Genomic DNA, 60,948 nt, shown 5'->3' on the forward strand with positions numbered 1-60,948 from the left:
GGAGTGGATTTTTTGAGGACCTCATTTTAGCAACTCCATTGTAGCTGATTCACTAGAGAGCCGTCTAGATCGGAGTGGGTATTTTGAGGATCTCCCTGTAGCTTCCAAACTGTACAGTTTGGTGCTGAGGTGACTGGAATTGAGTCTTTCGAGAGTGGGCGGAGCCTCGTGGGGATAAACGTAACAGCGCAGCGACAGAGTCCTCATAATTACCAGTAATGGATTGGAGTGGATTTTTTGAGGACCTCATTTTAGCAACTCTATTCTAGCTGATTCTTCATTGAGCCGTCTGGATCGGAGCGGATTTTTTTTGTGGACCTCCCTGTAGCCTCCAAACTGTACAGTTTGGTGCTGAGGTGACTGAAATCAATTTTTTTTTAAAGAGAGCGGAACCTCGCGGGGAAAAGCGTAACACAGCGCAGCAACAGAGTCCTCATAATTTACAACATTGTATTGGAGTGGATTTTTTGAGGACCTCATTTTAGCAACTCCATTCTAGCTGATTCACTAGTGAGCTGTCTAGATCGGAGTGGATTTTTAGAGGATCTCTCTGCAGCCTCCATTCTGTACAGTTTGGTGCTGAGGTGACTGGAATTCAGCTTTTCAAAAAGTGGCGGAGCCTCGCAGGGATAAACGTAACAGAGCGCAGCCGAGAGAGTCCTCATAATTTACCACATTAGATTGGAGTGGATTTTTTGAGGACCTCAAGCAGCCTCTGTGGCCAAATGTTTGAGACCTCCACTCGAGTCTATAAAGCTACAGCTGACAATCAAAATACAGGGTGCCATGATATACTGAGGGGCTGCCATTGGTTTGATTAGTATTTCTGTGATGACAGAGTCTCTTTACCCCCTGAGTGATTTCAGACCAATCACCTATTCTGTGGAGAAGTGATAAAGATTTACAAGACAGTGACTTGAAGGGTCAACTTGATATTTGAATTTTTTTCTCAAAACTTTATTTCAGTTATATTTTCAAGCAGATCAGGGGATGTTCATATCCTGAGACCACCATAAGATGCCCCAAAAAAACTCACTGTGTTCACCGAGGGGTGCGCAGTTCAGGCATAAGAAAAGTATACACAGTCCATAATATGGATATCCATGGAAAACAGAGGGCTTGTAGTGATCGATGGGTTATTGCATTGTAGGGTGTCTAGGTTCTGCTTAAAAGTATAAGGACATTCACAAATGAAAAAGATATCATACAAGGTTTACTTAAATCTCACAAATGAGAAAACAGGTGTACTGGTGTGATAATTCTAATAATACAGGTGCATCTCACTAAATTAGAATATCATCAAAAAGTTAATTTATTTCAGTTCTTCAATACAAAAAGTGAAACTCATATATTATATAGAGTCATTACAGACAGAGGGATCTATTTCAAGTGTTTATTTCTGTTAATGTTGATGATTATGGCTTATAGCCGATGAAAACACAAAAGTCATTATCTCAGTAAATTAGAATAATTAACAAAATACACCTGCAAAGGCTTCCTAAGCATTTAACAAGGTCCCTTAGTCTGTTTCAGTAGGCTCCACAATCATGGGGAAGACTTCTGACTTGACAGATGTCCAGAAGGCAGTCACTGACACACTCCACAAGGTCCCAGAGTCTGGAGGAAGAGTGGAGAGGCCACAATCCAAGCTGCTGGAGGTCTAGGGTGAAGTTTCCACAATCAGTGATGGTTTGGGGAGCCATGTCATCTGCTGGTGTAGGGCCACTGTGTTTTATCAAGACCAAAGTCAGCGCAGCCGTCTACCAGGACATTTTACAGCACTTCATGCTTCCCTCTGCCGACAAGCTTTTTGGAGATGGAAATGTCATTCTCCAGCAGGACTTGGCCCCTGTCCACACGGCCAAAAGTACCAGTACCTGGTTTACACACAACAGTATCACTGTGCTTGGTTGGCAGCAAACTCGCCTGACCTTAACCCCATAGAGAATCTATTATAGAGAATCTATGGGGTATTGTCAAGAGGAAGATGAGGGACACCAGACCCAACAATGCAGACGAGCTGAAGGCGGCTATCAAAGCCACCTGGGCTTCCATAACACCTCAGCAGTGCCACAGGCTGATCGCCTCTATGCCACATTGCCGCAATGATGCAGTAATTGATGCACAAGGAGCCCGACCAAGTACTGAGGGCATTTACTGAACAGTCATTTCAGTAGGACATTTCGGATTTTAAAATAATTTTTCAAGCTGTTATAAAAGTATTCTAATTTACTGAGATAATGACTGTTGTGTTTTCATTGGCTGTAAACCATAATCAACATTAACAAAAATAAACACTTGAAATAGATCCCTCTGTGTGTAATGACTCTATAGAATAGATCCCTCTGTGTGTAATGACTCTATAGAATAGATCCCTCTGTGTGTAATGACTCTATAGAATAGATCCCTCTGTGTGTAATGACTCTATAGAATAGATCCCTCTGCGTGTAATGACTCTATAGAATAGATCCCTCTGCGTGTAATGACTCTATAGAATAGATCCCTCTGCGTGTAATGACTCTATAGAATAGATCCCTCTGCGTGTAATGACTCTATAGAATAGATCCCTCTGCGTGTAATGACTCTATAGAATAGATCCCTCTGCGTGTAATGACTCAATATAATAGATCCCTCTGCGTGTAATGACTCAATATAATAGATCCCTCTGCATGTAATGACTCTATATAATAGATCCCTCTGTGTGTAATGACTCTATATAATAGATCCCTCTGCGTGTAATGACTCTATATAATAGATCCCTCTGCGTGTAATGACTCTATATAATAGATCCCTCTGCGTGTAATGACTCTATATAATAGATCACTCTGTGTGTAATGTCTCTATATAATAGATCCCTGTGTGTAATGACTATATAATAGATCCCTCTGTGTGTAATGACTCTATATAATAGATCACTCTGTGTGTAATGACTCTATATAATAGATCCCTCTGTGTGTAATGTCTCTATATAATAGATCCCTCTGCGTGTAATGACTCTATATAATAGATCACTCTGTTTGTAATGACTCTATATATGAGTTTCACTTTTTGTATTGAAGAACTGACAAAGTAACTTTTTGATGATATTCTAATTTAGTGAGATGCATCTGTAGATAAAAGGGTTTCTTAACTTCAATTGATGTCATAGCACAGACCTGCATCAACTCCGCTTAAACGGAACAAACCCCTAGGACCCTATTCATCATAGTGTTTACTCCAGATTTCTGTTATAAAATGCTCAATCGTATAATTTGGATGCAACTGATGACTATGTAAAAACGTTGCACCTTTTTGCTTTCTAATGCCATTTTTATGGGTAAGTGGGCCGGGTCGTGATGACTGCTGTTTGGCAACTTCATCATGAGCAGCGGTGGTCGCTACAAATCCTACTCCAGTCAGTGGCATAGCATGGAGGCGCTGTCCAGCCATCAGACGCTTCTGATCAATATGTCTCTTAATGAATCAGGAGCTGCGTCCTTCACCCCCGCCCTCTCATCAAGACCTTAATCAGGTGCAGAGTTCTTTTAAGGTGACAATGCAGCAATTTAGCTCGAGGAGTTAATATTTTCTATGCATTTATGTACATAAGTGACAGCCGAGTGCTGTGATGGCCTATTTTTATTAGTCCCATACAGAATCCATGAATGGACGGACAGACCTGTGCTAAGCATAAGTGAATTTTTTTTTATTAAATATGGACATAGTCTTTCCTAAGTAACATTGGGGTCCCTGGTGGTCCTAACCTCAGCAACTTGTTTTATCCAATATGACTAACAGTGCGTTCTTCACTTGCATTTCCGCATGCGGGTTGACAAGCGCTTTCCAAGAGATTTTAGCATCACTTGGAAAGTGCTTGACAACTTGGTCACACTATATAAATCCATGCAACCGGCATATATAGTGTGACCATAAAAGAATGGTAAAAAATAAATCTATACTTACCCTCTGATGGCCCCCGGTGTCTTGCTTTGCTCCGTTCTGGCTGCCGGCAGATCGCGGTACACTGAAGGACCTGCCGACGTCAGCGTCGCGTGACCCGTCACATGACTATGAAGTCAGCGCAGGTCCTTCAGTCCATCGCGTTCTGCCGGCATGGGAGGACGAGTGCAGCGCGGGCCGCCAGAAGGTAAATAACATTTATTTTTTATTTTCTTTTTTTCACAGTGTCTATGGTACGCAGGTCCGGAGGAGAGTCTTCTCTCCTCTAGACCTGCGTACCATCCGCACATTGAACGCTTGTATTCCGCATGTACTTATCTAGTGAAGCGGAATGCATGCCTTCTAATGCAAGTCACTGGCGGCAAAAACGCAGCACTGCCGCAAAATAGTTGGTAGTGCTGCGTTTTTTTCCCCAGCTTGCGGTACACTGAAGGACCTGCCGTCACATGACTAAATGACGTCAGCGCAGGTCCTTCAGTCCACAGCACGCTGCCGGCAAGTGAAGACTAGGAGAGCGGGGGCCATCAGAAGGTAAGTATAATATTTATTTTTTATTTATTCTTTTTTTCACAGGTTCTATGGTACACAGGTCCGGAGGAGAGTCTCCTGTCCTCCACACCCGGGTACCATCCGCACATAGAAACGCATATTATCCATGTGTGCAAATGTGCTGACACGGATAATATGCGTTTCAATGCAAGTCAATTACAGTAATTACGCTGCATGTCCGCAAAATTAATTGACATGCTGCGTATTTTTCCGCAATGATAATGCGCAGCGGAAATTTCCGCAGCATGTGCACAGCACAGATTATCATTGGGGAACATGGCAGACCTTCTACCAAGCGTTTAAGCATTTCTGCAGAGTTTTTGCTGGTGCTTAAACGCATCGTGGCACACAGCCTAACAGCGTGTCCATCCCCCGGCCTGTGTTCATGGACTGTAATGTAATCAGGCCTAGGTCAACATCTCTTGTTGCATCTAGAGGGTGTGAACCCTTCCCCCATCCAGGGGCTGATCCCAGTAGACAGAACAATAGACTCATGTTTGGCCCAGTCAGTTGCGTGGTGCCTCCCGACGCTGGAGGGTCTCAGGCTGCGGCCAGACCCTCGTGGCGTGTGTGGATTGATAGAAGTTACCACGTGGGACTGTGTTGTGTCCTTCATCTGCTGGATCCATTGAACTCATCCAAGGACTATTTCTATATTTTCTCTGGCGGGAGGCGCCCCCGGACTTGTTTCTGCCGTTATATAGAAAAAACGAACCAAATACGGAGAATATGGCAAAGAATCAAAAAACTTTATTGTAAACAATATACAGAAAAGACAAACATGATTAAAAAGGACGACACACAGACAACCAAACTGGGTGACACATATACAACATAATAATAGATGTTACATATCTATTAGGACAAAGTGCAAGAAGTGCTCGAATTCAAGGCATTTATGCACTGGTACAAAATTATGGTATATTTCATCACTATGGATATGTACCACGTGCCATATGGCCTATAGTGCCCTATTAAGAAATGCTAGAGAATTATATTGCACTCTTACCCATATTAGATCAGCACTCAGAATAAACAAGGACCCCAATGCGTGTTTCGCGTGGTATATCCTATGGCTTCCTCGGGGGGATTGTTTAATAGGACCTTCCATGTCTGTTTAAATATACTTTAGGGCCTGCGGTTACGTGACCACAACGGACCAATCATCTCCTGGACCATCAGCGCATGCGCGCTGAACCGCCCGAGCCAGATGCGTCACGCACGGCCATCAAGGTGAACCACGCATGACAGGGAACCAGGACACGTTGCCAAGGACGCCCAACATGCGCAGACACCATGCAGATGCCGTGCATGACGCAGAGGCAAGAGGAGGCACAGCACCCACGCGCTCGCCAAAGAGAACACAGCAACGCATTTAGACAAGTATAGTAACGCAACTACTTAATAATGCAAAAATGTGTTAGAGTAAGAAGTATCATCTTCCTATAATTGCAACACGATTCTGTCAGTACAAAAATCTATTTTCTTGGTCCAATTTAATTGTTGCTCGTAGTATCCTCATATTGATTAACCATATGTAGGTGATCCATATAGATGGTGCATATAGACTATGGAGCGGGAAAGCTACAAATGACAAAGAAAACTAATTAAAATCAACACATACAATTGTATAAAAATACCACAAAGAATATATCTATTAAAGAAATGGGTGAAGCTCAGGGCCTCATTAAGGCCATTTGGCGTCATTGTTCCCAGTTCCACTATCCATTTGGTTTCCCCTTGAGCCAGAACTTTTTTACATTTCCACCCCTAATGCCACTATGGATGACATCAATACCACGTACCATAAATGTTTCAGGATTTCTCCCATGACAGATTTTAAAATGGCGTGCTATCGTCTTTAAGGAGGTTGTGTCGGCCACCGTCCTCGTACCCCATGTCACCTCACACCAGCCCCCTGGATGCCCCTCTACATACCCCATGCCCCTCACACCAGCCACACAGCCCCCTGGATGCCGCTCTACATACCCCATGCCTCCTCACACCACCCACACAGCCCCCTGGATGTCCCTCTACATACCCCATGCCTCCTCACACCACCCACGCAGCCCCTTGGATATCCCTCTACATACCCCATGCCTCCTCACACCACCCACGCAGCCCCCTGGATGTCCCTCTACATACCCCATGCCTCCTCACACCACCCACGCAGCCCCCTGGATGTCCCTCTACATATCCCATGCCTCCTCACACCACCCACACAGCCCCCTGGATGACCCTCTACATATCCCATGCCTCCTCACCACCCACACAGCCCCCTGGATGTCCCTCTACATACCCCATGCCTCCTCACACCACCCACACAGCCCCCTGGATGTCCCTCTACATACCCCATGCCTCCTCACACCACCCACACAGCCCCCTGGATGTCCCTCTACATACCCCATGCCTCCTCACACCACCCACGCAGCCCCTTGGATATCCCTCTACATACCCCATGCCTCCTCACACCACCCACGCAGCCCCCTGGATGTCCCTCTACATACCCCATGCCTCCTCACACCACCCACGCAGCCCCCTGGATGTCCCTCTACATATCCCATGCCTCCTCACACCACCCACACAGCCCCCTGGATGACCCTCTACATATCCCATGCCTCCTCACACAACCCACACAGCCCCCTGGATGTCCCTCTACATATCCCATGCCTCCTCACACCACCCACACAGCCCCCTGGATGTCCCTCTACATACCCCATGCCTCCTCACACCAGCCACACAGCCCCCTGGATGTCCCTCTACACACCCCATGCCTACTCACACTACCCACACAGCCCCCTGGATGTCCCTCTACACACCCCATGCCCCTCACACCAGCCACACAGTCCCCTGGATGTCCCTCTACATATCCCATGCCTACTCACACAAACCACACAGCTCCCTGGATGTCCCTCTACATATCCCATGCCTCCTCACACCAGCCCCCTGGATGCCCCTCTACATACCCCATGCCTCCTCACACCAGCCACGCAGCTCCCTAGATGCCCCTCTACATATCACATGCCCCCTCACACCACCCACACAGACCCCTGGATGCCCCTGTATATATCCCATGCCTCCTCACACCAGCCACACAGCCCCCTGGATGTCCCTCTACATACCCCATGCCTCCTCACATAAGCCACACAGCCCCCTGGATGTCCCTCTACATACCCCATGCCCCCTCACACCAGCCACACGGCCCCCTGGATGTCTCTCTACATACCCCATGACTCCTCACACCAGCCACACAGCCCCCTGGATGTCCCTCTACATACCCCATGCCTCCTCAAACCAGCCACACAGCCCCCTGGATGTCCCTCTACATACCCCATGCCTCCTCACACCAGCCACACAGCCCCCTGGATGCCCCTCTACATACCCTATGCCTCCTCACACCAGCCACACAGCCCCCTGGATGTCCCTCTACATACCCCATGCCTCCTCACACCAGCCACACAGCCCCCTGGATGTCCCTCTACATACCCCATGCCTCCTCACACCAGCCACACAGCCCCCTGGATGTCCCTCTACATACCCCATGCCCCCTCACACCAGCCACACAGCCCCCTGGATGTCCCTCTACATACCCCATGCCCCTCACACCAGCCACACAGCCCCTTGGATGTCCCTCTACATACCCCATGCCTCCTCACACCAGCCACACAGCCCCCTGGATGTCCCTCTACATACCCCATGCCTCCTCACACCAGCCACACAGCCCCCTGGATGTCCCTCTACATACCCCATGCCTCCTCACACCAGCCACACAGCCCCCTGGATGCCCCTCTACATACCCCATGCCTCCTCACACCAGCCACACAGCCCCCTGGATGCCCCTCTACATACTCCATGCCTCCTCACACCAGCCACGCAGCCCCCTGGATGTCCCTCTACATACCTCATGCCTCCTCACACCCACACAGCCCCCTGGATGTCCCTCTACACACCCCATGCCCCTCACACCAGCCAGGCAGCCCCCTGGATGTCCCTCTACATACCTCATGCCTCCTCACACCAGCCACACAGCCTCCTGAATGCCCCTCTACATACCCCATGCCTCCTCACACCAGCCAGACAGCCCCCTGGATGTCCCTCTACATACCCCATGCCCCTCACACCAGCCACACAGCCCCCTGGATGTCCCTCTACATACCCCATGCCCCTCACACCAGCCACACAGCCCCCTGGATGCCCCTCTACATACCCCATGCCCCCTCACACCAGCCAGACAGCCCCCTGGATGTCCCTCTACATACCCCATGCCCCTCACACCAGCCACACAGCCCCCTGGATGTCCCTCTACATACCCCATGCCCCCTCACACCAGCCAGACAGCCCCCTGGATGTCCCTCTACATACCCCATGCCCCTCACACCAGCCACACAGCCCCCTGGATGTCCCTCTACATACCCCATGCCTCCTCACACCAACCACACAGCCCCCTGGATACCCCTCTACATACCCCATGCCTCCTCACACCACCCACACAGCCCCCTTTATGCCTCCACAGCATTTATCCACATGGTCAGTTCCCCCCACCTTAGTCCTCACAGCACAACGCTGAACACGAGCTCCTCATCACCATCCTCCTGTCCCGGAGGACACAGCTGCAGCTGCAGGTGGAAGAGTATCCACTGGACTGAGAAGCCCCGCCCCTTCCGGTGACGTCATGATAGAATGAAATCACTCCTCCCCCTCAAGAGATCAACTCCAAACTAGACGCTACCTGACAACCAGCACAGCAGAGTCCTTCATCCACTGAGGCCCCTGATCATGTGACCCCTGACTCCTCCCCTCCTGTGACCTCATCACAGCTCCTGTGCGCACAGAGCAGCCATATATGTGGTGGCGGCTCTGCAGGTGGAGGTATGTGGAGACCCCATTACTGGGCGCAGGGGGCATTAACCCCTTCAGCACGGAGACTCTTTGGGGGTCTTGTGTTGTCCCTTTATAAGAATCATAAGGTTTCTGTTCTGTTTCCTGTAATAGATACATACGACCCAACTATGGAGACAGGAAGGGAGGAAACGTATTGTTCTCAGAGTACAGGACCCCCACAGTGTAATGCCCCCATTATGCCCCTTATGCAGGATGTATGATGTCCCCACACAGTGTAATGCCCCCATTATGCCCCTTATGCAGGATGTATGATGCCCCCACACAGTGTAATGCCCCCATTATACCCCTTATGCAGGATGTATGATGCCCCCACACAGTGTAATGCCCCCATTATGTCCCTTATGCAGAATGTATGATGCCCCCACAGTGTAATGCCCCCATTATGCCCCTTATGCAGGATGTATGATGCCCCCACACAGTGTAATGCCCCCATTATGCCCCTTATGCAGGATGTATGATGCCCCCCCACACAGTGTAATGCCCCCATTATGCCCCTTATGTAGTATGTATGATGCCCACACACAGTGTAATGCCCCCATTATACCCCTTATGCAGGATGTATGATGCCCCCACAGTGTAATGCCCCCATTATGCCCCTTATGCAGTATGTATGATGCCCACCACAGTGTAATGCCCCCATTATGCCCCTTATGCAGGATGTATGATGCCCTACACAGTGTAATGCCCCCATTATGCCCCTTATGCAGGATGTATGATGCCCCCATTATTCCCCTTATGCAGGATGTATGATGCCTCCCCACAGTGTAATGCCCCCATTATGCCCCTTATACAGGATGTATGATGCCCTCACACAGTGTAATGCCCCCATTATGCCCCTTATGTAGTATGTATGATGCCCTCACACAGTGTAATGCCCCCATTATGCCCCTTATGCAGGATGTATGATGCCTCCCACAGTGTAATGCCCCCATTATGCCCCTTATGCAGGATGTATGATGCCCCCACACAGTGTAATGCCCCCATTATGCCCCTTATGCAGTATGTATGATGCCCCCACACAGTGTAATGCCCCCATTATACCCCTTATGCAGTATGTATGATGCCCCTACACAGTGTAATGCCCCCATTATTCCCCTTATGCAGGATGTATGATGCCCCCCCACAGTGTAATGCCCCCATTATGCCCCTTATGCAGGATGTATGATCCCCCCCCACAGTGTAATGCCCCCATTATGTCCCTTATGCAGGATGTATGGTGCCCCACACAGTGTAATGCCCCCATTATGCCCCTTATGCAGGATGTATGATGCCCCCCCACAGTGTAATGCCCCCATTATGCCCCTTATGCAGGATGTATGATGCCCCCACACAGTGTAATGCCCCCATTATGCCCTTTATGCAGTATGTTTGATGCCCCCACAGTACCGCCTGAGGTCCTGCAGTTGGAATAATCCCTCTGGAGTTGGTTTTCCCTTTGCCTGCTCCCCTCCATGTAGACCCTCGAGCATGTATACATGCATGTAGGGGAGCAGCCGGCCTTACTAGATATCGAGGCTTTGTACAGTAATATACGGCCTGAGGATGGTATCAGAGGGGTAAGACGTTTCTTTTAATCGAGATCAGTACAGTGTAGCAGACATAATGACTTCATGGAGGATCTTCTAAAATTCACTCTTACTCATAACTTCTTTCTTTTTGACAGGCAGTACTTCCTCCAGCTCAGGGGTACTGCGATGGGGAACCCCTGTGCCCCCTCATGTGCTAACTTATCCCTGGACTGATGGGAGGAAAACATAATATTCTTTGATGATTATAAGTGGTGGCATCCATATACTGGGGTATGGTACAAATATATTGACTACATTTTTATCATCTGGTCGGGGACGAGTGAACAATCTTTTTAATTTGTCGGGGAACTCAACATCAATAGAGTGGGCCTTAGATTTACATCTGAATTTAATTCTAATCATAATTTTTATTTTTATAGCACCAACATATTCCACAGCACTTTACAATTTTAGGGGGGATTTATACAGACAATACAGACTTTACAGAATAAGCATAACTCAGATGTTAAACGGAGTGAGGGTCGCAAGCTTACAGTCTGTAAGGAAATAGGGGAGACATAAAGGTAAAATGTAGATATATTCTATAATACAGCCTTAATATAGTAAATAGGGTAAGTACGTAACACTACATGAACTGGTTGCCAGCCAGTATGTGTACAGTACAGACAGAGGCTAATCAGTGCATGAATGGTATGAGCATGATTTTGAAGAAAATTTTAATATGGGCCAAACTGGGACAGTTAGATAAGTGTGTTGAGGTGATAGGCCAGTCTAAAGAAATGGGTTTTTATGGCTCGCTTAAAACTGTGAGTATTAGGAATTAATTGAATTGTCCTGGGTAGTGCATTCCAAAGAATTGGTGCAGCACGCGAGAAATCTTGGAGGCGGGAGTGGGAGACTCGGATTATGAAAGATTTTAGATTTAAGTCATTGGCAGAATGGAGGGTACGGGAAGGGTGGTAGACTGAGACGAGGGAGGAGATGAAGAGTGGTGCTGAATCGTGGAGCGCTTTGTGGGTGAGAGTGATAAGTTTATATTGAACTCTGTATTGGATGGGCAAGCAGTGCAATGACTGGCACAGGGAAGAGGCATTGGTGTAGCGGTTGGAGAAGAATATGATCCTGGCTGTTGCGATCAGGATGGATTGGAGAGGGGAGAGTTTAGAAAGAGGGAGACCGATTAGTAAAGAGTTGCAATAGTCTAGACAAGAATGAATAAGAGCTACAGTAAGAATTTTTGCCGAGTCAAAGGTAAGAAAATATCTGATTCTAGAGATGTTTTTGAGGTGTAGATGACACGAGCGAGTGATTTGATCTGAGGAGTGAAGGAAAGATCTGAATCGAGTATGAACCCAAGACCAACAAGTGGGCTTGTTGCTGGTTGCTGGGAAGTAATGGTGGAGCCACAAACTGAAGTGGCAATATTGGGCGCAAGTAGGATAGTGGAGGGAGGAAATACGAGTAGTTCAGTTTTTGACAGATTCAGTTTTAGATAGAGGGAGGACATAGTGTTAGAGATGGCGGAAAGACAATCACTGGTATTTTGTAATAATGCAGGGGTGAAGTCCGGAGAAGAGGTGTATAATTGGGTGTCATCAGCATAGAGATGGTACTGAAAACTGAATCTGCTGATTGTTTGTCCAATAGAAGCGGTATATAAGGTGAAAAGAAGGGGGCCTAGGACTGATCCTTGAGGAACTCCGACAATAAGGAACCCCGACAATAAGGGGAAGGTGAGAGGAAGAGGAGCCAGCAAACGACACAGTGAAGGAGCGGTCAGAGAGGTAGATCCACAGTGTCTAATGCTGCAGAGTGATCCAGTAGAATCAGCAGGGAGTATTGACCATTAGATTTGGCTGTTAGGAGATCATTAGAGACTTTAGTGAGTGCAGTTTCAGTAGAATGTAAAGGGTCAAGAAGGGAGTTATCTGAGAGATGGCGTATTAGACAGGAGTGGACCAGGCGTTCCAGGAGTTTAGAGATAAAAGGAAGATTGGAAACAGATCTGTAGTTGGCCGTGCAGTTCTGGTCGAGGGATGGTTTTTTAAGTAATGGATGTATGCTGGCGTGTTTAAAAAAGGAGGGAAAAATACCAGATAAGAGGTAGAGGTTGAATATTTTAGTTAGGTGAGTGGTGACAGCTGGAGAAAGGGACTGAAGGAGATGTGAGGGAATAGGGTCACTGGTGCAGGTGGTAGAGCGAGAGGAAGCAAGGAGCCTTGTCACTTCTTCCATGACTGGTTCGAAGTCAGAAAATGAGCAAGATGCAGTGTGGGAGGGGGGGAGCATGCATAACATTTTGGGATTGGGAGAAAATTTCCTGTCTGATATGATCAAATTTTTCTTTGAAATAATTGGCCAGATCGTCAGCGCAGAGGTCGGTGGTCGGGCCTTGTGCTGTTTGATTAAGGAGAGAGTAAGTGTCAAACAGGTGTTTTGGCTTATTGGGCCTTGAGATGATGAGGTTGTTAAAGTAGGATTGTTTGGAGAGGTGAAGGGCGGAGTTATAGGTTTTAAGCATAAATTTATAATGGATCAAACCTTCGGCCAGATTAGATTTTCTCCACAGCCGTTCGGCACCAGGAGCACCGCTGGAGAAAACGTGTTTGTAGTGTGTGCCAGGGTTATTGCCATCTGTGCCGAGTTGTTCTTTGTGTAGGAGGTGCGGCTTCATCGAGGGCGCATAGCTTTATTTCTTTATAATGCTTTAGTGCAGAGTCGGGACATGAGAGGGAGGAGATTGGGACCAATGATGTTTGCAATGTTTTCATAAATTTCTGGGTGTTAATGGCGCGTATATTTCTATAGGTGTGGAAAGTGGGGGTGTCTTGAGCAGGGTGACAGTTCTTCACAGAGAATGAAAGAAGGTTGTGATCAGAGAGCGGAAGAGGAGCGTTAGAAAAGTCATGTATTAAACAGAGCCGGGCGAAGATAAGGTCAAGAGTATTTCCATCATGTGTAGGAGAATTAGTAAGCTGTGAAAGACCGAAGGAGGAAGTTAGCGATAAAAGATGAGCTGCAGATGGGGAGAATGGATCGCCAATTGGGATGTTAAAGTCTCCTATGATGAGGGTGGGGATGTCATAGGATAGAAAGTTTGGAAGCCAAGTGGCAAAATGATCCACAAACTGACAGGAGGGGCCCGGAGGGCGATAGACAACCAGCACTTGCAGGGAGAAGGGCCGGGAGAGTCTGACTCTGTGGCCCTCAAAAGAAGGGAAGATAAGTGAGGGTACTGAGGATATAACCTGAAAAGTACATTTTGTTTAAAGGACCAGACCAACACCAATTATTACCAGTTGCTGTTCCTGTATGTACTGATCAAGAAAGATTGAAATGGGACCCTAGGGACACTCCTCTACCATAAACCTTCAAGCACTAATAAACTATTGAAGTGTGATAACCACCACCCCCATCTCCATACAAAGAGGAAAACCCAAGGGCCAATTTTTCTGGTTGAGAAAGTACTGCTCGAATGTCACAGATTTTAATATACAGGCAATAGACCTGAACACCAGATTAAGGGATAAAGGGTACTCATGGTACATTTTCGATTCCGCATCATCGTTTGCAGAAAAATGGTAGAGACAGACACTCCACCATACCAATCCAAGAGACCAAGAAGAAGATTGGACTACACGAGTAAGAAAAACTTATGACAATCAGAGTGACTGTATCTTTCATATCCTCAGAAAACACTGGGATATACTTGTGGTCGACCCGGACCTGAGGGTGCTGTGGAATCTACTCCCACAATAACTTTCAGAAAGTTTAGTGCATAGTTTCTTTAAAAACTGCACCCAAGGGGACTTGGCTAGATAGAAGAATCTGTGGTTTCTTTTGTTCTGGAGAATGTTGTACATGTAATTGGATGAGACCATGTAAATCTTTCTCAAGTTCCTCCATGGTTAAAATCTTTTTCCAGTGGGATTATTCCAGCTGTAAAACCTCAGGACTAGTATATATGGCCACATGCACCTGCCCCTAGAATATGTAGACAAGATCAAGAGGGAGTCTAGGAGGAGAGGAGGGGAGCATTTGGGCGATATACGCCATGGTCGGGAGATCCCATTAGTGAGACACATGAACAGTGCACATCGAGGTGAACCCGGAGACCTCTCCTTTTGTATCATTGTGGTGGTTAAACCCAATGTGAGAGGAGGTGATCACAATAGATGTATCCTCTGAAAGGAAAGTGAGTGGATTGTTAGACTGGATTCACCAGCCCCTAAGGAACTCAATGAGCAAATTTCCTATGCCTGTTTTGTGTGACTACAGCCCCATTCTGGATTATATTTTTGGATTTTATGCTCTACCCATTGCTAGTCAGTTCCCTGTGAATGGGGTTCACATATTGTTGTACTTCACCGAGATATCTGAGCTTCTATATCAGAATTATTACTTATCAATTATATTCCACTTATACTATTTCGTCATTAACAAGTGTGGTGATCCTTGTGTATCTCTAATTGTGCAATAGAGGTCAAGTTTGACCATTTAGGAATATACTGTGGGCCACCATCCCATATTTTTTGTAGTGATAAAGTAGATCTACATGCCTATTGCATGATGGGAGGATGTGCAGTACTTGTTTTTAGTCTCCCATGATGCTGATCTCAGAGATAGGATTTTTCTATGTTGGTGGTATGCAATCCAATACCATATGCGATCCGGAGTTGTACGCATGCTTCCGGACATGCACATGCGCAGATAGGAGACCGTGATGCACTCCGGCATGGAACGCACATGTCCGGGAACGTTTGAGCTTTCTGTCCGCCCGTTGTTTTGTGCTGGATTGTGGGGCGTTCTTGAGAATTTATTTTTGTTCCATCTTTCTTTAGTTGATCCCACTGATGGATCAGATAAGTCCTCAGAGAATTATAATTAGAGGAACCCATGGACACATTAGGATTTGTGAAGCTGACCTCCGCTCTCCTCTATTTCCTTTGAATTTATTGTGTGACCTGTATTTCAGAACAGTAGCTCCTGGTTTGTTTCATTTCCATGTGTAAATTGAATTTGACTCGTAGTCTTTGATATCTCTCTCAAACGTAGTTTTTTTGATGTGTGAGATGGCATCCTCCAGACTTTGTAAATTCTTTTGCATATTTTGTTTGTGTTTTGGATCCAAAAAGGCTTCTACACCAGGCGGAATAAGCAAGAAACAAATATCAAACGCAATGTAACTTGGTTATCCTATAAGGGTTTTTTTAAATGTGGCCATACACCCTGTAAAGCATGCAACTATGTTAATAAAACCAACACATTTGAAGAAAACCTAACGGTACAGCAATTTTCAATACACAATTTCATCAATTGTAACACTATAGGGGGTCATTTATTTAATAGAGTGTATAGAGAGTTAACTGCAATACGTGGGATGCACGTCAGGTCCGCTAAAAAATGTATTAGAAGACATTAATCTATTAAGATATTTGGCAGTCGGCACCACACAATCTAAATCACTGAAATATGATACGGGGGCCAATGGTAACTGTGCAACAAAGCACATAAAGAAGTAGGTAGAGAAAAGCTTGCACAGTGAGATAATGCATATCCAAAAATAATAAGAAATACAATAGCAACTTTATTTCATGTAGGGACACACAAGTGGTTAAAAAACATACAACCCATGACGAAGCTACTGTAGTAGCGATACACGTAGGGCATAGATACCTACGGAGGGAGTCCACTGTAGAGAGGTAAGCCCTACGCGTATCGCTACTACAGTAGCTTCGTCAGGGGCTGTATTTCTCTTGCTGATCAAAAAGGTCATAGCATTTGTATAACCCTGAATGCTGAATTCTATTCGTTTGGAAGCAATCATGCTTACTGTGCTAATGACAAATTGTACTAAGTCAGCTGAAAGTTTATTTACAACAGCCCCTGTGATACCAACTATGTAAATAGATTAGCTCAAACAATGATAGGTGATCCCTGCACCCTTACCTCTTTTACCTGGGCTTTATGACCTCACACAGATGTAAATATAAACAGGGGTGTCTGTAGTGCTGTAGACATAATGAAATTTGGGACAGAGAATCACGGAACATCAGAAGGACTTTGGAAGGAGAATGGGAGACATCCTTCAGGAAAGTAGATGGATTGCATGGCATCTAAAGAGACACAGATTTGTATTCTACATGATTCTAGTCTAAGGGTATCAGATCTGCTCCATTAACCATCAGAGAGACAATGGATACTTTTGGGAAGTCCAGGAGAGGACGAAAAAGTCACATGGCCCCATGGATATGCTGTTTTGGTGTTGCTAGGAGGGACCCACTGGTCACCTAGAACCCATGGAGACATTTGGAGTTGTCAGGAGGGACCCACTGGTCGTCTGGTCCCATGGAAACTCTCGGAGAGGCCAGGATGGGACCATCGGGTCTCCTGGTCTTGTACCTCGATGGACTGTTGACTTCCTTAGCTTGCCGCTACCTTCTCTCTGTGGGGGCCCGGGTAGTCGGCCCTGGAAGTCTCCAAAGTCGCAGCTGTTCTATCCCAGAAAGGCAGAGATGGAAGGATGAGACTGTCTAATGTACCATCTTGGGTATTTTCTGGGACTGTTCTGTATGTTTAATGTCCGCTTTATGGTTTCTATAAAGTATTGCCACGCTGTTTTACCCTCACCCTGTGTTGTTTGAGTAGCATTACGCCCACAGAAGACCCCGGGTCTCCACAGTCCCTGACCAGGGTGACTCCATGCGGTGTTCTTCAGACAAGGTGCATTAAATAAACAGTGAGCTGACCTCCCTCTCCATTTTCTCATTATATGCATGTTTTCCTTATAGTGACAAATATTTATTTTTGCTAAAACTGTGATATTTTCACTTTACAACTTTTTTTAAACCTTTTTTATAAACTTTTTAAAATAACTCTCATTAGTGCGATCATACAACACAGAAGCCTTTGATTGCTCAGGTGATGCACTGTACTACTGTAGTGCCGTGTATTATCACTGCCTGTCAGTGTAATACTAACTGCCCCATACACATGAGATAAGTGTTGGCTGAAGGATCATTTGGCACACGGCTATCTCTCCAGACTCCCCCATACACAAATATTCCAGCTTTCCTGTGGTTTGTATGACTGACTGCATCTGTAGGGAGGTCCCCAAATACATTATATAGTCAACCAAAATCAGTGCTTCCATGTAACTTTAGTCTAATGTTTATGGAGGCGTTAAAAAGTAAGTTATGGAACTCTGCCTCTGGCCCGGCCTAATAGACTTTTGTACATTACAGGCCCAGTACTTGGGGGAGGAGGGCATTCAGCCGAACTCTGTCACACTTTATTAGATGCCATGTTTGCTTTTTGCAGGCGCAAGTGGTTAAACTGCCAGGGATTTTATTGCAGCCGCACCTGTGCCATCCCTGAGGTGTACATCTATGTTCTGGTGCCCAAAAGAGTTCATAACATGTTAAAAAATTACACAATGTGTCTTCTGCTTTTTGCATGTTTTTTCTTTTCACAAGAATTGTTGGTGTAAATTTTCTTTTGAAACCTTTTAATATCTGCTTTTTTTCTGGGTTTTTTCTTGTAATATAGGAAAGCCTAAGGCTAGAAATAAAACCCATAATACACTCTACATGTAGACTTTAGTATCAAATAATTTCTCTCCGCAGCATTTGTGCAAGCAAAACAGCTTTTATAAAAGCCTCAAACTTCTGTGTGTGAATCAGACATGAGATCTAACTTGATAGATTACAGCTCGGGGAAGACGGGAAACATTCATACAGACGGCCAGTGGTGATGTAGTCAGTGACGGACTGTCTCCAAATATGGTTTTAGATCCGTAGTAGTAGATGTTTCCTCATCATGAAGTAGTTATTTCTCATGTCACGTGAAATAAATATCTCCTGCATTATTGCTAATGCCAATTCCAGTGATGGAAAATGAGACGAGAATTGGCGTTATGGAAGGTGAGTCTATGAGTAACGTATTCTGCTGCAGACTTCGAGGACGGAATTGCTTGTTGCTATGACCTAAAATATGTAGGTTTTATTACTAGATGTAAAGAAAAAACTAAATAAAAAATAATAAATCTCCTCATATGTTTCCCCTTATTATCTCCAGTAATTGTATTATTGCACAGGATTTTTATGATGTTACATCGGCTCATCTTCTTCTCGTTCAGGTCTTTACAACACCGGATCCACTCAGTGAAGATCGTCTATATAAGAAAATTTTCCTGATTTACCTTTCAAAGATGGATATGGACAGGGACAAGATGGTGGAGAGGATATTACACCTCACCCTAGAGATCCTCTTCCGGCTTACTGGAGAGGTGAGAGGTTCTGATGACGTCACATTACATCATTCTTATCTATGGGAATAACAGATGGACAGAACTGGAGAGGTGAGGACTCTGGAAATGTATGTAGTGAGATTTATTAATGTGTCTCTCCATAACCAGAGGTTAATCATGGAGCCTCCACCTCACCCCCTGATACATGAGGACATCAATGACCAGATCCTAGAACTCGCCTACAAGATGATTGAGCTGCTAACTGGAGAGGTGACACTGTTGGGAATGCTGGGACATTATACAGTAACGCTATGAAGGGTTCGAGGGGATGACGGTATCATTGTATGTGTCAGGTTCCTATAAGGTGTCAGGATGTCGCTGTCTATTTCTCCATGGAGGAGTGGGAGTATTTAGAAGGACACAAAGATCTGTACAAGATTATGATGGAGGTTCCCCAGCCCCTCACATCACCAGGTAATAGACAGGACTAAATACACAAGGCCTATAATTATCTGTATGTAAAGAATGAATTCAGTCCCTGTATGTGTTTCCTCCAGATCTATCCAGTAAGAGGACAACACCAGAGAGATGTCCCCTTCCTCTTCTTCCACAGGACTGTAAACAAGAAGATCCCAATGTTCCTCAGGATCATCAGGTAGATGGAGAGAAGGTGTCATGAGATCTCCCCTATGATGTGTAGACGGCTGTAAAAGTCATGTCTTCAGTCTTGTTTTATCCACCATTATTATGTTTTATACTTGTGTAATGAGAATGGTGGAGATGGCAGGATTAGAGCCGATCATACATGTGACTTTTCCAACTGTCTTTGACTTTTATAATATTTGTTTCAGGGTGAAGATCTGACCCATATTAATACTACAGAGACATATGTGAGGGGTGATGAGTGGTGTAAAGAGGAGATTCCTACATATGACTACCCAGGTGAGTAGTGACCACTAAATGCAGAGAAGTCACAGATTCTTCTCAGTCACCGGCTTTGGCTGCTTTATCGGTGGTGTAGTCCGGCCGTATCACAATCGTGTGATCACCATTTTGCCGCTAGACCACAACATTCTCCTCCGTCCGAAAATATTCAATTTACTTTGTGTAATTGTGAAAGCCCTTTTCTATAGAACTTACAACCTGGAGGATACACCTACCCCCTGGGATTAGTAGACGCTGACCGTTACCTGCCCAGGTCTGTACACTACAAAGCCAAATGACAGCGTACGTAGAAAGTGCTGACAAGTGAGAAAATCACTTGAAGAAAAATATTCTGATGAGCCTGTAAGAGAAAGCGGAGGGTAATGATGCTGTTGGCTTCCTAGATCCCTGATATCTTATTGGATGAATCTACCTTCTCTCCCTTCTGTGCTGCTGAATGTGCTCATATGGTCCCTACAAGACCAGGTCCAGTCTTTCTGGCCAAAGTTTGCTTTTTTGATCGATAACATTAAATGTGCAGTGAGGACCAAGTGTGAATTTCTGTACAATAACAATAGTTTCCCTTTATACTTTTCAATTTCTTTTTAAACCAACTAACTTCAAACAGGATCTTGATAAACTACATAAAAAACATTACACCTGTGCCATGATATGTCTCTAAGCTGTGCGTGGCTGATGGCTGTAATATACTTCTATTCACGCCTGCAGGAGATGTGGTGGCATGGCTCGAGCCCTGGTTTCATGGATTCACTCCATGTCATAAATTCCATTATGTTTTCAATCCTAAAGAATTCAGATTCCTGCACAATCTCTCCTGAAATGGGGGCACTAATACTTTCTCTACTCTTCTGGTCAGGACTCATCATACCTCCAATGGTCCACCATAAATGAGTGCAACTCCGGTTTAGTGTTGGATTTCTTCCTTCATACATATTTTGTTGTTGGGGATGTTACATATATTCTTTCTTTTTTTTACAAGTTCATTCTGTATGATAGTCTGATTGTGGTGGGATCGGCCGGCCTCACTTATGTGTCTCTGTAACTCCCTGGTAGTCTTTCAAAAAGTTCTCCATTGCCTCTTCCAAATGCCAGAGATCTAAATTTAAGACCCCTCAGCTCTGCAGTATTGTAAAAAACTTCACTTTAAATGTCTAATATTTCTTCTTGACACTCATGTGACAGAAAATATTGTCCCTTACGATAGTTTAGATGATGAAGAGCCCCCGAGCCCCAGACTCTAATTACCCCAGAGAGGTTTCTCCACTAGTTACTCATTTTTCTCTGATGAAGACTGTTGAGTTTGATCATTTCAGTAGATGTTTTATTGTCTATGCTCAGTTTTTGACTTCAGTAATCCTCTGATTTAACCCCTTCCCGCAGACAGTTTTATGTTCCTAATCGGCCCCATTTTTCAAATTTGACGTGTGTCACTTTATGTAGTGATAATTTTGGAATTCTTCACAAAGGATAATAGGAAACAAATGGACCTTACAAATTATTTTCCAACTTCTCTTGAATCTGACAATCCCCTATATACGGTTGTACACTACTGTCTGGGCACATGGCAGGGTAAGAAGGGAAGGAGCGACATTTAGCTATTAGGAATGCAGATTTTCCTGGAGTAGTTCGCAGACACAATGTATTGGGGGCGCTGTTCATGGTCTACTGGCAGCTCAAAAGATGGCCACCACAAACAGGCTTGTCACTATCTACCCTGTTTACAGATTTCACAAATTACTTTGCTGATCACCCTTTAACCCCTCTACATGGATCTGGCCTTACACAGATACTCCTAGGCTTGGGCCACGGTGTTACCTGCTGTTCTGTGGAGTGAGATGGGAAGCAGAATAGTCAGGTAGCCGGGTCAGAACCAGGAGGGCAGAGAAAGTACAAAATCAGAAGACACAAGAGTAGTCAGTAAACGGGCCGAGGTCACACCAGGAACCAAATACACAAGCCGGGAGCTGATCACAGAGGACTGAACCAGAGGAGAACAAGGCTGGATCTGGCAGCTTCCGGCAATATGCTTCCAGCTTTAGTAGGGTGCGGTGCTTTCCATATGGCTGAAGCAGGGAGCAGATTACTCCAGCTGGACAGCACACACACCCATACTGCCAGACTGGATGGTACTACTGGTCCCAGGCTACCTAATCTTAGTGGCTGGACAGAGCCTGTGCCTTTTACTCCATATTTGGGAGGCAGAATGAACAAACAGTTGAACACCACGCTCCACTGGTTCATCCTATGAGGTTTTCTATTAGATGGTCATTGTCCTGGTGAATAAGTGAATTTTTTTTTATATAACTTGCCTTTATTTACGGACAGTTTAAGTAGAAATGTTCAGAAATATAAAATTCAAGGATTTTTTATTAAAAAATAATAATTGGTTTTATTCTTGGCAGATAACTGTACCCGGAGATCAGAGGGACAGCTGACATCTTCAATTTTCAAATCAGATAATTTTCAGATCCCACAGAATACAATTGAAGTGACTGACGTTTCTCCAGATTTACCATCATCCCTTCCCAGCAAAGATCTGTCATCTGATCCTATGAAACACGTCCTGTCTTCTGATTCATTACCGACTACTAATGAAAATCAAAGTCACAAAATAAGCATTAAAAAACAAACTGCTCCTAATGCAAAGAAGCCATTTTCACATTCAGAATATAGAAATAGTTTTCCTCTCAAAAAGTCTTTTCTTAAACATCAAAAAATTCACACAGTGAAGAATAGATTTTCTTGCTCCAAGTGTGGGAGATGTTTTAATCGGAAATCAAATCTTGTTAGGCATGAGATAACTCACACAGGAGAGAAGTCATTTTCCTGTTCAGAATGTGGGAAATGTTTTGTACAGAAATCAAACCTTATCGCACATCAGAGAACCCACACAGTGGAGAAGCCATTTTCCTGTTCAGAATGTGGGAAATGTTTTGTACAGAAATCAAATCTTATCAAACATCAGAGAACTCACACAGGAGAGAAACCATTTTCCTGTTCAGAATGTGGGAAATGTTTTGTACAGAAATCAAATCTTATCAAACATCAGAGAACTCACACAGGGGAGAAGCCTTTTTCATGTTTAGATTGTGGGAAATGTTTTGTACAGAAATCCTATCTTATAAGCCATCAGAGAACTCACACAGGGGACAAGCCTTTTCCATGTTCAGAATGTGGGAAATGTTTTACAGAGAAATCAACTCTTATCAAACATCACAAAACTCACACAGGGGAGAAGCCATTTTCATGTTCAGAATGTTGGAAATGTTTTACAGACAAATCAACTCTTATCACACATCAGAGAACTCACACAGGGGAGAAGCCTTTTCCATGTTCAGAATGTGGGAAAAGTTTTACAGACAAATCAACTCTTATCAAACATCAGAGAACTCACACAGGGGAGAAGCCTTTTCCATGTTCAGAATGTGGGAAATGTTTTACAGACAAATCAACTCTTATCACACATCAGAGAACTCACACAGGGGAGAAGCCTTTTCCATGTTCAGAATGTGGGAAATGTTTTAACCAGAAATCTAGTTTTCTTAAGCACCAGAGAACCCACACAGGGGAGAAGCCATTTTCATGTTCAGAATGTGGGAAATGTTTTACAGACAAATCAACGCTTATCAAACATCAGAGAACTCACACAGGGGAGAAGCCTTTTCCATGTTCAGAATATGGAAAATGTTTTAACCAGAAAGCACATCTTGATAACCACCGGAGAACCCACACAGGGGAGAATGCTGCAACTACACACAACTAGTCTCTGTACAGACAAGAAAGGCCCTAGCTGCACAACTAAAAACACCACCACAGACCTAACTCCCTAATAAGCCGTTGAGGAGTTTCTCATACCTCCTGAGGAACCAGAGGGGAGGCTGCAACACACTGTCAACAAGGGGAAAGTAAAGTATGAAGACCCATGACCTAGGACGCAAACCCAGCTTTCTGACACTAGGCACTAAATTGTGACCCAAAATCCTTTGCTAATCTTCAGATTTCATGATGTCTTGCACACAGTCAAGGCACCTAGTGCCAGAGGCAGCAAAACAACCCCAAAACACCTTTGAACCTCCACCATATTTGACTGTATGGGTTGTAAATTTATTGATTATGCTGCGCACCTTGGACAAAGGAACATGCGGATCCCTAAAGATGGACTTATAACCTTGAAATTGTTGATATTTTTCAACAATTTTGGTTCTCAAGTCCTCAGACAGTTCTCGTCTCCTTTTTCTGTTTTCTCCATGCTTAGTGTGGCACACATATGCACACAATGCAAAGATTGAATCAACTTCTCCCTTTTTTATCTAGTTTTAGTTGTGATTTTCATATTGCCAACACCTGTTACTTGCCACAATTGCGTTTGAACAAGCTTCACATGCTTGAAACAAAGTTGTTTACCCTCAATTTTGGCTAGGTGGCAACAATTTTTTCTGGCCTATTTTGTGTGAGATTATGTTTAATTTGCCTTTTTTTCTCTGTTTTCTTGTGTTGTTCCAATACTCGCAAAGGAAGTAAACGTGTATAACAAAACATGTAATTGCAATAATTTTCTGGGAGAATTACTTCATTTTCTGAAACAATTTCAAGGGATCCAACACTTTTCACCTTTACTTGTTTTTGTTGCCTTTTTAATTTGTTGCAGCATTTCATCCTCTACGTGTTCAGCTATATTAGGAGGCTTGTAGCAAACTCCAGTTAGCAGCTTTCCATTATTGCCATGTCCATGTACATTTACCCAGACTGATTCTACATCAGGAATGTAAAACTCAAAACATGAAAACTTTGACAAAGTCGTGGGCCAACCAGTATACAGTATAATGGGCCCCACATGCTCCTCCATACATAAGAAACGAGGAAAAAACTTCAAGTCAGAGTCCCATATAATAGTGAAAAAATTACAAAATGTTATTAATTATAATTTATACAGGAAAAAAATCTGAATCACAGAAACAGAGACAGTTAGTAGTAAAACAATGGAGGAGCACTAATGAGGAGCATGAGACAAATTAACATGATTCTTTTCTGATGTAAATACATAATTGGGCTGCCAAAAAATAAGAATATATTGTTAAAATGCAGTGAAGCATTCAATAAAAGTGCAGGTGCTTGTGAGGTAGGTCAGAAGTAGTTGCTATATAAGAGGTTAGTCACACCGCTGTCTATATATAGGGACTAATATAGATAGCTCATACCGGGGACAGCAGATCTTTGTAAGTGGTATCTTAGGCTACAGGGTAAAAGTATATCCTAATACATATTAATGCCTAGAAAATGCACCTAAGTAGGAAAAAAGATGAAAGAACGGCAGCAAAAAGAGTGTAGCATGAACCCTATAGAATACTTACAGCCAGTGGATGTGAATACGCCCCTCAATTGCGCTCACCGTGATGCGCGTTTTGGCACGGCTGCCTTCGTCAGGAGGTGGCATCAATGAAGGTGGGTAGGGTTTAAAAAGGGCCCTTGAGCCAATAGAAAAGGGGGTGTGTAGTCTCGGCCAATGGGTGTGGGGAGGGCGTGGCATGACACATGGCAATCACTGCTACACCGCCGCATCCAAGGCAAACGCATCATATGATCCGTCACGCCACAAGCACGTGGGGAACCACGTGATCACGCGTCATGGAGCATAAATTGATACGGCCAACGAGGACACCACAGAGAACAGTGAAGCATGAAGTATAACACGATTATATGAGATCATAGTATAAATGCATAATAAGATATAAGAAAATATCTCTCAAAATATCGATCTATAAATGCAAAATATATACAATAATAACTGGACAAAAAATGCGCACACAGAAAAAAAGTTACAGATCTTGAGAGACAATACAGTGCCAGCAATTATGTCCAAATTATCCAATAGCAGAATGGAAGTCCTCAACGTCATTGACAGAAATTATTAACTACTACCCAACCATACTACACTGCTCAAAAAAATAAAGGGAACACTTAACAGAATATACAGTATCTCCAAGTAAATCAAACTTCTGTGAAATCAAACTGTCCACGTAGGAAGCAACACTGATTGATAATCAATTTCACATGCTGTTGTGCAAATGGAACAAACAACTTGTAGAAATGATCGGCAATTAGCAAGACACCCTCAATAAAGGAGTGGTTCTGCAGGTGGGGACCACAGACCACATCTCAGTACCAATGCTTTCTGGCTGATGTTTTGGTCACTTTTGAATGTTGGTTGTGCTTTCACACTCGTGGTAGCATGAGACGGACTCTACAACCCACAGAAGTTGCTCAGGTAGTGCAGCTTATCCAGGGTGGCACATCAATGCGAGCTGTGGCAAGAAGGTTTGCTGTGTCTGTCAGCATAGTGTCCAGAGGCTGGAGGCGCTACCAGGAGACAGGCCAGTACACCAGGAGACGTGGAGGGGGCCGTAGGAGGGCAACAACCCAGCAGCAGGACCGCTACCTCCGCCTTTGTGCAAGGAGGAACAGGAGGAGCACTGCCAGAGCCCTGCAAAATGACCTCCAGCATGCCACAAATGTGCATGTGTCTGCACAAACGGTTAGAAACCGACTCCATGAGGGTGGTATGAGGGCCCGACGTCCACAGATGGGGGTTGTGCTCACAGCCCAAGACCGTACAGGACACTGGCGCCCTGTGCTCTTCACAGATGAAAGCAGGTTCTCACTGAGCACATGTGACAGACATGACAGAGTCTGGAGACGCAGTGGAGAGCGATCTGCTGCCTGCAACATCCTTCAGCATGACCGGCTTGGCAGTGGGTCAGTAATGGTGTGGAGGGCCGCACAGCCCTCCGTGTGCTCGCCAGAGGTAGCCTGACTGCCATTAGGTACTGAGATGAGATCCTCAGACCCCTTGTGAGACCATATGCTGCTGCGGTTGTCTCTGGGTTCCCCCTAATGCAGGACAATGCCAGACCTCATGTGGCTGGAGTGTGACAGCAGTTCCTGCAAGATGAAGGCATTGAAGCTATGGACTGGCCTCCCGTTCCCCAGACCTGAATCTGATTGAGCACATCTGGGACATCATGTCTCGCTCCATCCAGCAATGTCACGTTGCACCACAGACTGTCCAGGAGTTGGCGGATGCTTTAGTTCAGGTCTGGGAGGAGATCCCACAGGAGACCATCCGCAACCTCATCAGGAGCATGCCCAGGCGTTGTAGGGAGGTCATACAGGCACGTGGAGGCCACACACAATACTGAGCCTCATTGTGACTTGTTTTAAGGACATTACATCAAAGTTGGATCAGCCTGTAGTGTGTTTTTCCACTTTACTTTTGGGGGTGACTCCAAATCCAGGCCTCCATTGGTTAATAAATTTGATTTCCATTGATGATTTTTGTGTGATTTTGTTGTCAGCACATTCAACTTTATACAGAACAAAGTATTCAATGAGAATATTTCATTCATTCAGATCTAGGATGTGTTATTTCAGTGTTCCCTTTATTTTTCTGAGCAGTGTGTGTGTGTATATCTATATACAGTGAAGGAAATAAGTATTTGATCCCTTGCTGTTTTTGTAACTTTGCCCACTGACAAAGACATGAACAGTCTATAATTTTAAGGGTTGATTAATTTTAACATTGAGAGATAGAATATCCAAAGAAAACCACAGTGCCCCTGATGAAGCATCAGCAATACGGCGTTGGGGTGGTGTGAGGGGGCCGGGGTATGTTCTGAATACGTTTTCTCTTTTGATCCCGCTGGTTGTAGCCATTATGGGAAGGTGTCGCAGCTTTTATTTGAGTTTTATCTCTTTATATATGAAATTAATATTTGTTATCATTTAATACATGCATATTTATATATATTTAAAAAAATTCTTTCCAAATCAGACAATGTGATTTTCAGGATTTGTTTTCTCATTTTGTCTCTGATAGTTGAGGTCGACCTATGATGTCAATATACATATAATATAATATATATACATATATTATCCCACATGAATATTGCTCCACTCATGTGTGTGTGTGTGAGCATATATTATTTTATTATATATATATATATATATATATATATATATATATAGTGTGTATATAAGACAGTGTGCTTTGCTGGAGGGGGAAGGACTTTTCTCTGAACAGAAGCTCAGTCTGGGCAAATCAGAAGCAGATTTGTGTAAAGGTAGTGTATACAACTCGTAACACCAGTTCCCTTCTGTCCTATCAGCTGAGGTTACCAGGGTTCATCATAGCTCTTAAGGCCCCGTCACACATAACGAGATCGCTAGCGAGATCGCTAATGAGTCACGGTTTTTGTGACGCAACAGCGATCTCGCTAGCGATCTCGTTATGTCTGACAGGTAGCAACGATCAGGCCCCTGCTGTGAGATCGCTGATCGTTACAAAGCTTCCTGGACCATTCCTGGGTCGTTGCGCTCCCGCTGGGCAGTGTGCATCGCTGTATTTGACACCTTATCAACGACCTCGTTAGCGATTCAGAACTGAGACATGTAGGCGTGCATAAATTGGACTTTTCTGCGCTCCTCGTCCCCGATTGGTGGTCACTACTGCGTCCTTGTTTTTTTCAGATCCCACCAGCGTTCCCCGGCTGTGACTCCACTTTGAAGAAATCAGGCATCTTTAGCGAGGTAGGTATTGCTTGGGGTCTCAAATGAGTTTCCATTTTAAATGGAGACGCAGTAGAGATCTCATCTGACCGGAGACAGTGTTAAACCAAGGCCACCCAATCAGAACGCAGTAGCGTCCACCAGCTGGACATGAGGGGGGCGCGGAAAAGCAATTTTATGCACGCCTTTGTGACACAGTACAGCCCTTATCAAGGTGTGGATCGTTGAAATAGTTGCTGTGTGAAAGTGTCCCAACGACCACCGAGATCGTTGGTTAGATCGCTGGGGCGGCCAAGATCGTTGGAAAGTTCTGCATGTTTGACATCTCCCCAGCGATCCCAAAACCGTGACGCAATAACGATCTCGCTAGCGATCTCGTTATGTGTGACAGGGCCTTTAGTCAGTGATGGGGGAAAATGGAGAATACAATAGGCTGGTGATATCAGTCCCCCACATCGGGGGCTGGAGATACCCCTCTCGGACTGGATGTAAAATCACAAGACATGTGACTTCTCTCTCTTACTCCATGGACACAATGACGACCATATCTGGTTGATACATTACAGACCAAAAGTTTGGACACACCTCATTTAAAGATTTTTCTGTATTTTCATGACTATGAAAATTGTACATTCACACTGAAGACATCAAAACTATGAATTAACACATGTGGAATTATATACTTAACAAAAAAGTGTGAAACAACTGAAATTATGTATTATATATTAGGTTCTTCAAAGTAGAAGGGAAGGACCAAATGTATGACGATGGGAAAATGGGGGAAACCCAACAACTAGGGAAAATGAGAGAGGAGACCCCCTAGGCACATCTTACAATACCCTGACTCCCCTATCGTCCCTAATCACCAAGAAACTCCAAGAAGAAACTAGCCGACAGCTAGAACTCCAGGCCTGAACAGAGGAAAATAGTTCACCGGTGACTCTCTGGAGACACTGTGGGTTTTTAAATATCAAGCAAGGGTGTGTCAATTAGCAGCAGAAAGAGATCACTGCTGGGTCCTAGTGAGAGGATAGCACTACACTACAGGGATGAAAGAATCAAAAAGGTGTCTGCAAAGGCAAGCACAGCAACCTTCTACAGCTGGATCCAGAACGACTGTCTGTCAAACCTGATACACCCATGACACCCTCCCAGAATGTTAGACATAATTATTCCAGCAGCCTTTACGCCCATCGTGGGGGCGGAATAATAACAAATGTGGGATTAGAGGCTTAGAATACATAGGGGCGTGATGAATTCTAAGTCTTTGTATGAAATAGAATAAAAATGATAACAAAGATGGACGGGCACATTGGGAGATGAGAGGAAATAGGATGGGGTTTATTGATAATTACTATTTCACCCTTATTACTACTAACACTGAATGACTGTGGAGGTTGGCACCCTAAGAAGTCCATAGTCTAAAGAAAAGACTTAGAATTCATCATGTCCCTTTGTATTTTTAACCTCTAATACCAGAGGAATATCGTTTCCTAAGTGGGGTCACTATAGTGGGAGAGGGGGTCTGCTGTTTTGGCAGCGGCACAATATTCCAGACACAGCAGCAATCCAGAAACCATATACAGTGGATACGGAAAGTATTCAGACTCCTTTAAATTTTTCACTCTTTGCTTCATTGCAGCCATTTGGTAAATTCTAAAAAGTTCATTTTTTTTCTCATTAAAGTGCACTCTGCAGCCCATCTTCACTGAAAAAAACAGAAATGTAGACATTTTTGCAAATTTATTAAAAAAGAAAAACTGAAATATCACATGGTCATAAGTATTCAGACCCTTTGCTCAGGCACTCATATTTAAGTCACATTCTGTCCATTTCCTTGTGATCCTCATTGAGATGGTTCTACTCCTTCATTGGAGTCCAGCTGTGTTTAATTAAACTGATAGGACTTGATTTGGAAAGGCACACACCTGTCTATATAAGACCTCACAGCTCACAGTGCATGTCAGACCAAATGAGAATCATGAGCACAAAGGAACTACCCAAGGAGCTCAAAGACAGAATTGTGGCAAGGCACAGATCTGGCCAAGGTTACAAAAGAATGTCGGCATTACTTAAGGTTCCTAAGAGCACAGTGGCCTCCATAATCCTTAAATGGAAGAAGTTTGGGACCACCAGAAGTCTTCCTAGACCTGGTCGTCCAGCCAAACTGAGCAATCATGGGAGAAGAGCCTTGATGAGAGAGGTAAAGAAGAACCCCAATATCACTGTGGCTGAGCTCCAGAGATGCAGTAGGGAGATGAGAGAAAGTTCCACAAAGTCAACTATCACTGCAGCACTCCACCAGTCGGGCCTTTATGGCAGAGTGGCCCGACGGAAGACTCTCCTCAGTGCAAGACATATGAAAGCCTGCATAGAGTTTGCTCAAAAACACATGAAGGACTCCCAGACCATGAGAAATAAGATTCTCTGGTCTGATGAGACGAAGATAGAACGTTTATGGTGATAATTCTAAGTGGTATGTGTGGAGAAAACCAGGCACTGCTCATCACCTGCCCAATACAATCCCAACAGTGAAACATGGTGGTGGCAGCATCATGCTATGGGGGTGTTTTTCAGCTGCAGGGACAGGACGACTAGTTGCAATTGAAGGAAACATGAACAAGTACAGAGATATCCTGGATGAAAACCTCTTACTGAGTGCTCTGGACCTCAGACTTGGCCCGAAGATTCACCTTCCTACAAGACAATGACCCTAAGCACACAGCTAAAATAACAAAGGAGTGGCTTCAGAACAACGCTGTGACCATTCTTGACTGGCCCAGCCAGAGCCCTCACTTAAACCCAATTGAGCATCTCTGGAGAGACCTGAGAACGACTGTCCACCAACGTTCACCATTCAACCTGACGGAACTGGAGAGGATCTGCAAGGAAGAATGGCAGAAGATCCCCAAATCCAGGTGTGAAATACATTCCCAAGAAGACTCATGGCTGTACTAGCTCAAAAGGGGTCTTCTACTCAATACTGAGCAAAGGGTCTGAATACTTATGACCATGTGATATTTCAGTTTTTCTTTTCTAATAAATTTGCAAAAATTTCTACATTTCTGTTTTTTTTTCAGTCAAGATGGGGTGCAGAGTGTACTTTAATGGGAAAAATGAACTTTTTAGAATTTACCAAATGGCTGCAATGAAACAAAGAATGAAAAATGTAAAGGGGTCTGAATACTTTCCGTACCCACTGTAGTGATTCTTCCCTTCCGAGCCGTGGAAGCGAGATCTTCTGCCACATTCTGGTGTTGCCTCATTGTTGAGAAACTGCTTTAAAAATTGTGCAGCCTCCTATAAGCTATTCCTGCCCACAGTGCCCCCATCCAGCGAGTGTTTGAGAAAGGTTATTACACTGAAACGTCCCGATATTCACAACCAAGGATCACAATCTCATTTATCATTGCTGCGCGCTGTTTACTGCATCAATGGAGGGAACAGCTGAGATTCTCCAGACTCCACTCGCTCCTCACACTCAGCAAATGTCTGCACTGCAGACTATATACCCGAAGCATCGCACACACGGCATCGTACACTAACTACTTCTGTTACATACGTTCTGCTCCGTACACACACGGCTCCGCTCCGTATGCCTCGTACACACGGCTCCGCTCCGTACACCTCATACACACACGGCTCCACTCTGTACACCTTGTACACACACGGCTCCGCTCCGTATGTTTCGTACACACGGCTCCGCTCCGTACACCTCGTACACGCACGGCTCCGCTCCGTACAACTCGTACACGCGCAGCTCCTCTCCATACACCTCATACACGGCTCTGCTCCGTACACCTCGTACACGCGCGGCTCCGCTCCGTACACCTCGTACACACGGCTCTGCTCCGTACACCTTGTACACACGCGGTTCCGCTCCGTACACCTCGTACACGCGCGGCTCCGCTCCGTACAACTCGTACACGCGCAGCTCCTCTCCATACACCTCATACACGGCTCCGCTCCGTACACCTCGTAAACGCGCGGCTCCGCTCCGTACACCTCGTACACACGGCTCTGCTCCGTACACCTCGTACACACGGCTCCGCTCCGTACACCTCGTACACACGGCTCTGCTCCGTACACCTTGTACACACGCGGCTCTGCTCCGTACACCTCGTACACACGGCTCTGCTCCGTACACCTCATACACGCGCGGCTCTGCTCCGTACACCTCGTACATGCGCGGCTCTGCTCCGTACACCTCATACACGCGCGGCTCTGCTCCGTACACCTCGTACATGCGCGGCTCTGCTCCGTACACCTCGTACACACACGGCTCTGCTCCGTACACCTCGTACACACGCGGCTCCGCTCCGTACACCTCGTATACACGCGGCTCTGCTACATCCACACTGTAAACCCCTCCTGACCCCACACATAAACTTCAGCTCATCCAGCACCATGACAACCAGCACAGCAGAGTCCTGCATCCACTGAGGCCCCTGATCATGTGACCCCTGACTCCTCCCCTCCTGTGACCTCATCACAGCTCCTGTGCGCACACAACAGCCATATATGTGGTGGCGGCTCTGCAGGTGGAGGTATGTGGAGACCCCATTACTGGGCGCAGGGGGCATTAACCCCTTCAGCACGGAGACTCTTTGGGGGTCTTGTGTTGTCCCTTTATAAGAATCATAAGGTTTCTGTTCTGTTTCCTGTAATAGATACATACGACCCAACTATGGAGACAGGAAGGGAGGAAACGTATTGTTCTCAGAGTACAGGACCCCCACAGTGTAATGCCCCCATTATGCCCCTTATGCCCCTTATGCAGGATGTATGATGTCCCCACACAGTGTAATGCCCCTATTATGCCCCTTATGCAGGATGTATGATGTCCCCACACAGTGTAATGCCCCTATTATGCCCCTTATGCAGTATGTATGATGCCCCCCACACAGTGTAATGCCCCCATTATGCCCGTTATGCAGGATGTATGATGCCCCCACACAGTGTAATGCCCCCATTATGCCCCATATGCAGTATGTATGATGTCCCCACACAGTGTAATGCCCCCATTATGCCCCATATGCAGTATGTATGATGCCCCCACACAGTGTAATGCCCCCATTATGCCCTTATGCAGGATGTATGATGCCCCCACAGTGTAATGCCCCCATTATGCCCCTTATGCAGGATGTATGATGCCCCCACACAGTGTAATGTCCCCATTATGCCCCTTATGCAGGATGTATGATGCCCCCACACAGTGTAATGACCCCATTATGCCCCTTATGCAGGATGTATGATGCCCCCCACACAGTGTAATGCCTTCATTATACCCCTTATGCAGGATGTATGATGCCCCCACACAGACATTTCTTTATATCGAGATCAATACAGTGTAGCAGACATAATGACTTCATGGAGGATCTTCTAAAATTCCCTCTTTCTCATAACTTCTTTCTTATTGACAGGCAGTACTTCCTCCAGCTCAGGGGTACTGCGATGGGGAGCCCCTGTGCCCTCTCATATCCTAACTTATCCCTGGACTGGTGGGAGGAATCCACAATATTCAGAGATGATTATAAGTGGTGGCATCCATATACTGGGGTATGGTACAAATATATTGACTACATTTTTATCATCTTGTCGGGGACGAGTGAACAATCTTTTTCATTTGTCGGGGAACTCAACTTCAATAGAGTGGGCTTTAGATTTACATCTGAATTTAATTATAATAATAATAATATTTTTGATTTTTAGAGCACCAACATATTCCACAGCACTTTAGAATTTTAGGGGGCACTTATACAGACAATACAGACTTTATAGAATAAACATAACTCAGATGTTAAAAGGAGTGAGGGTCGCAAGCTTGCAGTCTATAAGGAAATAGAGGAGACACAAAGGTAAAATGTACATATATTCTATAATACAGCTATAATATAGTAAATAGGGTAAGTACATAACACTACATGAACTGGTCGCTAGCCAGTATGTGTACAGGACAGACAGAGGCTAATCACTGCATGGATTGTATGAGCATGATTTTGAAGAAAATTTTAATATGGGCCAAACTGGGACAGTTAGATAAGTGTGTTGAGGTGATGGGCCGGTCTAAAGAAATGGGTTTTTATGGCACGCTTAAAACTCTCCGTATTGGGAATTAATTGAATTATCCTGGGTAGTGCATTCCAAAGAATTGGTGCAGCACGCGAGAAATCTTGGAGACGGGAGTGGGAGGTTCGGATTACAGAGGAGTTTAGTTTAAAGTTATTAGCAGAACGGAGGGGACGGGAAGGGTGGTAGACTGAGACGAGGGAGGAGATGTAGGGGGGTACTGAACATGGAGCGCTTTGTGGGTGAGAGTGATACGTTTATATTGAACTCTGTATTGGATGGGCAACCAGTGCAATGACTGGCACAGGGAAGAGGCATCGATGTAGCGGTTGGCGAGGAATATGATCCTGGCTGCTGCATTCAGGACGGATTGGAGAGGGGAGAGTTTAGAAAGAGGGAGACTGATTAGTAGAGAGTTGCAATAGTCTAAACGAAAATGAATAAGAGCTACAGTAAGAGTTTTTGCAGAGTCAAAAGTAAGAAAATTTCTGAATCTAGACATGTTTTTGAGGTGTAGATGACACGAGTGAGTGAGTGATTTGATATGAGGAGTGAAGGAAAGATCTGAATCAAGTATGACCCCAAGACAGTGGGCATGTTGCTAGTAGCTGGGGAGTAATGGTGGAGCCACAAATGGAAATGGTAATATCAGCACAGGTAGGTTAGTGGAGGGAGGAAATACGAGTAGTTCAGTTTTTGACAGATTCAATTTTAGATAGAGGGAGGACATAATGTTAGAGACGGCGGAAAGACAATCACTGGTGTTTTGTAATAATTCCGGGGTGATGTTTGGAGAAGAGGTGTATGATTGGGTCATCAGCATAGAGATGGTACTGAAAACCGAATCTTCTGATTGTCCAATAGGAGCGATGTATAAGGAGAAAAGAAGGCCGCCTAGGACTGATCCTTGAGGAACCCTGACAATAAGGGGAAGGGGAGAAGAAGAGGAGCCAACAAAAGATACAGTGAAGGAGCGGTCAGAGAGGTAGGAGGAGAACCAGGAGAGGACAGTGTCCTTGAGGCCGATAGAGCGGAGCGTAGTGAGGAGGAGCTGGTGATCCACAGTGTCGAATGATTCAGAGAGATCCAGAGAATCAGCAGAGAGTAGTGACCATTAGATTTAGCTGTTAGTAGATCATTAGGGACTTTAGTGAGGGCAGTTTCAGTAGAATGTAAAGAGCGGAAACTAGATTGTAAAGGGTCAAGAAGAGAGTTATCTGAGGGATAGCGGATCAAACGGGAATGGATGAGGCGTTCCAGGAGTTTAGAGATAAAGGGAAGATTGGAGACAGGTCTGTAGTTAGCAGCACTGTTCTGGTCCAGGGATGGTTTTTTTCTTCTTCTTCCGTGACTGGTTCGAAGTCAGAAAATGAGCAAGATGCAGTGTGGGAGGGAGGAGCATGCATTACATTTGAGAATTGAGAGAAACGTTTCTGTCGGATATGGTTAATTTTCTCTTTGAAATAATTGACCAGATCGTCAGCGCTGAGGTCGGTGGTCGGGGCCTGTGCTGTTTGATTGAGGAGAGAGTGAAAAGTGTCAAACAGGCGTTTAGGATTATTGGACCGTGAGATTATGAGGTTGTTAAAGTAGGTTTGTTTGGAGAGGTGAAGGGCAGAGTTATAGGTTTTAAGCATAAATTTATAATGGAGGAAATCTTCGGCGAGATTAGATTTTCTCCACAGCCTTTCAGCGCACCTGGAGCACCGCTGGAGAAGACGTGTTTGCGGCGTGTTCCAGGGTTGTCGCCGTCTGTGCCGAGTTGTTCTCTATGTAGGAGGTGCAGCTTCATCCAGGGAGCATTGCAATGTTTCTTTATAATGCTTCAGTGCAGAGTCAGATCATGAGAGGGAGGAGATTGGGGCCAATGATGTTTGCAACGTTTTGATAAATTTCTGGGTGTTAATGGATTGTATATTTCTGTAAGTGTGGAAAGTGGGTGTGTCCTGAGCAGGGGGACAGTCCTTGACAGAGAATGAATGAAGGTTGTGATCAGAGAGTGCAAGAGGAGCGTTAGTAAAGTCATGTATTGAACAGAGCCGGGCGAAGATCAAGTCAAGAGTATTTCCATCATGTGTAGGAGAATTAGCAAGCTGTGAAAGGCTGAAGGAGGAAGTTAGAGATAAAAGATGAGCTGCAGATGGGGAGATGGAATCGCCAATTGGGATGTTAAAGTCTCCCATGATGAGAGTGGGGATGTCATAGGATAGAAAATTTGGAAGTCAAGTGGCAAAATGATCCACAAACTGACGGGAGGGAACTGGAGGGGCCCGGAGGGTGATCCACAACCGCCACTCACAGGGAGAAGGGCCGGTAGAGTCTGTCTCTGTGGGCCTCAAAAGAAGGGAAGATAAGTGAGGGTGCTGGGGGAATAACCTGAAAAGTACATTTTATTTAAAGGGGCAGACCAACACTAATTATTACCTGTTGACGTTCCTGTATGTACTGATCAAGTTAGATTGGAATGGGACCCTAGGGTCACTCATCTACCATAAACCTTCAAGCACTAATAAACTATTGAAGTGGGATAACCAACACCCCCATCCCCATATAAAGAGGAAAACCCAAGGGCCAATTTTTACGTTTGAGAAGGTACTGCTCGAATGTCACAGAATCTAATATACAGGCAATAGACCTGAACACCAGATTAAGGGATAATGGGTACTTGTGGTACATTTTGGATTCCGCTTCATCATTTGCAGAAAAATGGGAGAGAGAGACACTCCTCCATACCAATCCAAGAGACCAAGAAGAAGATTGGACTACACGAGTAAGAAAAACTTATGACAATCAGAGTGACTGTATCTTTCATATCCTCAGAAAACACTGGGATATACTTGTGGTCGACCCGGACCTGAGGGTGCTGTGGAATCTACTCCCACAATAACTTTCAGAAAGGGTTGGTCTTGCACCCAAGGGGACTTGGCTAGATAGAAGAATCTGTGGTTTCTTTAGCTCTGGAGAATGTTGTACATGTAATTGGATGAGACCATGTAAATCTTTCTCAAGTTCCTCCATGGTTAAAATCTTTTTCCAGTGGGATTATTCCAGCTGTAAAACCTCAGGACTAGTATATATGGCCACATGCACCTGCCCCCTAGAGTATGTAGACTAGATCAACAGGGAGTCTAGGAGGAGAGGAGGGGAGCATTTGGGCGATATACGCCATGGTCGGGAGATCCCATTAGTGAGACACATGAACAGTGCACATCGAGGTGAAACCAGAGACCTCTCCTTTTGTATCATTGTGGTGGTTAAACCCAATGTGAGAGGAGGTGATCACAATAGATGTATCCTCTGAAAGGAAAGTGAGTGGATTGTTAGACTGGATTCTCGAGCCCCTAAGGGACTCAATGAGCAAATTTCCTATGCCTGTTTTGTGTGACTACAGCCCCATTCTGGATTATATTTTTGGGTTTTATGCTCTACCCATTGCTAGTCAGTTCCCTGTGAATGGGGTTCACATATTGTTGTACTTCACCGAGATATCTGAGCTTCTATATCAGAATTATTACTTATCAATTATATTCCACTTATACTATTTCGTCATTAACAAGTGTGGTGATCCTTGTGTATCTCTAATTGTGCAATAGAGGTCAAGTTTGACCATTTAGGAATATACTGTGGGCCACCATCCCATATTTTTTGTAGTGATAAAGTAGATCTACATGCCTATTGCATGATGGGAGGATGTGCAGTACTTGTTTTTAGTCTCCCATGATGCTGATCTCAGAGATAGGATTTTTCTATGTTGGTGGTATGCAATCCAATACCATATGCGATCCGGAGTTGTACGCATGCTTCCGGACATGCACATGCGCAGATAGGAGACCGTGATGCACTCCGGCATGGAACGCACATGTCCGGGAACGTTTGAGCTTTCTGTCCGCCCGTTGTTTTGTGCTGGATTGTGGGGCGTTCTTGAGAATTTATTTTTGTTCCATCTTTCTTTAGTTGATCCCACTGATGCATCAGATAAGTCCTCAGAGAATTATAATTAGAGGAACCCATGGACACATTAGGATTTGTGAAGCTGACCTCCGCTCTCCTCTATTTCCTTTGAATTTATTGTGTGACCTGTATTTCAGAACAGTAGCTCCTGGTTTGTTTCATTTCCATGTGTAAATTGAATTTGACTCATAGTCTTTGATATCTCTCTCAAACTTCGTTTTTTTGATGTCTGAGATAGCATCCTCCAGACTTTGTAAATTCTTTTGCATATTTTGTTTGTGTTTTGGATCCAAAAAGGCTTCTACACTAGGCGGAATAAGCAAGAAACTAATATCAAACGCAATGTAACTTGGTTATCCTATAAGGGGTTTTTTAAATGTGGCCATACACCCTGTAAAGCATGCAACTATGTTATTAAAACCGACACATTTGAAGAAAACCTAACGGTACAGCAATTTTCAATACACAATTTCATCAATTGTAACACTATAGGGGGTCATTTATTTAATAGAGTGTATAGAGAGTTAACTACAATACGTGGGATGCACGTCAGGTCCGCTAAAAAATGTATTAGAAGACATTAATCTATTAAGATATTTGGCAGTCGGCACCACACAATCTAAATCACTGAAATATGATACGGGATGCAGTGGTAACTGTGCAACAAAGCACAAAAAGAAGTAGGTAGAGAAAAGCTTGCACAGTGAGATAATGCACATCCAAAAATAATAAGAATTACTTAAATAATAAATACAATAGCAACTTTATTTCATGTAGGGACACACAAGTGGTTAAAAAACATACGACCCCTGACGAAGCTACTGTAGTAGCGATACACGTAGGGCATAGATACCTACGGAGGGAGTCCACTGTAGAGAGGTAAGCCCTACGCGTATCGCTACTACAGTAGCTTTGTCAGGGGCTGTATTTCTCTTGCTGATCAAAAAGGTCATAGTATTTGTATAACCCTGAATGCTGAATTCTATTCGTTTGGAAGCAATCATGCTTACTGTGCTAATGACAAATTGTACTAAGTCAGCTGAAAGTTTATTTACAACAGCCCCTGTGATACCAACTATGTAAATAGATTAGCTCAAACAATGATAGGTGATCCCTGCACCCTTACCTCTTTTACCTGGGCTTTATGACCTCACACAGATGTAAATATAAACAGGGGTGTCTGTAGTGCTGTAGACAGAATGAAATTTGGGACAGAGAATCATGGAACATCAGAAGGACTTTGGAAGGAGAATGGGAGAGATCCTTCAGGAAAGTAGATGGATTGCATGGCATCTAAAGAGACACAGATTTGTATTCTACATGATTCTAGTCTAAGGGTATCAGATCTGCTCCATTAACCATCAGAGAGACAATGGATACTTTTGGGAAGTCCAGGAGAGGACGAAAAAGTCACTTGGCCCCATGGATATGCTGTTTTGGTGTTGCTAGGAGGGACCCACTGGTCACCTAGAACCCATGGAGACATTTGGAGTTGCCAGGAGGGACCCACTGGTCGTCTGGTCCCATGGAAACTCTCAGAGAGGCCAGGATGGGACCATCGGGTCTCCTGGTCTTGTACCTCGATGGACTGTTGACTTCCTTAGCTTGCCGCTACCTTCTCTCTGTGGGGGCCCGGGTAGTCGGCCCTGGAAGTCTCCAAAGTCGCAGCTGTTCTATCCCAGAAAGGCAGAGATGGAAGGATGAGACTGTGTAATGTACCATCTTGGGTATTTTCTGGGACTGTTCTGTATGTTTAATGTCCGCTTTATGGTTTCTATAAAGTATTGCCACGCTGTTTTACCCTCACCCTGTGTTGTTTGAGTAGCATTACGCCCACAGAAGACCCCGGGTCTCCACAGTCCCTGACCAGGGCGGCTCCATGCTGTGTTCTTCAGACAAGGTGCATTAAATAAACAGTGAGCTGACCTCCCTCTCCATTTTCTCATTATATGCATGTTTTCCTTATAGTGACAAATATTTATTTTTGCTAAAACTGTGATATTTTCACTTTAAAACTTTTTTTAAACCTTTTTTATAAACTTTTTAAAATAACTCTCATTAGTGCGATCATACAACACAGAAGCCTTTGATTGCTCAGGTGATGCACTGTACTACTGTAGTGCCGTGTATTATCACTGCCTGTCAGTGTAATACTAACTGCCCCATACACATGAGATAAGTGTTGGCTGAACGATCATTTGGCAGACGGCTATCTCTCCAGACTCCCCCATACACAAATATTCCAGCTTTCCTGTGGTTTGTATGACTGACTGCATCTGTAGGGAGGTCCCCAAATACATTATATAGTTGACCAAAATCAGTGCTTCCATGTAACTTTAGTCTAATGTTTATGGAGGCGTTAAAAAGTAAGTTATGGAACTCTGCCTCTGGCCCGGCCTAATAGACTTTTGTACATTACAGGCCCAGTACTTGGGGGAGGAGGGCATTCAGCCGAACTCTGTCACACTTTCTTAGATGCCATGTTTGCTTTTTGCAGGCGCAAGTGGTTAAACTGCCAGGGATTTTATTGCAGCCGCACCTGTGCCATCCCTGAGGTGTACATCTATGTTCTGGTGCCCAAAAGAGTTCATAACATGTTAAAAAATTACAAAATGTGTCTTCTGCCTTTTGCATGTTTTTTCTTTTCACAAGAATTGTTGGTGTAAATTTTCTTTTGAAACCTTTTAATATCTGCTTTTTTTCTGGGCTTTTTCTTGTAATATAGGAAAGCCTAAGTCTAGAAATAAAACCCATAATACACTCTACATGTAGACTTTAGTATCAAATAATTTCTCTCCGCAGCATTTGTGCAAACAAAACAGCTTTTATAAAAGCCTCAAACTTCTGTGTGTGAATCAGACATGAGATCTAACTTGATAGAAGATTACAGCTCGGGGAAGACGGGAAACATTCATACAGACGGCCAGTGGTGATGTAGTCAGTGACGGACTGTCTCCAAATATGGTTTTAGATCCATAGTAGAAGATGTTTCCTCATCATGAAGTAGTTATTTCTCATGTCACGTGAAATAAATATCTCCTGCATTATTGCTAATGCCAATTCCAGTGATGGAAAATGAGACGAGAATTGGCGTTATGGAAGGTGAGTCTATGAGTAACGTATTCTGCTGCAGACTTCGAGGATGGAATTGCTTGTTGCTATGACCTAAAATATGTAGGTTTTATTACTAGATGTAAAGAAAAAACTAAATAAAAAATAATAAATCTCCTCATATGTTTCCCCTTATTATCTCCAGTAATTGTATTATTACACAGGATTTTTATGATGTTACATCGGCTCATCTTCTTCTCGTTCAGGTCTCTACAACACCGGATCCACTCAGTGAAGATCGTCTATATAAGAAAATTTTCCTGATTTACCTTTCAAAGATGGATATGGACAGGGACAAGATGGTGGAGAGGATATTACACCTCACCCTAGAGATCCTCTTCCGACTTACTGGAGAGGTGAGAGGTTCTGATGACGTCACATTACATCATTCTTATCTATGGGAATAACAGATGGACAGAACTGGAGAGGTGAGGACTCTGGAAATGTATGTAGTGAGATTTATTAATGTGTCTCTCCATAACCAGAGGTTAATCATGGAGCCTCCACCTCACCCCCTGATACATGAGGACATCAATGACCAGATCCTAGAACTCGCCTACAAGATGATTGAGCTGCTAACTGGAGAGGTGACACTGTTGGGAATGCTGGGACATTATACAGTAACGCTATGAAGGGATTGAGGGGATGACGGTATCATTGTATGTGTCAGGTTCCTATAAGGTGTCAGGATGTCGCTGTCTATTTCTCCATGGAGGAGTGGGAGTATTTAGAAGGACACAAAGATCTGTACAAGATTATGATGGAGGTTCCCCAGCTCCTCACATCACCAGGTAATAGACAGGACTAAATACACAAGGCCTATAATTATCTGTATGTAAAGAATGAATTCAGTCCCTGTATGTGTTTCCTCCAGATCTATCCAGTAAGAGGACAACACCAGAGAGATGTCCCCTTCCTCTTCTTCCACAGGACTGTAAACAAGAAGATCCCAATGTTCCTCAGGATCATCAGGTAGATGGAGAGAAGGTGTCATGAGATCTCCCCTATGATGTGTAGATGGCTGTGAAGGTCTTGTGCTCAGTCTTGTTTTATCCACCATTAATATGTTTTAGATTTGTGTAATGAGAATGGTGGAGATGGCAGGATTAGAGCTGATTATAGATGTGACTTCTCCTTCTGTCTGTGACTTTTATAATATTTGTTTCAGGGTGAAGATCTGACCCATATTAATACTACAGAGACATATGTGAGGGGTGATGAGTGGTGTAAAGAGGAGATTCCTACATATGACTACCCAGGTGAGTAGTGACCACTAAATGCAGAGAAGTCACAGATTCTTCTCAGTCACCGGCTTTGGCTGCTTTATCGGTGGTGTAGTCCGGCCTTATCACAATCGTGTGATCACCATTTTGCCGATAGACCACAACATTCTCCTCCGTCCGAAAATATTCAATTTACTTTGTGTAATTGTGAAAGCCCTTTTCGATAGAACTTACAACCTGGAGGATCCACCTACTCCCTGGGATTAGTAGACGCTGACCGTTACCTGCCCAGATCTGTAAACTACAAAGCCAAATGACAGCGTACGTAGAATGTGCTGACAAGTGAGAAAATCACTTGAAGAAAAATATTCTGATGGGCCTGTAAGAGAAAGCGGAGGGTAATGATGCTGTTGGCTTCCTAGATCCCTGATATCTTATTGGATGAATCTACCTTCTCTCCCTTCTGTGCTGCTGAATGTGCTCATATGGTCCCTACAAGACCAGGTCCAGTCTTTCTGGCCAAAGTTTGCTTTTTTGATCGATAACATTAAATGTGCAGTGAGGGACAAGTGTGAATTTCTGTACAATAACAATAGTTTCCCTTTATACTTTTCAATTTCTTTTTAAACCAACTAACTTCAAACAGGATCTTGATAAACTACATAAATAACATTACACCTGTGCCATGATATGTCTCTAAGCTGTGCGTGGCTGATGGCTGTAATATACATCTATTCACGCCTCCAGGAGATGTGGTGGCATGGCTCGAGCCCTGGTTTCATGGATTCACTCCATGTCATAAATTCCATTATGTTTTCAATCCTAAAGAATTCAGATTCCTGCACAATCTCTCCTGAAATGGGGGCACTAATACTTTCTCTACTCTTCTGAAAATCAAAGTCACAAAATAAGCATTAAAAAACAAACTGCTCCTAATGCAAAGAAGCCATTTTCACATTCAGAATATAGAAATAGTTTTCCTCTCAAAAAGTCTTTTCTTAAACATCAAAAAATTCACACAGTGAAGAATAGATTTTCTTGCTCCAAGTGTGGGAGATGTTTTAATCGGAAATCAAATCTTGTTAGGCATGAGATAACTCACACAGGAGAGAAGTCATTTTCCTGTTCAGAATGTGGGAAATGTTTTGTACAGAAATCAAATCTTATCGCACATCAGAGAACCCACACAGCAGAGAACCCACACAGTGGAGAAGCCATTTTCCTGTTCAGAATGTGGGAAATGTTTTGTACAGAAATCAAATCTTATCAAACATCAGAGAACTCACACAGGAGAGAAACCATTTTTCCTGTTCAGAATGTGGGAAATGTTTTGTACAGAAATCAAATCTTATCAAACATCAGAGAACTCACACAGGGGAGAAGCCTTTTTCATGTTCAGATTGTGGGAATTGTTTTGTACAGAAATCCTATCTTATAAGCCATCAGAGAACTCACACAGGGGACAAGCCTTTTCCATGTTCAGAATGTGGGAAATGTTTTACAGAGAAATCAACTCTTATCAAACATCACAAAACTCACACAGGGGAGAAGCCATTTTCATGTTCAGAATGTGGGAAATGTTTTACAGACAAATCAACTCTTATCAAACATCAGAGAACTCACACAGGGGAGAAGCCTTTTTCATGTTCAGAATGTGGGAAATGTTTTACAGACAAATCAACTCTTATCAAACATCAGAGAACTCACACAGGGGAGAAGCCTTTTCCATGTTCAGAATGTGGGAAATGTTTTAACCAGAAATCTAGTTTTCTTAAGCACCAGAGAACCCACACAGGGGAGAAGCCATTTTCATGTTCAGAATGTGGGAAATGTTTTACAGACAAATCAACTCTTATCAAACATCAGAGAACTCACACAGGGGAGAAGCCTTTTCCATGTTCAGAATATGAAAAATGTTTTAACCAGAAAGCACATCTTGATAACCACCGGAGAACCCACACAGGGGAGAATGCTGCAACTGCACACAACTAGTCTCTGTACAGACAAGAAAGGCCCTAGCTGCACAACTAAAAACACCACCACAGACCTAACTCCCTAATAAGCCGTTGAGGAGTTTCTCATACCTCCTGAGGAACCAGAGGGGAGGCTGCAACACACTGTCAACAAGGGGAAAGTAAAGTATGAAGACCCATGACCTAGGACGCAAACCCAGCTTTCTGACACTAGGCACTAAATTGTGACCCAAAATCCTTTGCTAATCTTCAGATTTCATGATGTCTTGCACACAGTCAAGGCACCTAGTGCCAGAGGCAGCAAAACAACCCCAAAACACCTTTGAACCTCCACCATATTTGACTGTATGGGTTGTAAATTTATTGATTATGCTGCGCACCTTGGACAAAGGAACATGCGGATCCCTAAAGATGGACTTATAACCTTGAAATTGTTGATATTTTTCAACAATTTTGGTTCTCAAGTCCTCAGACAGTTCTCGTCTCCTTTTTCTGTTTTCTCCATGCTTAGTGTGGCACACATATGCACACAATGCTAAGATTGGATCAACTTCTCCCTTTTTTATCTAGTTTTAGTTGTGATTTTCATATTACCCACACCTGTTACTTGCCACAATTGCGTTTGAACAAGCTTCACATGCTTGAAACAAAGTTGTTTACCCACAATTTTGGCAAGGTGCCAACAATTTTTTCCGGCCTAATTTGTGTGAAATTATGTTCAATTTGCCTTTTTTTCTCTGTTTTCTTGTGTTGTTCCAATACACGCAAAGGAAATAAACGTGTATAACAAAACATGTAATTGCAATAATTTTCTGGGAGAATTACTTCATTTTCTGGAACAATTTCAAGGGAGCCAACACTTTTCACCATGACTTGTTTTTGTTGCCTTTTTAATTTGTTGCAGCATTTCCTCCTCTACGTGTTCAGCTATATTAGGAGGCTTGTAGCAAAGTCCAGTTAGCAGCTTTCCATTATTGCCATGTCCATGTACATTTACCAAGACTGATTCTACATCAGGAATGTAAAACTCAAAACATGAAAACTTTGACAAAGTCGTGGGCCAACCAGTATACAGTATAATGGGCCCCACATCCTCCTCTATACATAAGAAACAAGAGGAAAAAACTTCAAGTCAGAGTCCCATATAATAGTGAAAAAATTACAAAATGTTATTAATTATAATTTATACAGGAAAAAATATGAATCGCAGAAACAGAGACAGTTAATAGTAAAACAATGGAGGAGCACTAATGAGGAGCATGAGACAAATTACCATGATTCTTTTCTGGTGTAAATACATATTTGGGCTGCCAAAAAATAAGAATATATTATTAAAATGCAGTGAAGCATTCAATAAAAGTGCAGGTGCTTGTGAGGTAGGTCAGAAGTAGTTGCTATATAAGAGGTTAGTGACACCGCTGTCTATATATAGGTACTAATATAGATAGCTCATACCGGGGACAGCAGATCTTTATAAGTGGTATCAGTGCCCTGACTCTTAGGCGACAGGGTAAAAGTATATCCTAATACATATTAAAGCCTAGAAAATGCACCTAAGTAGGAAAAAAGATTAAAGAACGGCAGCAAAAAGAGTGTAGCATGAACCCTATAGAATACTTACAGCCAGTGGATGTGAACACGCCCCTCAATTGCGCTCACCCTGATGCGCTTTTCGGCACGGCAACCTTCTTCAAGAGGTGGCGTCAATGAAGGTGGGTAGGGTTTAAAAAGGACCCTTGAGCCAATAGAAAAGGGGGTGTGTAGTCTCTCGGCCAATGGGTGTGGGGAGGGCGTGGCATGACACATGGCAATCACTGCTACTCCGCCGCATCCAAGGCAACCGCATCATATGATCCATCACGCCGCAAGCACGTGGGGAACCTGGTGACCGCGCGTCATGGAGCATAGACTGATACGGCCAGCGAGGACACCACAGAGAACAGTGAAGCACGAAGTATAACATGATTATATGAGATCATAGTATAAATGCATAATAAGATATAAGAAAATATCTCTCAAAATATCGATCTATAAATGCGAAATATAAACAATAATAACTGGACAAAATGCCCACACAGAAAAAAAGTTACAGATCTTGAGAGACAATACAGTGCCAGCAATTATGTCCATGTTATCCAATAGCAGAATGGAAGTCCTCAACGTCATTGACAGATAGAAATTATTAACTACTACCCAACCATACTACACTGCTCAAAAAATAAAGGGAACACTTAACAGAATATATCTCCAAGTAAATCAAACTTCTGTGAAATAAAGCTGTCCACTTAGGAAGCAACACTGATTGACAATCAGTTTCACATGCTGTTGTGCAAATGGAATAGACAATAGATGGAAATTATTGGCAATTATCAAGACACCCTCAATAAAGGAGTGGTTCTGCAGGTGGGGACCACAGACCACATCTCAGTACCAATGCTTTCTGGCTGATGTTTTGGTCACTTTTGAATGTTGGTTGTGCTTTCACACTCGTGGTAGCATGAGACGGACTCTACAACCCACAGAAGTTGCTCAGGTAGTGCAGCTCATCCAGGATGGCACATCAATGCGAGCTGTGGGAAGAAGGTTTGCTGTGTATGTCAGCATAGTGTCCAGAGGCTGGAGGTGCTACCAGGAGACAGGCCAGTGTGAAGGTTTCACCAATTTAAGATACACTAGGTAACTGCTCTCCTCCAAATTAAAGATGTCCGAGTGCATGCAGAGAAGCTAATTAACCAAATCTGCTAATCTGGTTGATTAAACTTCACTCAGAGACTGAACCATGCAAATGGCATACTTTATTACGTAGACATGGGGTTAAATAGCATTCTCCTTCTAGGTGAGATTAGTAAAATTTATTGCTCTTTTCTGATAACTCGGCATGCTGTAATTTGTTCATCTATGTATCTCTTGCACTCAGTAATGCCTTAGGTATTCCGATGGGAGGGGTGAGTTCGTCTCTCAGCGCCATCTTTGCCAACTCGACATGAATCTCTCTGTTATCAGCCGTGCACATGCATACGTCATTCGCAGGAAATAATTTAGTTGTTTGTGTCTACAAATTAGAACAGAAGCTGTTAGTTATATATTCATTAACTATTAACAATTCCATGTGAAGATACGCATTTGCATACATACATACACATAGATTATTCCATCATCTCTATATTGATTCACACTGATTAGGTAATCTATTAAAAGAAACGAATTGATTTTCTATAATATATATATTTTACCTTGACACCAGGAGAATTGGAGCGGGCCGTAGGAGGGCAACAACCCAGCAGCAGGACCGCTACCTCCGCCTTTGTGCAAGGAGGAACAGGAGGAGCACTGCCAGAGCCCTGCAAAATTACCTCCAGCATGCCACAAATGTGCATGTGTCTGCACAAACGGTTAGAAACCGACTCAATGAGGGTGGTATGAGGGCCCGATGTCCACAGATGGGAGTTGTGCTCACAGCCCAACACCACGCAGGACGCTTGGCATTTGCCACAGAACAACAGGATTGGCAAAGTCGCCACTGGCGCCCTGTGCTTTTCACAGATGAAAGCAGGTTCACACTGAGCACATGTGACAGACGTGACAGAGTCTGGAGACGCAGTGGAGAGCGATCTGCTGGCTGCACCATCCTTCAGCATGACCGGTTTGGCAGTGGGTCAGTAATGGTGTGGGGTGGCATTTCTTTGGAGGGCCGCACAGCCCTCCATGTGCTCGCCAGAGGTAGCCTGACTGCCATTAGATACCGAGATGAGATCCTCAGACCCCTTGTGAGACCATATGCTGGTGCGGTTGGCCCTGGGTTCCTCCTAATGCAGGACAATGCCAGACCTCATGCAGCTGGAGTGTGTCAGCAGTTCCTGCAAGATGAAGGCATTGAAGCTATGGACTGGTCCGCCCGTTCCCCTGACCTGAATCCCATTGAGCACATCTGGGACATCATGTCTCGCTCCATCCACCAATGTCACGTTGCACCACAAACTGTCCAGGAGTTGACGAATGCTTTACTCCAGGTCTGGGAGGATGTCCCACATGAGACCATCCACAACCTCATCAGGAGCATGCCCAGGCGTAGTAGGGAGGTCATACAGGCACGTGGAGGCCACACACAATACTGAGCCTCATTTTGACTTGTTTTAAGGACATTACATCAAAGTTGGATCATCCTGTTGTGTGGTTTTCCACTTTAATTTTAGGGGTGACACCAAATCCAGGCCTCCATTGGTTAATAAATGTGATTTCCATTGATGATTTTTTTGTGATTTTGTTGTCGGTGTTAGAACTCTCCTGTTAGTTTTTTTTTTTGTTTGCTGGTCACATGACCATTTTTGCCTATTTAATCCGGCTCCGCCCTCCTGGCCTTGCTGGGCTTCATTGTATTTACTACTCTTGAGCTAGCTTGGTGCTCTGTTACCGTTCTCTGTTAGTTTTGCTAGGTCTTCTGACCTCTATGCTTTTTGTTGTGTGTTTGTCTTTGACTGCTACTATTTCTGCTAGGAGGTGTCCAACTTATCCCAGTCCCTAGTTCTTGTAGGGATCCCTCCCTCACATCTATAGATCTTCGTACAGACTAGCCGAGGACTTTAGCTGGTCTGATCGCAGGATCAGGTTCCCCGTTACATCGAAGGGATCTAGTTTAGTTATATTGTAGGGACAGATCTCCTGTCTTTCCTTACTCCCTGTAGCAGATCATAACAGTCGGCACATTCAACTTTGTACAGAACAAAGTTTTCAATGAGAATATTTCATTCATTCAGATCTAGGATGTGTTATTTCAGTGTTCCCTTTGTTTTTCTGAGCAGTGTGTGTGTATATATCTATATACCGTGAAAGAAATAAGTATTTGATCCCTTCCTGTTTTTGTAAGTTTGCCCACTGACAAAGACATGAACAGTCTATAATTTTAAGGGTAGATTAATTTTAACATTGAGAGAGAGAATATCCCCCAAAAAATCAAGAAAATCACAGTGCCCCTGACTAAGCATCAACAAAACGGCGTTGGGGTGGTGTGTGACGGGGCCGGGGTATGTTCTGAATAAGTTTTCTATTTTGATCCCTCTGGCTGTAGCCATTATGGGAAGGTGTCACAGCTTAATTGAGTATTATATTTTTATATATGAAATGAATATTTGTTATCAATTTAACACATGTATATTTAAATAAATTATTTCCAAATCAGACAATGTGATTTTCAGGATTTGTTTTCTCATTTTGTCTCTCATAGTCGAGGTCGACCTATGATGTCAATTACAGGTCTCTCCCTGTAAAGGGGAGAACTTGCACAATTGATGGCTGACAATACTTTCTTTCCCCACTGTATACATATAATATATATATATATACATATATTATCCCACATGAATATTGCTCCACTCATGTAATTCCTCACGTATGTGTGTATATGTGTGTGTATATATATGTATATATATATATATATATATATATATATATATATATATATATATATATATATATATATATATATAATGTGTGCATATAAGACCGTGTGCTTTGCTGGAGGGGGAAGGACTTTTCTCTGAACAGAAGCTCAGTCTGGGCAAATCAGAAGCAGATTTACAATAGTTGTGTAAAGGTGGTGTATACAACTCGTAACACCATTTCCCTTCTGTCCTATCAGCAGAGGTCACCAGGGTTCATCATAGCTCTTAGTCAGTGATGGGGATGAACTTTAGTCAGTAATGGGGGAAAATAGGGGAATGCAATAGACTGGTGATATCAGTCCCCCACATCGGGGGCTGGAGATGCCCCTCTTGGACTGGATGTAAAATCACAAGACACATGTGACGTCTCTCTCTTACTCCATGGACACAATGACGACCATATCTGATCCTCTGTGACCCCTTGCTTACTAGGCCCTGCTTACCCAGTGCTCCTGCATTAACCCCCTCTATTTATATATATATACAGTACAAACCAAAAGTTTGGACACACCTCATTTAAAGATTTTTCTGTATTTTCATGACTATGAAAATTGTACATTCACACTGAAGGCATCAAAACTATGAATTAACACGTGGAATTATATACTTAACAAAAAAGAGTGAAAGAACTGAAAATATGTCTTATATTCTAGGTTCTTCAAAGTAGCCACCTTTTGCTTTGATGACTGCTTTGCACACTCTTGACATTCTCTTGATGAGCTTAAAGAGGTAGTCACCAGAAATGGTTTTCCAACAATCTTGAAGGAGTTCCCAGAGATGCTTAGCACTTGTTGGCCCTTTTGCCTTTACTCTGCGGTCCAGCTCACCCCAAACCATTTCGATTGTGTTCAGGTCTGGTGACTGTGGAGGCCAGGTCATCTGGCGTAGCAGACCCACTTCCTAATAATGGGAACATTTTTTCATGAGGCCCTCTACGTCTCTTCCAAGAGGCATTGGAGTTCCTCCAAATTTTTGGCACTTCACTGTATAGGCAAACAGTATGGGAGACCCTCTTTTTTGTAATGGGAATTTGTCGTTACTGTGGCCCTCCTCTACGTGTCTTTAAATTGTTAGTGGGGTTTTTCCTAAATTTTGTCAGCCGCTGGACTCGCTGCATACCCTATAACTGTATAGCAGACCCTCTCCTTTCTAATGGGAACATGTCGTACTCGTTACTGTGGCCCTGCTCTATGTGTCTTTAAATTGTTATTTGGGTTTTTCCTAAATTTTGTCAGCCGTTGGACTCACTGCATACCCTATAACTGTATAGCAGACCCTCTCCTTTCTAATGGGAACATGTCGTACTCGTTACTGTGGCCCTGCTCTATGTTGTTAAATTGTTAGTGGGGTTTTTCCCAAATTTTGGCAGCCCTTTCAGTCACAGCATGAGTATTACCACTATAGGAGACCCACTCCTTTATAATGAGAACATTTTTTTTACTGAGACCCTCCTCTGTGTCTCTTCAAAGGGGTATTGGGTTTTGTCCAAATTTTTGGCAGCCCTTGCAGTCACTGCATACGCAATAACAATATAGGAGACTCACTCTTTAGTAATGGGAACAACAAAGCATAGCCGGCTGATGGCTCTCTAACAATAGCAAGGGCCGACTGCTGGCCTTTTAAGAACAGTAAGGGCCTCCTGATGGCCCTATAAAAATAGGCTTTGTGACTTTCAAAGTCCCCCCTTCATAAATGAAACAGGATGTGTCTGATGATATGTCACACACCACATTGCCAGATAAGGTTGTAAAATGTTAAAATGACATTTCCCAGTGAATGCATTTGTCTTAAAAAATAACGTAAAAAAAAAAACCAAAACAGTAGGATCTTTCTTTAGTATAAAAAACAGAGTCGCCAATGTAACCTCAATGTAATCACATTGTTCAGCTCCTGCACCTCTTCTTCCATCTCTGAAATGACCACATCAGTCACAAGCTGAAAGCACTGCAGCACTGCCTTGGCCAAGCGGCAACAGGCTGTGCTGAAGATAACATGCTTAATGCTTAGGTGACAAACCGCCCAGCGCTGTAGAGTTGTTGAAAGCTGTATCACAGCAGCCTGATCTGTGCCTCTCACTGCTGAACATACAGCCAGGCATGGTGGTGTGTGACAATGGGCGGAACCTGGTGACGGAGAAATGACAGCCGGAGTAGATACGGTTTCCCACTATGCCAGTCCTTTCACCCGAGCTAAAGAATATGGCTGTGGGGAAATACAACTCCCACTGCGAAGCTGTTTCAGATTTAAAAACATTGGGCCCACCAGAGGATTTGATTCTGAGGGCTCACCTTTCTCCCCCGTTCAAGAGCCCCATAGCAGCTGCAAAGTTAGCGCTATCATGAACTCTCCTTATGTAGAAGCCAGGGGACACCAGAGGATTCTCCCTGCCGAGAAGTAGTCCTGGCTAAGAAAAGTGTGTGGGAAGGTTCCCAGACACTCTATGGCTGCTTTTTTACTGAGGTGGAAACCCATGCAAACACAGGGAAAACATACAAAATCCTTGCAGATGTTGTCCTTGATGGAATTTGAACCCAGGATCCCAGCGCGGCAACGCTTCAGTGTTAACCACTGATCCAATGTGCTGCCATTCACCCTCTGATATCTAACAGGCTGGAGAAACTTGCACCTACTGCTACTCTATCTTCAGCTCCTTTGTGAGAAACTAATGTATTTGGGCAGCCACTCAGTCTACCAAATAAAATTCCTGAGAAGGAAATTGGGGATGGCTTGGCTACTGGTACTGGTGACAGTGCTAATGTCAGGGTAAGAAAGAATATTTATTTTTCCACTTTTATACTTTTATACGCTTTGCTTATGTACTAACCACCATTTTGTGTCTTATAACAATAAGCTTTCCTTGCTACGTGTTACTTAGATCGAAACTTATGCTAAGATGGTGCCAGTATCAGCCAAGCACCTGTTTCAGAGAAATGAAACCGAAACATCAACTGATTGTTGTCTGCCCAGAGACTGAGTTAAGGAGACGTGGACCAATCAGGACTGGCTGGATACTAGACATTTATGGCTTACCCCGCCCCGAACAATCAATTTATGGCTTACCCCGCCCCGAACACTCCCTTTCCCCTCCCCATTACGTAGTGTATTTAAGTTTGTGCATGCGGAAATAAAGACAGAACATTGCTGAGATCGTGGCTTGCCAGTAGCCTTCTGAGCATGCTCTGAGTTTGAACCAGCTTGTTGTCTGACTCATTCTTTGAATGGTTGACCCATGCTCATAGCCTTAATTTGGAGTGACTGGAGGACGAGTGGAATGTCGCTACGACCCCGACACTAATACCATGGTGTCATATCATAGTTTACTGGAAATATTCCAGGCTAGTAGGAGGCAAGCAGATTCTCACAGAAAAGTACCAGCAGTAATGTTCAGGGACCTGCGCTTGTAGGAGGCGGAAACAATACCGGAAGAAATAGTGGCGGCTGGGGACTGAGTATGGACACCCGGCCGCCGCCATGAGGTTGTGGACATCTTACACCTCCACAAGCTTAAAAGGCCATATTTCAAGTGCAAGTAGCTGCCCAGAAATCTGGCAGTTTAGTTTTGCGGCCTGTGGGTGGGTGGCTGGCAGCATACTTGCGCTTGCATTCCAAGTAACAGAAAACTAAGCAGATGGTGGTCTCTATCATCATCATGGCCTCACCTCGGCACTATGAACTCTCCTAAAGGAGAAGCCAGGGCCCACCGGAGGAGTCTCCGGTTCTCTTGTGGGCCCGTCCAACCCTGCTGGGAAGCAGCCCTGGCTAAGAAAAGTGCGTGGGAAGGTTCCCGGACACTCTATGGCTACATTTTTAATGTGGACTGGCTACATTCACCTGTCCACGTGTTTGTGGTTAGGCGGTCCTTCCCAGTAAGTGCACTGGGGAGGGCACGGGTAATGTTGTGGGACCCGTGCTTGTGGAAGGCGGAGAAGATACCCGGAGAAATAGTGGTGGCTGGGGACCAAGTATGGACACCCAGATGCCGCCGGCATGAGGTTGTGAAAAGCTTCTGTCTCCACTAGTCTAAAAGGCCACATTTCAATTGAAAGCAGCTTTAGTGGACTTCCTGGGAGAAATGACAGCTGAAGTAGATATGGTTTACCAAGTCCTTTCACCAAGCTAAAGAATATGGCTGTGGTGAAATACTACTCTCAGCATAAAAAGCAGTGGACTGGCTCCATACTGTCCCTGGCCACATTCACTTGACGACGTGTTTCTGGTTAGGCGGTCCCTCCCAGTAAGTTCACTGGGGAGGGCACGGGTAATGTTGTAGGACCCGTGCTTCTGGAAGGTGGAGACGACACAGGGACAAATAGTGGCAGCTGGGGACCGTGTATGAATACCCGGTCGCCGCCACCATAAGATTGTGGACAGCTTCTGCCTCCACGAGTCTAAAAGGCCACATTTCAAGTGCACGCAGCACGCATGGGGTAGGGACAACTGAACGCTGCACTGGGACAAGGACGTGGCTGGTGATTGTTGAAAGTCTGCAGCGACAGGTGCGTGGCGGGAGGCATCTTCTCATGCGCCAAGGATCACTTATGATGGACACACTTTTAGGCAGTGACCTGGGAGTCAGAGCTGCTTCCAGAGGTCTTCCCCATGCTGTTCCCATGTCTTTTCAGCACTGTATGCATGTGTCTGATGATTTGTCACACACCACATGGCCAGATAAGGTTGTAAAATTTTAAAATGACATTTCCCGGTGAATGCATTTGTCTTGGTTGAAAGCAATGCAAAAGTGCAAAAACACATCAAAAACGCTACGTGTGAACGGAGCCCAAGGTGTGGAGGAGTCTTTTTGATTTTGGTTATTTATTTTGCCTTATATACAAGTCATTACCCTGGAAAGGATGTTCCCTAACATGTTGCCCAGGAAAATCCATTTTGGTTTCGTTTTTGTATGTTTTATTGTGAGTCCGTAAAAGTGGTGTAATACTCTGACAATGTTGCTGACAGCAGTGCCCTGGGGGTCAGAAATGCTTCCAGGGGTCTTCCCCATGCTGTTCTCATGTCATTTGAGCACTTTTCCCATTGATTTGGGTAATTTTTAGGCCCTCTGCAGACCGCCGGGGGGAGCCGCCTGAAAAATGCTTTAGTTTCCCGTAAACTTACATTGGGCTCGTTACTCGGACTGAGGACCCGATTATTCCAATGTGCTCGACCCGAGCATCGAGCACCCGAGCATTTTAGTGCTCACCTATCACTAGTGATGATCACTACTAAATAATCCAGAGACACATGCATTTCCCGTCTTGTCTCTATGTGTCTCCTAGTTGGGTTTTGGATGGTTTTTTATACTCATTCCTATTTTTAAATTACCTATTGTATATTTGTTTTTCACTTTTTGTATTTTTTATATTTGCACTTTTTGTCTATGTGCCATTGTATAATTGTGTTTGCGTTTTCTTCTGGCAGCGATGTCGGTTCATACTTTGATAATATGAACTAATTATGTCATCGGTCTGCAATTTCTGAGAGTATTCAGGATGCGCCGACACACCGTCACGAAATCCATGCTGATTATGGTCTGTGGACACGTGTGATTAAATCAGCACACCGGTCTGTAATTATCAATGGAATTTAAGATGCACTGACACACTGTTCCAGAAGCTGTGACAAAGGACGACAGATCATTCGAAACGCGTAGCACTGTCCACCTACCCCCCCACCCTTTCCTCATGGATGTCATTTTTAACATGGACTAATTAAACGCATGTTTTTACTTGGAGCTGGATTACACGATTTCTTTGGCCATTCCTCATGTTTTGCTCAGAACGTTTTCCCGTTCTCCATTCATGATCCACACAGCTGATCGGCTTTACTTTTTTCTTAATTGTACATGTACGTCAGCACTACGTAATGACTTAATATTTGTACGGCCACACGCGCACTTTTCTGGTGTATTTTGTACATTAAAGGTTGTATTTATATTTATGGAGGCTTCTTGTGTTCTCCTTATTGGAATGTCAAGATATTGGCTAATAATGGTAAAGGTATCATTTGTGTTCATTTCTGGCTCCTCTTATAACAGTGAATGATATCACCCGACGCTGGCACAGCTGTCAGGATACGTATACAAGGGAGCGTGCCAAAAATGGGTCTGCGGCATCCAGAAAGCATCCCTATATTTATATGGACTAGCTCAATGTCCTGGCCCCCATTATAGACCTATGTCCATATGTTATGGCTTGTTTAATCATTGTTAATGATTAGAAACATATTAAGTTATCTAATTTTACCCAACATCACATCCTTTTTTGTCACTTGCAGAACTGAATCCAACTTACAGGACAGGGAGATGGCCTTGGAGTCAGATGACGCCGTGTTGGATCCAGTGGCCGATTCTGCCGAGGTGCAGGACCAGCAGCAGGGCAGTCATCGGATTCCGCAGCAACATCTGCATCAGCACCATCAACAGCACCAGCTCAAGCCTCGGAGGAAGTGGAAGGACGCCGGAGCAGCAGCCCAACCCCTCGACTTGACATCTCCCCTGTTGCTGCTCCCATCCCACGAAGAATTAGATGTAGGAGGGAGCTCCCCATTATCACCACTAGGCACGAGGTAGATAGTGGGGTATTAGATTATCTTGTCCGCACGGCGAATGATGATGGGGAGGAGGCGTTTACGTGGAGCCTAGGCATGGTATCTGAGTGATATCGACACGTCTGTGCAGCTGCCTGCCAGGAATTCCTTCCATATTATTTTGGATGCTTGCATGTGACCTAATAATCTTCATGAGGTGTTTGACTGTCTGCACTCGGCAGATGAGGACTATGTGGGTTCATCACAAAACCCATCATGCCTCAGCTCCCTACTTCCCAACCAACATCCCCTGTGGATCGACAACCACCCATTCAGTCAGAGCACATGAGTGGGCAAAGGAAAGAGGAGTGGGCTGGTCCAGGAGCTCCAATGGCTGGATCCTTTGTTAGTGATAGGCCACTACAATGGTCCAGGCATGGGCCTACTGGAGGAGAATATTATTATGCTCATGAAGGGCAATACCATCACCCCCAAGAGCCACACACACAGATGTGCTTTCCCTTCAGGGTCATATAGCCCTCAATTCATGGCCCAAATGATTTCCACAGCACCAGCATCTTTGTCTGGAAACGTTTCTGCCTCCCAACAGAAGGCCTTCACCTCCCAACCTATAATTTGTAATGTTAGGATTACGATGTTAAAATTCTGAATGTTTCATTTCTTTATGCCAGATTGTTTGGATTCTAAAAATAAAAAAGGTGTACATATGACAAAATATGTATGTACTTATTTGTATATATATATTTTATTAAAATTTTTGTTAACAAAAAAGCCATGTTTTTCATTTTTAGAAAATAAAAAATACATGTTGCTAGTAAAGGGAGCAAAAAAACACATATGTTGGATGTTTGACACATTATTGCACAAGGAAAGTAAAAAACAAAAAAACATAAACACATTATTAATTCAAGGAACAATAACGGGGGGATTCTGCCATGGCGTCTCATCCTATGGAGTTAAGAAACAGGAGGCAAAAAGATCCTGAACCTTAATGACAGAAGACTGTCGTCATGTAGTCGGCACAAATGGATAAAGGAAGGGATTGGGCACATCCTGGACATCTTCAGGACCTGGACCATAACGACACTCATGCCTGCAGGTAAAGTTGTGCAACAGCACACATGCCTTGATCCCGCCATTCACATTCTGTTCGCTAAGTTAGAGGACAGACTGGAGCACGCGCCATTCAGCGCACAGGATGACAGAAGCACACTCAACCATTCTGCGAGCACGAGACAGCAAATAATTGAAAAATTACCTCTGGTGATTGAGGCCTCGATGTGGGAACGACTGCATCACATCTCTTGTTAATTGGAAAGCCTCATCAGCAATGAAGACATGGTGCTGCTTCAGACCTTGAACCAGGAAGAACACATGGAGGTGGGAGAGCAAGGTCATTATTTAGAAGGCATAGACCCATTACCAATGTTTTAAAGATGCGGGAATCACCTGTACTCCCATAGGCCCCAATATCTACAATTCTAAACATGTAATTACTGTCAACTACCGCCAATAGTACAACAGAAAAATACTGCTTAGAATTGAAATATTGGAACTGCTTATAATTGAGAGTTGGACGGCTTCTTGACCCTGATGTGTTTCCTATCCAAGGCCCGAGGTAGTTTGGAAATTGAGTTTTCAGCAAAAAGCCTCGTGATATCCGCTCCCAGGCAAGTTGTGCCGGCTCCGGCACCACCACAGAATGGAGTCTGTCCCATATCTGGGCACATATGTTCCAGACAATTCCTGAAATTGTTGACTTGCCCAGGAGGAATTCCAAATGAAGGGCCACAAATGATACACCAGTAGATAGAAACCTATTGGATAAATGTAACAATGCATAATGAGATGGTGGAGGAGGATATTTTAACTAATGCTTAACCCCTTAAGCCCCGCGGGTGGTTTGCACGTTAATGACCGGGCCAATTTTTACAATTCTGACCACTGTCACTTTATGAGGTAATTACTCTGGAACGCTTCAACGGATCCCCCTGATTCTGAGATTGTTTTTTCGTGACATATTGTACTTCATGATTGTGGAAAAATTTCTTCGATATCACTTGTGTTTATTTGTGAAAAAAACGGAAATTTGGCGAAAATTTTGAAAATTTTGCAATTTTCAAAATTTGAATTTTTAAGCCCTGAAATCAGAGCGATATGTCACACAAAAGAGTTAATAAATAACATTTCCCACATGTCTACTTTACATCAGCACAATTTTGGAACCAAAATTTTTTTTTGTTAGGGAGCTATAAGGGTTAAAAGTTGACCAGCGATTTCTCATTTTTCCAACAAAATTTACAAAAACATTTTTTTAGGGACCACATCACATTTGAAGTCACTTTGAGAGGTCTTTATGACAGAAAATACCCAAAAGTGACACCATTCTAAAAACTGCACCCCTCAAGGTGCTCAAAACCACATTCAAGAACTTTATTAACCCTTCAGGTGCTTCACAGGAATTTTTTGAATGTAGAAGAAAAAAATGAACATTTAACTTTTTTCACAAAAATGTTACTTTAGACCCAATTTTTTTTATTTTCACAGGGGTAACAAGAAAAAATGGACCCCAAAATTTGTTGTGCAATTTCCCCTGGGCACGCAGATACCCAATATTTGGGGAAAAAACACTGTTTGGGCGCACGGCAGGGCTCGGAAGGGAAGGAGCGCCATTTGACTTTTTGATTGTAAAATTTGCTTGAATAATTAGCGGACGCCATGTTGTGTTTGGAGAGCCCATGTGTGCCCAAACTTTGGAGCTCCCCCACAAGTGACCCCATTTTGGAAACTAGACCCCCCAAGGCACCTTTCTAGATGCATAGTGAGCACTTGGAACCCCCAGGTGCTTCACAAATTGATTCGTAACAATGAAAAAGTGAAAAAAAAAAACACTTTTTCATTTTTATGAATCAATTTGTGAAGCACCTGAGGGTTCCAAGTGCTCACAATGCATCTAGATAGGTGCCTTGGGGGGTCTAGTTTCCAAAATGGGGTCACTTGTGGGGGAGCTCCAATGTTTGGGCACACAGCGGCTCTCCAAACGCAACATGGTGTCGCTAACAATTTGAGCCGATTTTCCGTTAAATTTGTTAGAGGACACCATGTTGCATTTAGAGAGTCCCTGTGTGCCCAAACATCGGAGCTCCCCCACAAGTGACCCCATTTTGGAAACTAGACCCCCCAAGGCACCTATCTAGATGCATAGTGAGCACTTGGAACCCCCAGGTGCTTCACAAATTGATTTGTAACCATGAAAAAGTGAAAAAAAAAACACTTTTTCATTTTTATGAATCAATTTGTGAAGCACCTGAGGGTTCCAAGTGCTCACTATGCATCTAGATAGGTGCCTTGGGTGGTCTAGTTTCCAAAATGGGGTCACTTGTGGGGGAGCTCCAATATTTGGGCACACAGCGGCTCTCTAAATGCAACATGGTGTCCGCTAACAAATTTAACGCAAAATTGGCTCAAATTGTTAGCGACACCATGTTGCGTTTGGAGAGCCGCTGTGTGCCCAAACATTGGAGCTCCCCCACAAGTGACCCCATTTTGGAAACTAGACCCCCCAAGGCACCTATCTAGATGCATAGTGAGCACTTGGAACCCCCAGGTGCTTCACAAATTGATTCGTAACAATGAAAAAGTGAAAAAAAAAACACTTTTTCATTTTTATAAATCAATTTGTGAAGCACCTGAGGGTTCCAAGTGCTCACAATGCATCTAGATAGGTGCCTTGGGGGGTCTAGTTTCCAAAATGGGGTCACTTGTGGGGGAGCTCCAATGTTTGGGCACACAGCGGCTCTCCAAACGCAACATGGTGTCGCTAACAATTTGAGCCAATTTTGCGTTAAATTTGTTAGCGGACACCATGTTGCATTTAGAGAGCCGCTGTGTGCCCAAATATTGGAGCTCCCCCACAAGTGACCCCATTTTGGAAACTAGACCACCCAAGGCACCTATCTAGATGCA

The 60,948-nt window shown here is 44.1% G+C and overlaps 2 protein-coding genes and 1 long non-coding RNA gene across 11 annotated transcripts; 2 read left to right on the forward strand and 1 right to left on the reverse strand.

Annotated features, from left to right (window-relative positions):
• Positions 1 to 5,216: 5,216 nt before the first annotated feature.
• On the reverse strand, positions 5,217 to 9,146 carry LOC141214194 (uncharacterized). The gene is made up of 2 exons (XR_012283464.1): positions 9,031 to 9,146; positions 5,217 to 6,072 (listed from the first exon to the last, which is right to left on the reverse strand). It is a non-coding gene; the product is annotated as an uncharacterized lncRNA (long non-coding RNA).
• An 81-nt stretch (positions 9,147 to 9,227) lies between these two features.
• LOC141214184 (uncharacterized) lies at positions 9,228 to 24,648 on the forward strand. The gene is made up of 7 exons (XM_073665403.1): positions 9,228 to 9,357; positions 19,057 to 19,206; positions 19,336 to 19,437; positions 19,521 to 19,641; positions 19,725 to 19,822; positions 20,019 to 20,109; positions 22,515 to 24,648. Exons 2-7 carry the CDS (start codon positions 19,129 to 19,131, stop codon positions 23,873 to 23,875), a joined length of 1,851 nt encoding a protein of 616 aa, XP_073521504.1. The 5' UTR covers positions 9,228 to 9,357; positions 19,057 to 19,128; the 3' UTR covers positions 23,876 to 24,648.
• Positions 24,649 to 33,096: 8,448 nt separating this feature from the next.
• On the forward strand, positions 33,097 to 57,680 carry LOC141214185 (oocyte zinc finger protein XlCOF8.4-like). Of its 9 annotated transcripts, XM_073665404.1 has the most exons (10): positions 33,115 to 33,221; positions 35,608 to 35,728; positions 39,537 to 39,573; positions 41,497 to 41,796; positions 42,012 to 42,161; positions 42,291 to 42,392; positions 42,476 to 42,596; positions 42,680 to 42,777; positions 42,974 to 43,064; positions 56,710 to 57,680. In XM_073665404.1, the coding sequence occupies exons 4-10, from the start codon at positions 41,770 to 41,772 to the stop codon at positions 56,919 to 56,921; spliced, it is 801 nt and encodes a 266-aa protein (XP_073521505.1). In that variant the 5' UTR covers positions 33,115 to 33,221; positions 35,608 to 35,728; positions 39,537 to 39,573; positions 41,497 to 41,769; the 3' UTR covers positions 56,922 to 57,680. The 9 variants fall into 9 exon arrangements, with proteins under 9 accessions (XP_073521510.1, XP_073521505.1, XP_073521512.1 ...); XM_073665411.1 differs by lacking the exon at positions 41,497 to 41,796; XM_073665406.1 differs by lacking the exon at positions 39,537 to 39,573.
• The last annotated feature ends 3,268 nt before the right edge of the window (positions 57,681 to 60,948 follow it).

The sequence above is a fragment of the Phyllobates terribilis genome, unplaced genomic scaffold, assembly GCF_046119375.1.
Source record: "Phyllobates terribilis strain yellow unplaced genomic scaffold, ASM4611937v1 Scaffold_217__1_contigs__length_3308461, whole genome shotgun sequence".
In the NCBI taxonomy this organism is placed as follows: Eukaryota; Metazoa; Chordata; class Amphibia; order Anura; family Dendrobatidae; genus Phyllobates; species Phyllobates terribilis.

Bases quoted from the DNA above. Each gene is read 5' to 3' on its own strand.
- LOC141214184 (XM_073665403.1), top strand. From the start codon at position 19,129: ATGGATATGGACAGGGACAAGATGGTGGAGAGGATATTACACCTCACC. The intron at 19,438-19,520 runs GTGACACTGTTG...TGTATGTGTCAG, and splicing joins TTGAGCTGCTAACTGGAGAG to GTTCCTATAAGGTGTCAGGA. The intron at 19,823-20,018 runs GTAGATGGAGAG...TATTTGTTTCAG, and splicing joins ATGTTCCTCAGGATCATCAG to GGTGAAGATCTGACCCATAT.
- LOC141214185 (XM_073665404.1), top strand. From the start codon at position 41,770: ATGAGACGAGAATTGGCGTTATGGAAG. The intron at 42,393-42,475 runs GTGACACTGTTG...TGTATGTGTCAG, and splicing joins TTGAGCTGCTAACTGGAGAG to GTTCCTATAAGGTGTCAGGA. The intron at 42,778-42,973 runs GTAGATGGAGAG...TATTTGTTTCAG, and splicing joins ATGTTCCTCAGGATCATCAG to GGTGAAGATCTGACCCATAT.